Source organism: Sorex araneus, chromosome 4 (assembly GCF_027595985.1).
Source record: "Sorex araneus isolate mSorAra2 chromosome 4, mSorAra2.pri, whole genome shotgun sequence".
NCBI lineage: Eukaryota > Metazoa > Chordata > Mammalia > Eulipotyphla > Soricidae > Sorex > Sorex araneus.
This window is the reverse complement of record NC_073305.1, coordinates 148,274,491-148,334,746: the sequence shown is the minus strand read 5'-3', so window position 1 is coordinate 148,334,746 and position 60,256 is coordinate 148,274,491. Positions and strand designations below refer to the sequence as shown.

The window sequence follows — 60,256 nt, the reverse complement described above, 5'->3', positions numbered from 1 at the left end:
TGGTACACAGAGTGAGTGAGGACAGAAAAAGTGGGATATTTGTGGAAAGCAGAATGTTTAGTTTTAAAAGAGACTCAAATAAGAAGTGGTTGCTGAAAGGAGGTAGAGTGATATGCATGATACCCTTTAAGTAACAGGATTGCAAACCTCAAAGTCTAAAATGAAAGAAAATGAGAGGAGATGAAAAGTGCCATAGAAGGCAGGCTTGGGGATAGGGGTGGGGTGTGGGAGGGAAACTGAGGACACTGGTGGCAGGAAATGTACACTGGTGAAGGGATGAGTATTGAAACATTGTATGACTGGAACTCAATCAGAAAACAACTGTGTATCTCATGGTGATTCAATTAAAAAAAGAAATTAGCAAATAGTTCTCGAGTGATTTTTGTCACTTTATATTCATACCACTGACATGTGAACCATTTCCTTTACCTGCTCTCCAGCATTTGTCTCTTATTTTAGTCACACAGGAATGTTGTAATTAATTGCATTTCCCAAAGGACTAAAGATATTAAGTATCTTTATATGCTAATTTGCTATCCATGTCTTTGAAACATTTGTTTTTTTATTATGATATTGAGTTCTTCATATAATGTAGATATTTCTATCTGATATATGGTTTGCAAATATTTCCTGTTTGCCTTTTCATCCTTTTAATCGTGTTTTTTTTGGTTTATACTTTGGGCCGCAACTGGTGGTGCTCATGGCTTATGCTTCTGGCTCCATGCTCTAGGATCACACCTGGTGGTGCTCACAACACCATATGTGTTTTGGGGAATCTACCTGGGTCAGCTGCATGCAAGTCTTACCCTGTACTTTCTCCGGTCCCTTACCAGGGTCTTTTGTAGAGGAAAAGCATTTCATTTGAATCAGCTTCAGCTTCCCAGTTTTAAAATTTTGTTTTATGGCCAGACATAGCTCAACTGGCTTTTTTTTTTTTTTAATCCCTCCAAACCCCCTCACATCCAGGTTTTTTGTACCATGCTTGGCAGAGCTCAGGGTTTTCTTACTCCTTGGTTCTGTACGCAGGGATTACTCATGACAGTGTTTAAGGGACCATATGTGCTATACTACCTTTCCACCCCCAAAAGAATTTTTGTTTGGTTTTGTTTTGCTTTTTGGGTCACACTCAGCGATGCTCAGGGGTTATTCCTGGCTCTGCACTCAGGAATTAGTCCTGGCGGTGCTTGGGGGACCATATGGGATTCTGGGGATTGAACCCAGGTCAGCTGTGTGCAAGGAAAACGCTGTATCCACTGTACTATTGCTCCAGTCCCAAAAGAATTTTTATGATGAGAGAAAGAACATGGCCAACAAGAAAGAAATCCTGGTAATTCCTCATTAAATAGTCCTATAAAAGAGTCAGATATTAACTGTGTTGCTTCCAGCCTTCTGTCTGAAATTGTAACTCTCTAAAGTGAATAAAAAAAAAGAAAAAAAAGTGCCCTAGACTTGTAGTAGGTCTCTAGAATCCTCCTAAGCAACTGTTCTAAAAAGGGCAGATTTTAATATTTCTCTATTTTTCTGTTATCTTCGCTGCAGCTTCATGTGGCACTTGGTTCTGTAATATTCTTACCTCATTTGGGACAATGAGAGGGAGACTTTTCTGAGTTCTTTATTAGATAAACACAGAAAGTGAAATTTTTAACAAAGAATTTTAAAACATCAAGTTTAGAGACATATCCCTACCTTATTGCAACACACAATTTATCTTTTAATATTAGGCACAAAGATCCTGGTGTGACTCACAGTGAGAATAAGGGCTAACACACAGTTTACAGTTAAGTACCTACTTTCAATGAAAAAAAATTGTTACATGAGGGTGTCATCTCCAAAGAAAGCACTTAACAGACACTAGTACGCAACAATCATTATATTTATTTTACTAAATAGTATGGTTCAAACATACAAACAAACAAACCAGAAAACTAACACTTAAAACTAGTCCAACAAGGTGGATATGATGATGCCACTTACCCACTCCTTTCCATGTTTACAGACCTGGAACCTAGCAGACAGCAAGCACTCATGTATAATTTGCCTTTCCTTCTGAATGAATTAACTTCTCTGACCCAAGACAAATGAAGTTTTACAAGTTACAGGCACTTTATGTTCCCAGTTTTAAAAGTAAGCCAAGTGAAAAATATCTAATTGAAAGTAAATGGAACAGAAAAAGCTTTAGGAGTTCTACCATTAGTTCTAGTAAATTAACACCCAATGCAAACAGCATCAAACAAGTAAAACAAAAGTTTAACTGGGGTTAATAGGCATATGTGTAAAAAGTTCAAATTTAGTACAACTGGGGAAAAATGGTCATTTGAATTCAACTTAAAGATATGCCAATAATGTGCATTAAATCCTGTATACCTATGCAGCTGAATAACATCTGAGAGCTTTGCAAGAGTATGTGGTTAGTGAGAAAAGCAAAAGGTGCTTTCAATTCCACAGTATCTGGTTAAATAAAACAAAGCAATTTACCAAAAAAAAAAAAAGTACCAAATGATACTTCAAAATAAATAGTTCATCATTTTGATGAATATATACATTTAAAGTCCATTTCCTGAGGATCTAGCTATCTAAAAGTGGCATATCACTATCCAGCTGTGCAGGGGCAAGTTCACATAAATAAAACAGTGTGGCTTCACTAGCTTCTGCTTCAGTCAATGGCTCCAGACGAACAAGCTTACTTTGGGTGGGTTCTGGATCCAAGCTGCCATCCAGAAGCTCATCAACTTCTATGGGTTTATCTCCAGAGGACATAACTTCTGATGATGCTGTATTTCCCTGTTCAACAGTGGTAGCAGGGTTCCCATCCAAGAATGCAAGAAGTGGAAAGGCAGTGTACTGGATAAGCTGCTTGTCTGTAATAAAGATTAGAAATATGTTCTTTTATCACTAGCCCCAAAGTTCAAGCTGAAGGCAGAAAAAGAAATAAGTGTATTATATGGCCAAACAAAAAATATACTTTGTCAGGAAATTTTAAAATGGGCAAGACTGAAAACTTAACCATTTATTCAACAATTAAGAAATGAGAATCCTTTCAGTTCTAATGGGACATAAAAAATAAAAATATAAGCTTTTGATAATGATTATATCATCAATGTAATTTTCTCTACCTACTAAGCTTTTATATACTATGCACAAAACTGAAAACAGTACAATCTGTGTTTAATTAAATTCTCTGTTTTGAACAGATTCTTAAAACTGATTATTATGTGATTTCTTCATCAATGTTTTAAAACAATGGCCAACTAAATAATTTTATTCAAGATCAGTATATGGTTAATACTTGGTTTACTGGTAGTTTCTATGTGGAACTCAATTTTTTTTTTTTTTTTTTTTTTTTTTTTGCTTTTTGGGTCACACCCGGCAATACACAGAGGTTACTCCTGGCTCTGCACTCAGGAATCACCCCTGGCAGTGCTCAGGGGACCATATGGTATGCTGGGAATCGAACCCGGGTCGGCCGCGTGCAAGGCAAACGCCCTACCCGCTGTTCTATTGCTCCAGCCCCGGAACTCAATTTTTAAAAGAAGGCTACAAAAACGAATACTACATTTATACCTACCTGTTTTGGATTTAGATTTTCTTCCCTCTTCTGAAACTGGCTGTACTACATTGGTCTTAGCAGTTTCTAATCCTTTATTTTCACACTAAAAAAAAAATTATACAAAAATACAATTTCATCCTGTGTTCTTAAAAAAAAAAACAGGAAAAATAAAAACCAGTATAGTATGCGAATAAAATTAAAACCTGTGCAGTATATATCAAGTGAATAGGTTCTATAATACTACTTCTGCTTAAAATAGTCTGGCCTGGCATATTACCTGAGAAACATGGGAAGAAGGGACTTAAGGAAAGATAGACTGAAAAAAGACATCTGAACAGACATAACAAGACTAATTAAAAACCAAAGAAACAAACAACTATTGCTGTCATCAAGTGGATGAGACAAAGAACCTGAACTAGGATGATAGTAAATATGAAAAGGAGGGTGAATTCCAAAAGTAGAATAGACAGAATTCGTTAATGGTAAGAGATGGGAAGGAACCACAGACAGCTGCTTTCAACTCTAATTTTAAGAGAAATTCATTAAAACAAACTCATTTTAAACAGTTTTGATTAAAAAGGTTTTACATACTCTCTTCACTCATGAACAATATATGAACATATATAAAGTAGCTCTCAGGATGACATAGGGTCAGCCTTAAATTTATTTATCCCTATATCTGGAAGCCTCAAAGTTGAGGTGGTATTTCTTCATTTCCTTTTTGTGGTTCTTCCAATCTGTTATTTAAATTGTTTCTTTCAACGACTGTCTTCTCTCCTTACATATTGACTGTAAGGGGATTAAATCTTTAATGTTGTTCTTCAGTTCTCTTTTCAGCGATGTTCAATCTGAGATGCAGAAGTTCACAGTATTTCCAGAAATGCTGTATGTCTGATATTTGATACTACTTAATTTTATATGGTGTAAACATAAAAAATACTAATTCCCCTCATTCATATGAAACTAACTTTCCATGATTCAAAGATGGACCCAAATATAGATTAAAATCTAAACCTTTTGCAAAATGTATATAAAATATTTTTCACAATTATGAATGCATAGTAAACACTGAAACAATACTACCTTTACTTTTATACTTCTTAATACAGATGCTTTCAAAGATGCCACTGTTATTCTGAAACATGAAAACCAGGATAAAAGGGTTTCATGTCTTATGTAAATTCTTATTCTTCAGTAATGGCCTTAAATTTAAGTGCTATACATAGAGAGGAGCATTATAAAGCACTCCAATTAGGAAAGGGCTATACATAGAGAGGAGCATTATAAGGCACTCCAATTAGGAAAGGGCTGTATGTCAGATGAGCAAGAAAATGACAACTGAGGTATCACTTACAAGCAATTTTTATTTAGTATAGAAAAACAATAGGCAATTTACTGTTTATTTCTGAAAACAATTTAATCTAATATCTAGACTTAAGCAAACAACACATTCTCTAAATGAATGTATGGTAGGAGTTCATTTAACTTAAGGTCTAACGTTTAATATTCTCATATTTATTGAGGTTCAGTGATGAAGTGATCTACAGAATCTTGTGATATAAATTCAGTCAAAGTAATGGTCCATAGGCCAAATTTAGCTGCCCTGTTTTCATCAAATTTTATTACGAGCATAGTCATGCTCATTCCTTCATGTACTGTTAATGGCTGCTTTCGCACTGCAACTGCAATTAATTACTGTTAACAGAGAACCTACTACAGCTTGCAGATAAAAAATTACTAACCAGCTTTCACTAACTGCCAACATCTGGTATAACTCATCCAAATGCTGAATTTATTACTTACTTTCCAATTCATAATTTAATAGTCTCTAAAAAAATAAGTTTGGGGCCCACAATGGCTGTGCTCAGGGCTTATTCATTCACTCTACACTTAAGAGATCACTAATTCTGGCATGGTGATACCATAAACCCAGATCAGCAGTGTGAAAAGCCAGTACCTTATCAGCTGTCCAGCCCCTCTTTCAATTCTTAAATTACCCCAGCTATAATTGAAATAGTAGAAAATAAAAATACGGTCAGGCTACATTAATGAAAATCAGAAAAATTCAAACCTCTTACTCTGATCATTCATTTATCTGCTATGTATTCATATTTAGAAGACTGATCTAATTTTAACAAATTTGAGGGTTTGATAATCTTTGTATTCAACAAAAAACAAGGATTACTCAGCAATTTGATACAAACATAAGATAAAGGGAGTACAATACATTACTGTTCAAGTCAAACTATAAAGTAAAAAAGATTTCTACACATTTGCTAGAACTCAAATTGTACTTGTTACTTAGTAAATAACAGTTAATTTCTTTTTAACACCAGCTAATCCAACTGAATTTTCTATGTTTAACTATAAAAACAATTACTGAAAAAGAGAAGTCAAAAATCTGTATTTCATTTTCTTTTCAGTAATTATTTTTACCTGTAGTTACAAATTTCAAAGCATTTGCTGTATACTAAATAAAATGAAAGAAAATTAAGCGTTACGACTATGGATACCAGTACATTTTTGATAAAAAAAATTCAGCTTATATAAATGGATGAGTACAAAATAAACACATTAAACATGTATAAATCAATTTTTATCTTTCATCTCAGTGATATACCTGAACACGCAACATTCAGTCAGGTGTGCTCTCAGCATTTGAAGGGCTGATTTCATATTGGCAGTTAATCAGTCAAGTGCCAGTAGGATTGGGTTATTTGTTCATCCCACACCCAAATCTACTTTTTTACCTAGAACTTTATACTATCTTGATCACACAAATTAGGTGAGAATATAAAATGCTTTTCATAACTGGGAGTGATACTGCTCTCTACTTACTAGAATTTTTTTCATTCTTATAGCTATGGGTCCTGAATTTAATATGAATTAAAACTTACTTTTGTATTATTGATGTAATCTGTGGGATTCATCTGCACAGAACTAGTGAAAAGCTGAAAGACCAAACGAGAAAGATGATAAGTTCAAAAAATATTAAAAAAAATAATTAACTGTGTGTTCAAAAATTTTATACAGCCATGTTTGGTTTGAAGATATGTAGTTCCTACACTAAGAAGTTTCCATACAATAAAACAAGTTTGGAAGAGAAAAGCAGGAAAACCAAGTAAAATAAACAATAGCAGAGCAACTTAGCCCATAAATTTAGATATAAGAATTTCTCTAAACTGTGACTGTTTGTCTCATATTAGACAAATGGTGGTTTACCCATCTCCCGTTTGCCTTCATTTTTTTTTAATCCCTAAATGTCTTTGGCCATTAGTAGCTGAGTTTCTCGCACTATCACTAACTTTCTCCAAGTAATTTCACAATAAATTTATAAATCAGCTCTATGATAGTGACTCCTAGTGTAGAGCTCAGGCAGAGCCTGAGAGGAGATGGTGTTGGTACTTTACTTTTCAACTATAAGAGACATCAAAAATGTTAAGACCACTGCTTAGTGAATTTCTCAATTCTAGTTAGTTACAGATAAACCTTTTTTTCCAAGTCATAAGATTCATTCACTTCACAAAAATTTATTGAACATCTGAGAAATAACTAACATCATTAAGAGTACAGGATGAAGACACTATTCCTGCTCTCCAGGAGCTTACAATCTAACAGACAAGACCAACATTAAATAGCAACATATGATCAAATACAATCCAGTATTTTATAATATGGTGGGACTCAAAAGTATTAAGGAATTTCAAGAAAAAGATAAGGAAGGAAACAGAGAGACAAATGTATTCATATGCAGTATGAAACAAAAAGTCTGAGTGCAGTATGTCTCTGTCCCTAGAGAAATGTTAGGACTTGGAGAAAACAGAGGGAAAAGAAAATCATCATTGGGTTAGTGTAAGAAAAGAAGGAATGAGTGTCTGGTAGATTTTAGAATGAGATGACTCTACAAGTCCAAATAACACAGAAGTTCAGAAATAAATTGTAAATTATATACACGTAAGATTCAAAAAGTAGAGCAAGACCAGTTGGTAGATAGGTCTGCATTCTGAGAGCAATGAGGCTTGGTGATTCCAGGATAATAAGCATATCAAATGGTTACAGCATGAAATGCGAAGAGTTTCAGAGTATTTGCCTATTACTTATTCCTCTCTATCTTCTATATTCATGTTAACCCTAGATTCATGGTAACCTACCATTTCATCAACTTTTCCCTTTTGCAAACCATCTACTGATAGAAGCACCAGAAGAGACCAAGTTTTTTAAGGACAGATACATGACTGCCAATCTCTGCAAGTTCAACTGGACACCACTACAAATTTTTTCCTAATAAGAATGGCATCAGAGGAAGGCCAGCAGTTCCTCATCGCTCCATTTTTGCCCCACTTCCCCATTCACTGACTCAGAGACATCTTCATGGATAGTATACAATGGTGAGGTAGAAAAAAACAGGTAACATGAAAGGACACAATTAGTTGACACAATTAGCTTATTTCTAATTAGCTTATTTCTAGTTGACACAATTAGCTTATTTCTAAAGTCAGGTCTCTCTTGCTGATTCAGTACTGACTGCCACAGGGAGAATCATGAACTTCCTTCCTTGGCAAACTTATTCCTAGTTTTACCATCCCTGCCATCTTTTTTTTTTTTTTTTTTTTTTGCTTTTTTGGTCATACTCAGCAATTTTCAGGGGTTACTCCTGGCTCTGCACTCAGAAGTTACTCCTGGCGGTGCTGGGGAACCAAATGGGATGCTGGGGATCGAACCTGGGGTCAGCCGTATGCAAGGCAAACAACCTACCCACTGTAATATCGCTTCGGCCCCGATTCCTGCCATCTGAAGAGAATAATGCAACCTATAGCTAGACTTTTAAAAGTTTATGACAAAAATCGTAATTCAAACATGGAACAAAAAAGGTTCTTAAGAAAGGCAACAGGAGAAATGAAAATGGGGATCACTTATGAATGCTGTTTTTGAAAATACTCAGAATTTGGTGAATGATGAGAGTTAAGAAAACCAAGATAAATGTGATTACTAACCTAGATATGCAGAGAAATCTGATAAACCATTAAGAAATTAAGAAAGTTGAAAGGGTAATTAAAAAAATTTTTAAAAGCCTTAACTTATAATTCTAAAAAAAGAAAAGTGTTCAAGAACCTTCTACTTTAAAAAGTATTAAGAGCAAAAGAAGTACATTTGATAATACAAGTCAAAATACAAGTAAAATTCCCTCCATAAAAAAAAATAGAAAAAGAAACTGTTGAGACAAGTATCTTGAAGAATATATACAAGAAATAGAAAAATACTGAGAGAAAACAGAAAGGGGTACAAGAAAAAAACAACAAAGGTTTAGGGCTTAAAAAATCTCCCAATTAAAAATGATTGTGAGAAATCAAGTGTCAATAATAGTAATTAATAATGTTAATTACAATTCTAATAACAGCTGACCTTCACATTAGGATTTAGCCACATTTAACAGATGGTGAAACTAAGAAAAAGGGGATAACTTTACCAAGGTTAATATCATAGCTGGTAAGTAACACGAGCCAATAATGAAATCCAAGGCTGTCTGATTCAAAACAAATCTTCACTTGCCCAGTAGCCTAATTGGGAGGGAAAAAAGGCAGCATACAAATGTGTGGATAAACAAAGGCAGTATATGCTACACAGGCTTAGAGTGAGTAGTAAGATCTCAGAAGAGAATATAGTATAAAACACAGACATAACTACATATTCAGAGTTTTGTAGAGAAAGGACTGGAGAAACCAAATGATAGGTGAGCAGATCAATATGTCCAAATTCTTACTTTTTTAGATGTGAAAGGACTAAGACGGTGGTGCTCAAGATCTACTCTTGGCTCTGTGCTCAGGGGCCAGTCATGGTGGTGTTTGGAAGATGGTGTATGGTGCCAGGGACTGAACAAGAAGTATACCAAATGCAAGGCAGGCATCAGCATCTGAACCTCTGTACTAAATCTCTGGAACCCCCAATTTTTTAAGTTAAGGGAGTAGGGTTGGAGAGCACAATAGGCTAGAGCATAAGCTTAGCATAGTATGCTGGAGGTCCAGGTTTGATACATAGCACCACATGCCCCTGAGAACTCGTAGGAGAGCAGCCCCCAAGCATCATCAGATGTGGCCCCAAATAAAGGGCGGATGGGAAAGATTAAGATAGAAAAATAGTGAGGCTGAGGGCAGGCATATAATTTAGCTTTACAGACACAAAAGTTCTTCAAATAGTACAGGATATAAGCTCCCACAGATTCTAAGAATTCCACAGATAGGGTAAATGAACATGCTGGCTGAAAAGGTCTTGTGCACTAGCAAGTATTACAAATGTGTCCAAACTTAACTAAAATAACCTCTAGTTTCTAGAGGGTCAGCACTGTGGGATTTTATTTCCTTTTATTGACCTAGGAGACTGAATGGTCACTGGATTCATAGGAGGGACAGACTGATATAATTAAGCATGGCAGTCAACTTTGTTAACAAGTTGGTGATTAACCCTTTGCTGAATTCTCTCTCCCATAATATAGGGGCTGGAGCAATAATACAGTGGGTAGGGCTTTTGCCTTGCACACAGCCGACCCGGGTTCAATTCCCAGCATCCCATGTGGTACCTTGAGCACCGCCAGGAGTAATTTCTGAGTGCAGAGCCAGGAGTAACCACTGTGCTAACTAGTGGTTACTGATAGGAGTAACCAGGTGTAACCCAAAAAGCCAAAAAAAAAAAAAAAAGGTAATATAGTTCAAAATGGAAAGAAAATCTTCAAAGAAGGTGAAATCCATCCTGTTAAAACACTGATCATTTGGAAAGAATATGTGACACTCAAAAAAAAAACTGATAAAAAAAATCAGAGGGGTAAGGTGGTAAATTAATATAATAAGGAAACAAATTGTTTTACCCTCATTGAGAAGATCTTAGGAAAACCAAATTGTAAAATCCTTTGATGTGAAAAAAAAGCAATACAAGAAAAAAAGTAACAAAGGTTTTCAGGTAGAGGAAAAACATTCACAACAGAAAATCTAAAGAGTTAGATCATCTGAATAATTTATGTAGGTGGGACACATATGGCCATATATGAAGCTTAGATTAGGGAGGGAGGACTGGTACAAATAAGGAGGAGAGTGAGAAAGCTGGTTAGTGCCAACAATGTAGTAGAGAGTCAGGGTGTAAACTTGATTGTTGGAGTTAAGTTTCAAAGAGGAAAATCTTAGAACTGAGGATATAAATTTTTGGAATTTGACAGATAATAAAAATAAATGAACAGAAAATCTTTATTCTCAAGATATTAAAAAATCACCATTCTGATTCTTGGCTAAGTATCTCTATTACTAATTTTTAGCAATTTCTGTTCAGAGACAATTTGTTCTAGACTAAAACACCACAGAAACAAGACCAAACAAAGCCTGAATTAAATACTTTACAATTGATAATGTTACGGGGGATTGGCTAAACTGCTATTCAGAGACTGGTAGTGATCAATCTCCTTCACTGTATAAAGTCCATCTGTTTAATTCTTTCTAATAAGCAGTACTATTCTTTGAGAAAAAAAAAGCAAGTATAGTACAGAATGTAAGAAAGTGACGTACGATTTTATAAATATACATAAAACACATAAACTGCCAGTAGAACAACAATTACTAAAAATACCTACATCAACCAGAAGATCTGGGTCTATGCTAAACTGCCTTCCTGAGAGCATAGCCTGGAAATCCTCTAAACTGCAATCAATACTGTCAAGGTAATCCAATAGTTCAACCCTAAGGAAAAAAAAGATTTAAAAACATCAACATTAGGTCTTCCTGATTTATGTGTAAAATCACACTGAAACATCAACATTAGTTCTCCTTGTTTTATGTTTAAAATCACACTGCAATCTAGGTAGGCAAAATATTCTTAACAAGTGCTAAATCCTGACCAATAATAGTATTAAAAGATCCTATGTAATGTTTTAATTTCTGAAATTCTGGTTAACTAAGAACTTACCATCTTTTACTTTGCCATCAGATCATTTAACAGTGAAAAGATATTTAAATATTTACAATAACAAGGTAAATATCAATCTTGTCTGTACCATAAATTAGAAGTTGCTGATATTTTTATTATAATTTCTGGATTTCTTAAGCTATGGACTGGAGCAATAGCACAGTGGGTAGCTAGTTTGCCTTGCATGCGGCCAACCCAGGTTCGATTCCTCTGTCCCTCTCAGAGAGCCCAGCAAGCTACTGAGAGTATCCCGCCCACAAGGCAGAGCCTGGCAAGCTACCTGTAACATATTCTATATGCCAATAACAGTAACATCAAGTCTCACAATGGAGACATTACTGGTGCCCACTCGAGCAAATCGATGAACAAAAGGACGACAGTGCTACAGTGCTTAAGCTATAATTAAATTCCTTAATAAAGATTATTCCATGATTTTGATAAAAACACTTATAATCACCTCCTTTACTGACATTAAAATGCCCATTTAATTAAAGATATTTGAGGAATTACCAAAAATATATTAATATTGTTCTTATGATTGAAACCTCCTCAAAATACCAGTGTGAAGCTTCATTCAACTATACCACGAACGTTAATCTGAAAGATCTGAGAAACACAACAAGTGAACAAAACAAACAAGTAAATTTTTAGATAAGCACTCACTTTCCCAAAAGATTGATGTTATCATTTAAAATAGAATCCATCATAGTAACAGGGTCATCTGTGGTCAAACCAGATGTGCCGTTGAGCTGTACAGCACTAGACATGAGAGGGGTGGTTCCATCACTGCTTGAGTTTAGAGATTCTCTGGCAGCTTCATTCTGCTCTCCACTCTGAATGACAGGTGCATACTCATCTTCATTGTCATCCTCAACAATGACAATATCAGGATATGGGCTAAATTATGTTGGCAATATGAGAAAGAAACCAATTACATTTTTGGACCAATAAACTTAATTTGTTCACTCATTCTCCAGAGAAAGTTTCCTTAAACCATATACCAAGAAGTATTAAATTCCTTAAATTTCTTGAGATGTAGTATAGTCCACAAATGTGGATATTTCATATGATACAAACCAAAAGAAAAAAATAAATTAAAAACTCATCCATCTCCTTTCTAAATAACTTTTCATTTTAAGCTTACTCCAAATATGTTAGGTATTAGTTTTCAAATAACAAAGTTGTGGGCCCTCAGAAAGAGAGCTCAATGCACTGAGCTTCACATGCTTTACTTGAAGGTCTTGGTTCACTCCCCAGCACTGCATGGTCCCCCTGGGCACTAAAAGCTGGGAGCTGAAAGTAGCTCTGAAGCACCAAGGGATATTACACCCCTCTTCCCCCCCAAAAAAAAAAACAAAGAAAAAAATATTTTTAAATTTAGCACTTTTTTTTTTTTTTAAGGTGTTGTGCCATAGTCAGTGGTTCTCATATGCTGTTCCTGGCTCTGTGTTCAGGTCTGTGATCATGCTCAGGGAAAAATACATATGTAATGCCAGCCACAAGCAAGGCAAGTGCTATAATGCCTTTATTATTCTCTGTCCCCAAATTTAGCTTTGACAAAGTAACCAACATTTTCATAAATTTTATTTTATAAACTTACTTGGGGGGCCCCATAGCCATGCCACCGGACTCCATGCCAGGCTGTTTTCACTCAGGGCGCCCCAGAGGGGGTGGGTGAGATCCCTCCCCACCCCAAGTGACTCAGCCCAAGCAGCTGCCTCAACTACCCACCATCGCTACGCTCCAGGCAGCTTTCCACAGGCTAGGGCCGAGCCTCACGCACGAGCGAAGTCCCACGGAACCCAGGTCATACGGAGCAATGTGATCTTGGACTCTGGGCTCAACAGGGCCCAGGAGCAGAGATCCTCTGCCTGCCTCCCCCAATTTCCAGTGACCCAAGTCACACCCATAAGCCACCTCCTGCCAGTGCCAGATAATCTCATCAGCCACTATCCAGAACTCATGGCTGCCTGTCCCGTAAAGGAGCATAAAACGGAGCTCCCATAGCCATGCCACCAGACTCTATGCCAGGTTGTTTTCACTTGGGGCACCCCAGAGGGGGCGGGTGAGAGCCCTCTGCACCCCAAGGGACCCAGCCCCAGCAGCCGACCTCCACTACTCAACTGCCGCCATACTCCAGGCCACTTTCCACATGCTCGGACCAAGCCTCATGCATGAGTGAACATATTCCTGGACTGCTCGACACATCATCATAGAGGGAAATATATATATATATATATGCCTCCCGGAGAGCCTGCAAAGCTACCGAAAGTATCCCGCCCACATGGCAGACCCTGGCAAGCTCCCTGTGGCGTATTTGATATGCCAAATATAGTAACAGTAACAAGTCTCATTGCCCTGACCCTGAAAGAGCCTCCAATCGTTGGGAAAAATGAGTAAGGAGAGGCTGCTAAAATCTCAGGGCTGCGACGAATGGAGACATCACTGGCGCTCGCTCAACTAAATGGATGAACAACGGGATGACAGTGATGACAGTGATAGTGATAGTGAATCTTACTTGGAAGGATCAGATATAACATCCTCATGAGATTCCGGAATAACTGAGATATTATCTTCATCTGCATTATCATCAGTTACATCATAAATAATGATGTCATCTGAAATCCGTTCCCTTGGTTTTAAACCTTCAGTTCGACTGTGTGGAACCTAAGATAAAATATAAATTAAAAATAGTGAAACTGTATTACAAAAAGAAGTATTTTTAAGAAGGGTAAGTGGACACTGTTTACTAATGCTGCAGACACAAATTATAAAATTGTTTTCTACATTTATAGGACATGTACAGTAACTGGTATTAGTAGTACCAATTCATAGATGTATGAAATATAGTATCTACTTTTTCTCTTACTGAAAGGGAACTTAAAATGATGTGTTTTACATCTCCCTGATGATTAGCGATGCAGAGCATCTTTCATGTGTCTTTTGACCATTTGTATTTTGCAAATCATAATGCCCAAAAGGGCAGGGGCTGGATAGGAGAGGGATAGGTGGGAGGGGGGAGGGAAAAGCTGGAAGGGGAAGGACAGAGAAAAGGGAGAGAGGGAGAGGGAGGGAAGGAGAGAGAGTGCCTACCATAGAGATGGGCTGGGGGGAGACTGGTAGGAGGGAAACCGGGAACAATGGTGGTAGGAAATGTACATTGGTAGAGGGATGGGTGTTGGAACACTATGACTGAAACCTGACCAGGAACAGCTTTGTAAATCTGTATGTCATGGTTATTCAACAAATAAAAATAAAAAAAAATCAAGAAAACTTAGACAAATGTTAAAAAAAATGAAAAATGCTTGCCAAATGTCCATTTAAGCTTACTTAGAATTTCAGTTGGTTAATTAATATAAACCCCAAGTGCTTTTGTGGAAGAATCTTCACACTTGGTAATAGTTATACCAAGAGGGTAATCATGTCCTAGAACTTAACTTCAAAGTTAATGAGACGGCTACTTGTTCTGATAGGAATTTATTTGGAGGAGGGTAATCTGAGTCATAACCAGGCTGTGCTTGGAGGGCTTACTACTAACTTTGTGCTCAAGCTTACTTCTGTTTTTCTTTTCTCCCTTTTTTTTGTTCCAACCACCTACCCTCCACCAGAGGTCCACTACTCCCCTCCTTGAACAGGGGTATGTTTCTATTTACCTGTGTCTTATATTAGCCGTGATTTGTCATTTTCTTTACACAAGTCATTCACCTGTTCAGGTAAGCTGATTCACATCTATCTTGATTACTTTTGAGGTTCACTTGCAAATGGAACGTTTTTCCCTTTCTCTTCTATTTCATTGTTTGCATTTAGGAATGCCATGATTTCTTTGTGTCAATTAGGTAGTCTGTCACTTTACTACTAAGTTTACTGTTCCAAGAAGGTTTTTTATTTATTAATGATTTTGTATGGCTTTTGACATTTTCAAAGTATAATTTCAAATCATCAGCAAATTGTGCTATACTGACTTCTTCAATTTGATTATCTTTGTATCTCTTTCTTGCCTAAAATGCTATCGCTAGGACTCCCAATACTATTAATATTCCAGTATGCCTGAAACAATGGTTGGAAGAAAAATCACCGAATATCATGAATAGCTTTGAATTGCCTAAAAACAAAGTCTGTATTTTAATGAGTCTGAAGCAGCATTTGGAAATACAAAAAAAATTAAGTAGCAATGATAATTTTTAAACATACTGGACTAATTTGCTACTGGATAGTTTTACAAATTATCCAAAGACTCTGCTCTGTAATAAAAAGTTGACAGAGTCAGAAATATAGGACAGCGTGGTGAAGGAAGATGCTTGACTTGCATGTGGGCGACCCTGGGTCAATCGCCAGCACCACATATGATCCCCCAAATACCACCAGAAGTGATCCCTGAGCATAGTCTGGAGTAGGTCCTAAGCACAGCTGGGTGCCTCCCACCCCCCCGCACAAAAAGTGGAGATAAGAATGTTTCTTTAAATTGGTATATTAACAAGCACAGCCTACTTCATATTTATAATTAAAGCTAGAGTGAACAAAATAACCAATTAAAAATAAACAACTATCATAATATTTGACTAATACAAGCTGAAATCAATTAAACATGTCAATAAATCTGAAAAGGCCAGATAAAAAGTCACAGTGAAATATATAGATTTATATGCAGTTTCACTGTCACTGTTGTCCCATTGCTCATAGATTTGCTCGAGCGGACACTAGTAATGTCTCTATTGTGAGACTCGTTGTTACTGTTTTTGGCATATTGAATATGCCATGGGTAGCTTGCCAGGCTCTGCCGTGTGGGCGAGATACTCTCGGTAGCTTGCTGGGCTCTCCGAGAGGGGCAGAGGAATCGAACCCAGGTTGGCTGCATGCAAGGCAAACGCCCTACTGCTGAGCTATCACTCCAGCCCTATATGCAGTTTAGAATATGTAAAACAATAAATGTAGCTGATGAATTCATATATATAAAACGGCCAAGGAAATGATAAATACTGATTCAGCAGGTGACCATCTCTAGGTGAAAGGGAGACAGAAGGAAAACAAATTTGAGGAAATGTGAGAAAAACTAACATATTTGAGGTTTCTCTTTTTTTCAGTGTTCTAAACTTACTTAATTTACATTTTTACTCCTTGGGGGTGTCCATATCTGGGGATGCATAGGTACAGTTCCAGCTTAGTGCTTGAGGGACCATGGTGGTGCGGAGATTAAATGAGGGGCTCCTGCATGCACAGTGTGTGCCTCAGGTCTCTGAGTGCTCTCCTGTCATCCTTTTTTTTCTACTGAGAAAACCAACTGCTGCTTTAGACCATACATAAGTTTTTTGGGTATGCAGCATGAAGGAATCATGTATGTACAGGGCTATTTCTTTAATTATCTAAAGTAAATTAAAAAAACATGAATTGATAAAGCTGAAGATGAATGCAATATCTAGTCACTATACTTCTTGAGTAAGAAATATTGCCGTAAAATATTACTTTATGGTGGTGATTATCAGCTGGTTCTTTTACTATGTGCTGAAACAGATTCTTCTTTTGTGCTCCATTAGTGTTTAGAAGCAAAGGCCTGAAAATTAGAACATATAAAAGTTTAGGTGAAGCAAACAAGTAAATACATTACATTGCTTAACACAAACGCACTTTAATAATTAAAAAAAATCTCAGTATATAAAATAACTGTAAGAGTTATTTCATTTTAGGGACAGACACTTGGATATGAGTGAATTTAAGAAAAAAGAGGATTGAATATTAGAAAGATCAAGTAAAACTGCTTTTCCGCCATAGGACAGTGAGGAAATTAGGAAAAGGAAAGTAAAGGAAAGGAATTTCGCTCACTTGAGATTTATGGGTGTAAATTAAAAGTGGATTTTTTAAGTAAATGGTATGTCTATAAAGTGACTATTTATGCTACTCTTATCTTTCAAAATCATCAGTGGGATGACAGCAGTAAAATTGGTATCACTCTTGAAATATACAAAATATAATTTCAAAAGAGAGGAATGTTTATCTGGGACAAAAGATATACTCTCAGAAAGAAAGACAAGTATCTCATAAAACATACCTTTTACGTTTTAGACTCACAAGTTGATTATTTTGAACCAAAGTAACAATAAACTGAACAATCTAAAAAGAAAATATAAATTACAAATTTCCATCATAAACTTCTATTACTTCAATCCATATTACCAACGCTTAGAAATACTATTAAATTTTCTGTTATATTATTTATCATATGACATATTAGCATTTAAGATATTTTCTTAGAGTTGTTATCTAAAGAAACATCAGCTATCAGGCTGAGAAATAACCTGTGGTAATGTTGGTGCTTACCCCAAGACAAAGAGAAGACCCATTCAACAACCCACTCACTATTCATTTATCACTCAGGTCAGTAGTTTTGTTGATAAATACAAACTATGACTGGATATAGATTCAAACTTTTTAATTAAAATCCTTTCAAGATTATGATATAAAAAAGAAATATAATGTTTAATGAGCAACATGTCTCTTATTTCTCTTACCAGGAAATATAATGAACAGGCAAAAAAAAAGAACATTTCAATTTAGAAAAAGTTGACTGGTTGTTCTAGAAAACTGATTGAAGTACTATTAAAGCTTCTTGCTGACAAGTTTTTAAAGCTTCAAAACCTGATTACATTTAGAGAAAAGCCATTATACAGGCCAAGACAAGAAAATAATCCTTCATAATGTCATGACAGAGACATTATTTTTAAAAGTATAGGCTATGGATCACCATTACAGGCCTAAGAAACTGTCAGACATAAAAATACTCAGACCCCTCACTCCAGCTTGTGATACTGCTTGCATCTACAAAGGATACTGATGTGAATGAGAGAACTGGCTCAGGTTACGCTGTGAAATTATACCATCAATTTCCTAATAGAGTTAAAAAAGTGAGAATCACCTGGCAACAGCATTACCACTGAAAGGTTTTCTAAGTTCCTTGTAAGCTGCATGAAATGTAATTATATAATTAAAATAGTAAAACTATCAATTAAAAACACTGTATGGCTTTAATACTTTATATTCTACTAAATAATTTACCTTATGATAATTAATAAACATTTCTATAGAGAAAAACATTTTTCTCAGTTAACATTCAAGTTGCATATTAATTCTACGTAAATATATTTTCTCTATCTTGACTATAGTCCAACGGCTACAGCCACCATTCATCTCTATGTCTGGTTAACTATACTAAGATTCTGTCTGTCATAACTATTTTTAGCTAAAGGTTACTCAGCATGAACAAGTTTAAGCTGTCTCCTGGCCACCCTCTCAACAAAAAAAACCTGTTCCTTAAACTTAACAGCCAAGTTTACTCATGAGCAAAAAATAGCTACCAAACACTCCATATCAACAAATGAAAGCTGATGTGAAAAGGGAAACTACAGAGAGACAATATAACAGATTTTTAATTCTCTAAAATTTCCAGCCTAGGCACAAAAATCAAAGATTTTACAACTATAGTAACAGCTTTTCTGCAGAGAAAATAGTATATGCTGATAACTGATTTGAAAATATCAGTCATTTAAAATATACCCACACAATAAACTGTAGCACTGTCATCCGGCTGTTCATCAATTTGCTCAAGCGGGCACCAGTAACATCTTCATTGTGAGACTTGTTGCTACTGTTTTTAGCATATCGAATATGCCATGGGTAGCTTGCCAGGCTCTCCGAGAGGGAGATCAAACCCAGGTCGGCTGCGTAAAAGGCAAATGCCCTACCCGCTGTGCTATTGCTCCAGCCCACACAGTAAGGCAGTATTTTTTACCCTCCTTTTTCTTTTTTTCAACTGTTCAGGAGATCAATCAATCCCAGGCTCCCTGACTTCAACAGTTCAGGAGATCAATCCCAAGCTCCTGACTAAGTGTCAAATCTTAAGTTAAAAAAGTTTAAGAAATTGGCAGTTCGTGTGTTTATTTCCTTCACTCACATGTAGAATAAAGAAACAAACTGAGGGTATAGACAATCCGCTATGAAGACAAACCCTAATAGACTGCCAAAAGAATAGTAAACTAAGGCAGCAGGGTTGGGGCCGGGGTACCATGAGACAACAGAAGTATATTAACACTCTGGGGAGGGGTATGCTGTAACTGCACTCTGAGCATAAACCAGTAATATTAATAGTACCATAAACCAAAACTGATTGCGCGTGCGCACACACAGACACACACACACACACACAATTGGTAGTTAGTAATTATTCGCCAAAGTATAAACTATCTATAGAGGGCCAGGAGAGAGCGCTCAATGGGCTGAGCATATGCTTTGCATGAAATATATCGAGGTTTGATGCCCAGCACACATGGTCACCCAAGCACAGCCAGGTACATGGCCCCCTCAAAAGAATCTGAACACGTTCCAAACAATGAACAAATTAGGTCATTACTTGAAACATCAGACACTAACTGGGAACAGAAAAGAACATATTTAGCTGAGCAGTGCTTTATATTAAGTATTTTTGTACAACAAACCACAAGTATATATATATGTGCATCTATGCATATATATATATATACAGATATATATAAACATTGTTTAATTCTTTGATACCGTTTTGCTTTAGTTTTTGTAAAAAATGTAAAATGTATGCAATATTTAAGACATTTAGATTAGCTACCTGTTCAATAAAGACATTTTTGGGATCACAAATGGCACATGATGAATATTATGCTGATAAAAGAAAAAAGCTTACCTTTCGAATAACTTGTTGCTGTTGTGCGTGTTTTGCTCGTAATTCTGATACCTCTTTCCAAAGAGACTCATTCTCACTGTATTGAATTTATTTTTAAAAAATGACAAAAATTATGACAGAAAGGAAAATCTCAATTCTATAATTTTTGTGCCACACCCATGGGTTATGCTTGAGATCTGCTCCAAGCAGTGCTAGGGATACCATGCAGTGCCCAAGACTGAATCTGAGCTTACTTCATGCACACTCTGCACTCATTTCTTTGAACTCTTCTCTCCAGACAAAGATCTCAGTTTCATTAATTAGGAATATCTGGGGCATAGCACTTAGGGGCACACAGCACGTGCCAGGACCAGAGATAACCCCCCTGGCAATACATACCCATCTTTCAAGGACCACTGGGATGGCACTGGAGGCCCCAATCACTTCTGGGAGTACCCGGGACCCTCAGCACCAAAAGGTTCAAGCAGCTCAACAGCCTTGGGATCTAGCATTGAACTATGAAGCCTCATCAGCCAAGTATTGCCTTACCCCCACTAAGCACTGCTTGAGAACTCCTAACCGACAAAAAAGAATACTGGAGAACTGAAAACTGTTCTTGTTTTTATAATTCCATGGCACTAAAAAACTTTAATTCAGTTACACTGGAATGACAGTCCTTAGTACAATGTCATTCCTTTATTAAGTATCTTATATATGCATGTGTACATATATATGGACATATCTACATGTGTGTACATACATATATATATACACGTACACAAAGAATATCTATATATATACACAAAAATTTAAGACTCATATCCATATAGTCATACATCCATAGGCAATTTATTGATTCGTTATTTTTATTTTGTTTTTTGGAGGCCACTCCTGGTAGGGCTCAGCAGACCACAAGGGGTGCTGTGGATTAAACCTAGGTCTGCCATATGCAAGGCAAGCACACTACCCACTGTATTATCACTCTGCCCATTTCGTTACTTCTTGTTTAAAAAATAACCTAACCTTTCAACTGTGGCTACCAAGAATTCCTGAATTTCTTATACTGTGGAAACAAGTCTTAAAAGGTGAGTGCCAATTACTAGGAACAGCTATGCTGTAAGTATTGTGCTGAGAATTTTATACGTGTCTTTATTTAAACTTTCCTAGAATACAGCAAGGAAAAAAACCCCTTTTATTTCCATTTTACAGATGATGACACAAAGACTCAAGAGAACAAATAAGACCTGGTCCAAGATCACAAACAGATAACTTGGTTACTGTTGAGATTAAATTATAGTTTGTCAGATTCTAAATATATGATAAACCAAAAACCATCGATTAGTAATATTTCTTATCCTTTTAAAACCATTTTTATTGAAATCAGCATTATTTATAAATGTTAGCAGAACCATTAATGATAAGAAGGCATTTCCCATTTTTGCAAATTTCCGTAAAAGCTGCATTTCATTAATCCTATTTTTATGAAACTGACTTAATTTTCACATGTAGAATGTATTGAAGGTGAGACTTGAGGTCAAACTACACCACAATAAACACACAAAAAAACACAAAATAAACTAATGTTAAGAGGTTACAGAAAATCTACAAAGTTTGAAAAGCCTAAGACTACAGCTTATTCAAACAGGTATCAAAGTCCAAGATTGCTCTTTTAATGGAACTGAGTTAAAAATAGCTAAACTAGGGCCAAGGAGGTGGCTCAAAGGTCTGGAACACAAGGTTTGCAAAGCTGTGCTTTAATACTCTGAATGAGCACCACCAGGGAACAAACCCAGTCTTCACTGGGAATGGCATCCAAAATAGCAGGGTGTATTCCAAAAATCAAAACAGAAAAATGAAGGAAAAAACAGAATAGCTAAACTTGGGACAGGGGAAATAGATTAAATAGTGCACCATAAGCCTAGTTTGAACCTTGGCACTGTTGGAATTGTCTTAATGACCTCTGAGCACCTCTAACACCCAAGCATTACTGCAGTACTGGGTCCAAGCACCAAACTATCAATCCGCTAGACCAAGTATTGTATAAAATAAAGGCCTATATTTGAAGTTAGAATACATGAAATAACTAATTTCATGTATTAGTCTCAAAATGCTGGCATCTATTAGACTAAAATTCATATATTTACGAAGTAGTACACATTTACTCTACACATAAGCTGTTCATGGCAAGTTATAGTAACCGTGTCAAGAACTGTTGCGTAGCAAAATAAAGCATCTTTCTATGGAAAATAAAATCTGAATAACACTTTCCAAAGTTTGTCAAGTATGAAGTAGGGAAACTCTCATGTGTCATTTCCCCCACATTTTTGTGTTCCAATTTTTCCTGAGAAGCCTCACAAGTCTTAAAACTCCAAAAAGGAAGGATAACACATGTAGAATTTTTTCTGGTCTCTGCCCCAATTTGTGTCTTACTATGAGACCTAGACAAGTAAGATATTTCCTACATCAAATTAAAGATTTACTGTTGCACCGGTATGATTTGTAGCATCACAAAGATCTGAATGCATGCCCACACTCATACATACAATACTGACACCATGAAATACAAACAACCTTGACTAACACAGGTCTAACATGGGTCCATTTTTAGGCAAATTATTTTTCGATGAATACACTGGAAAATGAGGAAAATCAGCAACATTTGAGAAAATCTGAATATAAACCAAATAGTTAAAATATTAAGTAGGAAAAATAATAAATGCATAAAATATATGTACATAATATTTTCATTTACTACCACAAAATAAGAATTATAAAAAAAGCTAGCTACACCTCACCAAAATGTAGGCATACATGGCAAGAGAAATATAAACAAAAAACCATAACTGCATGAAAATAATGTGCTCTATACTGTGCAACTCTATTTCACGTATATCTAACTTATATTACTATTGCAATGAGCTCAAGTGTTGTGAGTAGCTCATCTATCCAGTAATCATAAAAAGCTACAGTGGATTTTCAACTAGAGTGTCCAATGGAGGTTGATATCCCTTACCTTTACATTGCTCAAAGGTCAATTGTGTAATATGTGGGTAAATTCTAGGCCACAAATCAAAAATAAAGAGAACCTATACAGAGAAATACAACCCTTAATCTTGGCTTTGACAACATAATTTATGGAGCAATCCCCCAGGGCCCTCACAATCCCACAAGGCAATACATACATAAAGGGCCTCATAATTAGAATTATAATTGGAGATAAGACTTTACCTTTTTAATTCAGAAAGCCTAGACTCAATAGTTTCTTGTTTTATTTGAACCTTCTGAGCACTACTTATAATTTTTGTTAAATCCTCCTGACGAATTTTAGTTTCTTCTGGTTTTGAGGATGAAACCTTTCAAAACAAAAATTTAGGAAATTAAATACTGAACACCATGACTAATGAGATAATTTTTTAAGTTTGTTTATTCATTCATTCATTCATTTATATTTTTGCCTTTTGGGGTCACACCCAGGCAGGAACAATAGCATGGTGGGTAGGGCATTTGCCTTGCACGCAGCCAACCCGGGTTCAATTCCTCCATCCCTCTTGGAGAGCCCGGCAAGCTACCCATGGCATATTCGATATGCCACAAAACAGTAACAAGTCTCACAATGAAGACATTACTGGTGCCTGCTCAAGCAAATCTATGAGCAACGGATGACAGTGACAATGACAGTGATAAGACCTATATATATTAACATGGAGATGTTGCCAAGGGCAGAAGCATTCTAGGGCTGGTTCTTCATTTCCTATTGTAAAACTCCCTGTAAATTCCTCAGCCTCCTATCACATTCCACGTTTAATTAAATTTGTGTAGTAACAGCTACACACTTGGCCATTTTCTTTCATTGTTCACTACCTTTTCATTCCTTCATTCTTTTACAAATTTAGTAAAACTATGTTATTCCAAAAAAACATATTATTCAAATACGTAATACTAAATGCATTTATTCTGAGTATTGAATATGCAACAGTAAACTACAGTACTACTATAAAGATCTGACATTCTAACACTTTATATTTTGTAAGCTAAATTAGTAGTAAGAAATCCCAATATGTATGACTTCTCACTCTCAATCAGATACAGAAAATGCTTTTCTTCCTCCTAGGAGGTATTTGAGTACAATTCAGTATGGGGCAGGGGGTGGGGTACATTGAGGAGGCAAAAGGAAGGTGGACAAAAATATAATAAAAAAAATTTACTAGCCTAGATCATCCAAACAATGAACATTATGTATTTAATTTTAACAGTACAAAGTTGAAATCTTGGCCTAGTACACTATATGATAAAGCTCAAATTAAATCACGTTACCAGTAGCTCACCTTCCTTTTAATGTTCTCCAACAAGTCATCCTGGCCTTGTTTGAAATAAGGATGCTGGAATTCAACAGGTCCATCTCGTTCCTGCTTCACAATTCCAGAATCAATATGTACTACTTTACGGAACCCATCTGAAAATATTTAAAATTGCAACTGTTAAGTAGACAAATCAAAAATCAACAATGCTTCTATATTTTCCTTGATCACCTGAATGGAGATCATCTGAATGGGAATAAGATAGTTTAATCAGTAGCTAAATAAATTACTTCTGTTCATACTCACACATATTCAGTTGCCTCACAAAGCTTGCCATGTTATTGTGTTTGAAATACTTGGGAAGGATTTCTTTTGCAAATCTTTGTTCATCCAAAACCAGAAAACTTTGTCCATTCTGAAAAAAAGGAAAAGATAGTTAAGATTTGATGACACCTGGTGACAGACATAAAACTCCAAAATGGCTTGCCCTTCCATATTATTTTTCAGACCAATATTATTCCTGTAAACAGGAACAAGAAAAACACTGTACCTAACCATTAGCTGCAATTAAGCTCCTTGATATCAACCTCAAAAGTTTAGGACTTTCTTTCACACTGAAACAAACATTATGTTCTTTGTGATGAAATATTATATGTGCCATTATACAAGAAATGAGAAATACAAGCATGTAGACAGCATCATTATTTAACAATATTTTAAAGTCAAAGTAACTGGGAGGATAATTTGACAAAATTTACAAGGAAGCAATATTTTATCAGCTTTTACAATTACATAATCAGAGCTTTGTATAGTCAACCAAAAAAACTGATAGTTCAATAAATACCTGGTTATTAATAGAAGTCAATGGTATTCTCTCAAACTCCCCAAAATGTTGGAACATTATAAAAAGACAGTAATTAAAACAACACAGTACTGAAAAAAAAGACAAAAAAGAATAAAGAGCCCCGAAATAAGCTTTTACATAGATAGTCCGAGGATTTTTGACAAAGATACTAAGACCATTCAAAAAATAATCTTCAGGACTGGAGAAAAAATACTGCAGATAGGGTGCCTATCTTGCATAGCCAGTCCAGGTTCAATGGTCAGCACCCCACATGGTCCCCCAATCCTGGCCAGGAATGATCCCTGAGTACAGAGTCAGGAGTAAGCACTGAGTACCATGGAATGTGCACACCTCCCCCCCAAACAAACAAACAAACAAACAAACAAAAACAACCCCAAAGCCAACAACAAAAGATAGCCTTCAACAAATAATTCTGGGAAAATTGAATACTTACATGCAAAAGAATCAAGATGAAAAAATAAAGAGAAAAAAGAATTAAGATAAATCCTTATGCAAAAATTAACTTAATTTGGGTAGAACTAAAATTATTTTTTAAAGTCCTCAGTGGAAATGCAGAGTATCTAATAACCCTTGAAGAATCATGCTATGCAAAACAGGACAATTACAAAGGAACAAATATTGAGGCCCAGAGTGGGTCCTGAGAGTGCCTAGAGACAGTGCTGACCTGCAGCATCACCCTCCCACTTCCCAAACTAACTTCTCAGGTGAGCATTGGAAACAGACCAGGCAGCAGGCTAAATCTTCCAGAGTGGAATTCCCCACTCCACAACAAACCCTGAACACAGTTGAACTCTAGCAATAAATTCACAGCCCTGCAAAAAGGATCAATGGGAAAGTAGGAGAGAACCCCAAAGCAACCCTTGGGAAAAGAAGATGGGAGTCATCACTTGCCCCAACATCAAACTATACTACAAATCGGTGTGGTTACTAGAATGCAGTGTGGTACTCCTATAAAGACAGACCCTCGGATTAATAGCATAGAATTAAAAATGAGAGACATCCTCAGGTATACGGTCAGTTAATCTTCGATAAAGGAGTAAAAAGGTGTAGAGCAAGGAAGGCCTTCTCAACAAGTGGTGCTTCTAGGAAAACTGACCGATCACATGCAAAAATTTCTTCCTAACACCATGCACAAGTCAAATAAAAATGAATTAAAAGACCTCAATATCAGACCTGAATCCAGAGGTACATAAAAAGGAAAACATAGGCAGAATTCTCCATGACCAAGAAGCTAAAAGCATCTTTAAGGATGAAATGTTACTGACAAGTAAGTGAAAGCAAAAATAACCAAATGGAACTACATTAAATTAAGAAGCATCTGCACCTCAGAGGAAACAAAGTCTATAAAACAAAGACTATAAAAACAGCTCACAGACTGGGAGAAATTATTTGCCCACCACTCATCCAATAAAGGGTTAATATTCAAGATTAGAACTTTCTAAAAAAAAAAAAAAAGGAGTTCCAATCCCATTAAAAAGTGGGGAGAAGAGATGAACAGAAATGTTTTTAAGAAATACAAATGGCCAAAAGGCATAGAAAAAAAATGTCATACATCACTAATCTTTAGGGAAATGCAAACTGAAACAATGAGGTATCACCAACACCACAAAGATGGGCAGTCATTAAAAAGAACAGAAAGAACAATCAGAGGCAGAAAAACAGTACAGTGTGTAGGGTACTTGCCTTGCATATGGTCAAAATAGGTTCAATCCCTGGCACCCATATGGTCCACAAAGCCCACCAGACGTGACAGGTGGGTTTTATTCATTACTAATGGGTTTCTCAATTGTATGACAATATGGACATTTTTGGATGACAATATGAACATTTCTCAAAAAATCAGGAATTGATCTTCTATATAGCCCAGTTATTTCATGTCTGGGAATATAATCCATGGGCCCAAAAACACAGTAAGGTAGAGACATCTGCACTCCTCTGTTCACTGCAGCAATGTTCACAGTATTTCATTACAGAAACAACCCAAGTGCCCGAGAAAAGATGACTGGATAAAGAAGCTACGGTACATATACATAATGGAATATTTGGTCCTAGGAAAAGATGGAGTCATGCAATTTGCTCCTATATGTATGAACCTGGAGTGAACATGCTGAGTGAAATGTCAGAGAGAGAAAGAGACAGAAACAGAGTATCATCACTCATATGAGGAATATAAAGAAACACAATGGGGAAATAACTAATGCCAAAAGGCAATAGAAATGAAGAGCAGGAGAACGTGGTCCTTAGTAGAAAACTTGCCCCGATAGGTCAGGGAAGGGACCACTACAACAATGATTGAAGGAAGTGGCCAGTCTGGACAAGGACTGGGTGCTGAAAGGAGGTAAACTGGTATGTGCGATGCCCTATTAGTAACATTATAATCTACAATGCCATAGAAGCAGGCTAAAGGATGGGAGAGAAACTGGGGACAGAGGTGGAGGGAAGTGGACACTGGTGATAGAATTAGTGTTGGAACATTGTACACCAAAAACTGAATCATGAAGAACACTAACTTTGTAAATCAACACTGATTCAATAAAAAAATAAACAAAAATAAATAAAATAATACCAGATGATTCTACTTATATGCAGCATTTAAACAGTGGATCAATTATCACTGGCTATAGGGCTGGAGCAATAGCACAGCGGTAGGGCATTCGCCTTTCACGCAGCAGACCAGTGATCGATTCCTCTACTCCTCTCGGAGAGCCTGGCAAGCTACTGAGAGTATCGCACCCGCACGGCAGAGCCTGGCAAGCTACCCGTGGATATGCCAAAAACAGTTACAATAAGTCTCACATTGAGAGACGTTACTGGTGCCCGTTCGAACAAATTGATGAACAACGGGATGACAGTGACAGTGACACTTCTAAAAAAAAAATAGAAGCAGGAAATTAGAAGTCTGTAAAAGCAAAAGCTGCAGTTTCAAAAAAAAAAAACATTTCAAAGACAGATAATAGTGATGGTTGCATATCAATGCTGGATATGCTGAATGAGTATTCTGAACTTGGTATTTTATCTCACAACATAAGATTCATAGCAGATCTTTCCAACAAGACCCTATGAGCCTGAAGACAATAGAGATATGCAGTACCAAAAAAAAAAAAAAAAAACAACCTCAACAAAACACACACCTGACAAAGAACACTCCATCCAGCTAGTCATTATCATTCATTCACATTTGAAGGAATGACACGGAGCTTCACTGACAGGCAACAGCTTAGGGGATTCATAGCCCCAAAATCAGTTTTCCAGGAAGTCTTAAGGAGCTTCTTTAAAGGACAGGACAAACTTTCCAGCACAAGGTATTGAGTATGGCACTCACTTACAGTACTTATGGTTGCCTTTACTAGATTCAGAAAGTTATGTTAACTCCTAGCTTACTATGAGATGTTGTTATACATTTTCAATAATGAATTAGCATCTCATTTATAGTGGATGTTCTGTGTAATTTTTTACACCCACAGTTTACTGCATTATTATACAGGTATTACATATACTTAAGCAGCACCTGTAATATTTCAACCAATATAAACCAATAATCTCTTTCCTATAAAAAGCATCTGGACTTCCCCCTTTAAATTTTCTTAATTCTCTCACTCTTAATAAATTTTAAATGTAAATTCTAAAATGTACTAGCACAGAACAGTCTTCTTATGATAAGGGAACACATGATAATTACCATAAGATCGAATTACAAAATAAAATTTAATGCAATATATTCTAGATGCCAGGGTTGATTATTTATGTAAATGAGAATAGGCATTTCTGCATAGCTAGGGAAACAACAAAACCAAAAACCCAGCGAGAAAAAATAATTAAACTAAACGACAAAGATTAATCCCAAAATATAAAGAGTATGTTGATAAATCAAAGGCAAGAACAGTAATCACCAAATTGAAAAATGGGCAAAGGACCTAAATAAACCTGTTTCTAAAGATGCCCAATTGGCTAACATTCAACATCATCCATCATCAGGAAAATATAAATAAAAACCTCATTAGGATACTACTTCACACTCTAAGTATGGACATTAAAAGAAAAATAAACGTAAATGTTGATGAGGGTGAGGAGAAAAGAGAGAAAGACGTTTTTATACTGTTGGTAGGAATGTAAATTGATATTTATTTTGAGAAATAGTAGAAAGGTTCCTCAAAAATTTAAAAATAGTGTCTCATATGATTTACTAACGTCACTAAATCAAGAGTGCTCCTCTTTTCATAGTGACATCGTTTATCTCAAAAAAGGTCATCTGTGCTCCCGTTTTCATAGTGACACTTTGTGACACTCAAGAGTACCAGATGTGGAGTAACAGGTATCAATAAAAGGGACAAGGAAATTTTGAGAGGTATATCTAACAAAATTTATTCTTTAAAAAGAAAGAGATCCTACCATTTACAACATGATTAATTTTCCATAAGAGTAACAATTGTGTTTGATGCCGCAGTAACATTTCTCAGTGTGACAAATTCATCTGACCTATATAATACTCCAGGCAAATAAGACTTAAGTTAATTGGACTGAGTTGGGCTCCAGAGAAATTTTTAAAAAGGGGAAGATTCAAACTGTAAATCACAACCCTATACTCAATGTACCTGAATGAAACTTGGAGCTAAGAGTTATAGACAGAACTCCAGCAACTAGTGATGAAGAAAGAGAATATGAACAATCAAAGCTGAATTATCTTCAGACTCAAAATATAGCTCTATTTTGTTTTGTGCGGGATGTTTGGATTTCACTTAATCTCAATTGTAGCTGCACGTTTAAAAGGTATTCAGTAAATTTGAAAAATTCTTAGCATTAAACAAAGTTTATACGTTTGATGACAATAAATAAATGATATTCAAGCTTTGTAACACTGTGAAATTTAATTTAAAAACCAAATGTGAAATTTAAAATAAAATTTAAATAATGTGAAATTTAAGAGATTTCATCTTATTACAAACTGAATTATAAAGCAAAACCTTGTTTATTTCGAGTTAAGATTTTGTTACTAGGTAAAACTATTGAATTTTTAAATAGATCTTTATTTAAAGTTATTCCTTATAACTTCCCCCTCAACTTAACCACCCTATTTGTCTTTTCCATCAAAATCTTGCAAATATTTTAAATTCTTCTTTCCTATTCATGACCAGCTACTTATCTCTACTTATCTGTGGTTTAAAAGTGCTCTTTTAGAAAATTTACCCAAAATACATTGTAACTTTTATCTAAAATTTCAAAAACAATGTTGTCAGTTTTGATCTTATTACATGACTCTGAAGCATTAAATTTATCACTAAAGACTATCTTCTAAAATATTCTTTATTTTAACTTTGAAACTCCACACCAGTAAGTTTCGTATCTCTTATAACTTTCAATTTTCTTCCACCTACCAAGAGATATTGTGTTATTTCTAATCCTGACCATGACTTCTTTACACTCTGTCTTTAGGCAATCTCATTCATACCAAGGGTACCTAAAGAGATTTATTGTGTATGACTATCACTTCTACAACCCTCCCTAATGAGGTTCTGCTGAATAAATTGTCCTCCTAAAAGAAATTCTTTATAATTTTATTAAGAAATATGATAAGGGCTCAAAGACAAAATCAAGGAAAAGAACAGAAAACTTGGAAACAAAAATCACAAAATCTAACAATAATTCTAACCAAAAAAAGACAGCAATACATATTATCGGGCAAAGAAGTACTACCCAATTAAAGAAAACAGGAAAACCAAATAATATGGAAAATGGAGTAACTGAAATATTCAAAGCCCCAATACACAATATAAGGGTTGCTACACATAATAAAAGATGTATTATCCAACAGAAAATCATCAAACACAGGGATAGGAAACACAAATGAATGCTGAGAGAAGGTTCTTTTTTTTTTTGCTTTTTGGGACACACCTGGCGATGCACAGGGGTTACTCCTGGCTCTGCACTCAGGAGTTACTCCTGGCGGTGCTCAGGGGACCATATGGGATGCTGGGATTCGAACCCCGGTCGGCCTCGTGCAAGGCAAATGCCCTACCTGCTGTGCTATCGCTCCAGCCCCTAGAGAAGGTTCTTAAGCTCATAGAAACCAGAAAATTTAAATCAAGACCCCCCCACTGAGATAATACTTTACATCCACTAGGTTGATAAAAATATAAACAACTGTACTGTTTTGAAGAAGTCATGGATTAACACAACTCCTGGCTAACAGTTGATCTCTTTTAAAAACAATTTTGACTATCTTGTGTATAAGTATTTCATATCTTAATATTCAGCAATTCCATTACCAAATGCTTAATTATATATGCCAGAATGAAATCTTTACCACTTAAACTCCAAACTCTGAGTCCCAGAGTGAGATAATCAAATATCCAAATATCTACATTTCCACTAGATATGGAAAGTCATTTTCAAGCTACTCAGAAACATGCCTGTTTTTTGTTCTTGAATTACAATCCTCACCTCCTTTGAAATTAGGAGTGACATGAATTCTGTCCAATGAAATATAAAGCAAAATAATTTTCAAATAACATTATTTATCCATTTGTAATCTCAAATTTATACAGTCAAATTAAATCTTCACCTGTCTTTCTTTGAATCTTTCGTACCATCATTAATTCCACTGCATGTATCAACTCTATGTTAATTATTCATTGTTCCACCTACAAGTCCTCAATTTATCAATAAATTCTGCAGCTATTTCTTTAAAGTAAATGTCAAATCCAATTACTTATCACCTCCACTATTACCCTCATCTCACCCACACTTATTTTGCAGTGTGTCCTAGTACTCAGCACTCTTTACAGTCACTCACAAGTATTCTGGTTCAACTGAACAGATGAGTGGACAAGTGGACCAAATATGTCTAAACTTTAAATTATTGGATTGTATCAAATTATGAGTGCCTCGTGCTTACATTTTTATTCTTTCACACAACCCTTTTTGTGACTCATATTGTTATTTGTATCCAATCTAAAATTGGTTAAAAAATAAAACTCTACCTGCAGAAATTCCAACTTGCTGCTGTTTAAACTGATAAGATTTCAAGAATATAAAGAACTTTCCCTAACATTTCAATAGGGGCTAGAAAGCTAGTACTAGGAAGATATGGGATGCTCTAGATAACCCTTACCCATAAATGCTGGCAAACTTTCAGGGAGTAGGAACAGATGTTATAGCTCAAATTTACCTTTTGTACTTGGTTAAAACCATTCAAAGTAATCTCACAAATAGTCTAAAATGTCAGCCCCATTACATTAAAACTTTTCCAAATTAAAATTTGTAGTACTTTTAATCAAATCTGTAACTTGTAAATCTTTAACATTCCTTTAAGTTTACGAGCTTATTCTCTTATGTATACCAAAAATGCCAGTGAATCTTTTGAACTTTTCTGTAGGTTCCTCTAAATTTTACCACTATCTGCCATACTTGTGACCTCTCATTCTCACTTGGAAATACTCTAATAATGCAATCTGAATATCTAAGAACCTAGCATTCAATCAGGTCCACAAGAGCTAGAAAAACCCTCTCCAGAATTTTCTATTACCTGATCTATCTCTGCTGATTTAATAATAGGGAAACAGTGAAATGCTAAAGAGCCCAAAATGTGAAACAGATAGGTAGATAATGTGAACTTCCTAGAAATCACTTCTTAGTCCTCCTAAGCATAGGGAAAATAGAAACCTAAGACACAGCACTGGCAAACATAAAATGACCTTCCTTTTCTTCCCTTCTTTATGGGGTTCACTTGAATATGCACTTAAACTAAGCATCAAATTTCAGTAATAGTAAATCTATTCTTTCTCATCGAGTAAGAACTTCATTCAACTTCTACTAAATCTTGACTATGAAGAGGAATCAAGTTTCCTCAGTTGCTTCTAAGCTAAGCTTGTGTGCCTTTTTCTTTAGAACTGTTACATTTAAAACATTTTTAGGTTGACCATCAGAACTGTCTGTTGTTCTGGCACTAGAACACCTATCAGAGTCAAATAGATATAACAATTTGAAGTCATAGAAAATATAAAAACAAATGAAAAGAAACTTCCGGGGGAAGAATGTGAATAAAAATAAGCTTGTGAATTATAGGAAAAAGAAACTATGTATAATGTTTTAAAGACTACATGGATCTAAAGACATTTTTAATTTAGTCAGCAACACTTTGCATAATTTAGAATGCTCAAAATATTGTTTTAATAATTAGTTATTTGAATGGGATTCATATTTTAATACTGTATTCTATATCATAAATATTCAAGGAACACTAAAATTATGTTAAATTTTTAATATTCTAACAGTTTAAAAGCTGGAATCAGTAATTTTCTCTATCTTACATTTAAGCTAGATGAGTAAATTATTTTCCACAAGTGGGAAAAAATTGCATAAAGAATTACTGCTGCTTCTAAAAGGTTTTAATGTTTTTAGCTTAGACAAAAATGCTAAATTAACAAAAACAACAAAACAAGTGTGAAGGAAAGCAGAAATAACCATAAATAGCAACTTTTAAGAGATAAGTAACTTCATTTTGTTTCGTTTCAATGTAACACCGTTGTTTAAAGTTTCACCTATCATTGTTAATAAAGCTTCTGGAAAAATCTGTGGGAGAATAAAGAGAAAACTTTTTTGAGAAATGAATCCCTAGACAGCATTAATACAGAAGTGTTCACTGATTTATAAAGCTGTTAATATTTTGGAGTGTTACTGATGGGAAATTGATCAATTTAATCAAAAATCAATTTAATCAGAAATCAAAAATCTGTTGGGAGTTCACCGATCTTTGTTATTATGGATAAGAATTTAACTTGGATGAACTTAAACCTCAAGTACTTATCATTTATATATAATAATCTAAACAAAAGCTAAGTTTTTATCAAGCATCATTCCTACCACTGGCTTTATGTAGCCCATGATTTCACTGATTCATCAGACATAAACTACCATGTCCCTAGCACACTGTACCTGCTCATAGAATTTTATTTTGATTGTTGCGTCATATTATTAGAATGTGAGCAAGTAAAGCACAAATTTACTAGTCTTAATAGGATTAAGTAAGAATGACTTTATAGCTTTATTTGGCTTAGAATTCACAAAGTGACTTTTTTAAATTAGCATGAAACTTCACATTTGATACTATTCAGAAGGACGTTATTAAAATATTTTGGCTAACGAGGATTTATTAGACTTGCTACTGACAGATTCGCCTACAATAAAAAGCAATTACAGATTTGGGGCAACAAATGCAAGAAGGCCCGTCCAAATCAAAAAAGGATGTGTCAAGTTAGGCTGGGAGCAGAGTGGGTGGGAGCAGGCACTCCATCCAATCGCTAACAAGAAAACAAGGCAGAGCAACCATTGCCTCTGCTGATCCAACCTTGTCAACTTTTAATCCTTCTGACTGATGAAAAGCATGAGACAGCTGTTTATTTTTAAGTGTGTGCTGGTGGCCGGCTTCTTCCTTATTTTCACCTTTACACAACTGTACCAAATTATCAAATGTTTATACATACACACCATCCAATTCATGATACTCATCTTTAAGACATTAAGCCCTACAAGATAAAAACAAAAGAACAAATGACAGTAAATAACAATGCGGTAAAGCCCTGTTAGATAAAAACCGAAGAACAAACGGCAGTCAATACAGTGTGGCAAGTCATCAACACCTCATGCAATCCATACCCTGCTCCGTGTCAGAAGTAAAGGACAACACAGGTCCTATCAGAGAAATTGAAGGGAAGGGAGAAGAATGCTCAAAACAGAAGAGGAAAGGGAGAAGAAGGTCCAAAATTCCGCAGTTAACAGGTGCCAGCCAACCTGCAAGCCTCCCCGCCCCCCTTCCTTATTCTGGTCCAGGCCTGTAAACAAGAACCGACTCGGAGGAGGAGCCGCTCGAGCACCGTCGGAGGAATCCACACCTCCTCGAGACAGGACTGCAACGGTCTGGGCTAGGGATAGAGTCGAACCCGAACGTGCCGCCGTTTATGTAATAATCCGTAGCCTTAGAATCTCTGCAGCGCGGCGGCAACCAGACAGGGTCTCCTGTCACCTAGGCAACTCGTTCATCTGCTAGCTAATGAAAACTTGGCCCCGGCCCGACAGGGGAGCACAAATGCAGGCGTCTCTGTTCAGTGAACACCACGGGGGGGGTGACACCCACCCCTCTCAACACCCTCTCCCCACCCAACTCCAATACCGGATGTGGGAAATTTAGGAATTCCATTTAGTTCCTAAGTTCATTGGACACCTGTTATGCAAACATCCATAGGAAAAAAAAAAAAACCTCCGTGCACACAAACTGTTCGGTGTCATGGGGGGCGGGGGGGTGTGAGAAGGGGGAGACAACGGTCCCTCTCCTCTTCCCGACGAGATCAGGTGGTTTTGTGGCAGTGCCCGGGGCCTTAGACACGCAGGACCAAGGCTCCATCGCCGGCCCCACGGGCGCGGAATAAAAAAGAAAAGAGAAAGAAAAAAAGCCTCTGGCGAAGCAGGAACCTGCCTGGCAACCTCCTGCCCACTGGCCCGGCCTGCTCCGCTCGGCCGAGCCCGCGACGCCCGGCGCGGGGGTGACTGTCTGGAGCGCCGAGAAATCAGGTCGCGGAGGGCAAGACTTGCCTCCCAGCGCCCGTCGCGCAGGGAGCGTCGGCCCGGGCAGCGCGGTTCGCGGTGCCCTCCGCGATCGGGGCACCCTCCAGGCCAGCCGGGCGGCAGGACCGAGGATGAGTGTGCAAAGTCCCGTGGCTCCCGCGCCCGCCGGCCCCGCGTCCACCGCGGCTTGGCCCGAGCGGACCGTTACGGGGCCTCACGGGCCTCGGCGCGGCCGCCCCTCCCCCACCGCGGCCTGAGCGAGCGGCTCCCGCCGGCGGCCCCGGGCACCCCCCACTCCCCGCCGCTCCCCCGCAAACAATACCGGAGACACCCCCCCCACCACCACCCTGGGCCCGGCGGGGCGCTCGGGCACCCGGGCCGCCCGGCTCCCTCGGGCCGCCGGCTGGTCCAGAAGGGCAGCGAGCCGCAGGCCGCGAGACGAGCCCGCGGGAGGCAGCCAGAAGGCGGTTCTTCGCGGGGTGCGGAGGCCGCCGCGGCCGGCCCCGTACCTGGCTCCAGGTGATGAACTCGTTCGTATGCGTTTCTTCCACCAGCGTCCACAGCTTGCTGAGAAAGGCCGGCACGTTGGAACTCTGCTTCATTGTTGACGAGACGCCGGGATTCCGAATTCGATACCCGAACGCGGCGGTCGCGGCGGCGACGGCAGCTGCTCCCCGAGAACGCGGCCACAACGCAGGCGCAGCAGCTGCCGGGCCCCGCCCCCTCGGCCCCGCCAGGCGCGCAGCGAGGCGCAGAGGCCGGGCGGCCGCACGTGACGGACAGGGCTCCGCTCCGGGCTCCAGAGCACAGGTCCCGCGCCGGGCTCGTTCCTGGCCAATCGCAGGCGCCCGTCGCGCGACGGGGAAGAGCGATTGGGTGGTATGGAGGAGGTGGGCGCAGAAGGGGGCGCTGCCTTTCTCATTCGCCTTTTATACCCGAGCCTCATTGTAGCGGGACTTGAGGATCGGGGTTGGGGGGCAGGGGGGAGGGAGGGTGACAGTGTTTGGTGGTTTCACGTGGAAACGGCTTCGGGTTCCTGGGTGGTGGCTGAGAGCTTGCAAAAAAAAAAAGCCCTCGGAGGCCTCTGAGTCATGACTTTGGCAGCAAAGGGCCGGTTTGCGCCAGACTGGAGGAAGAGCTTTAATGATGGGGGGTGAGGGGGGAGGCGCTTAAAAAAAACAAACAGCTTTTGTACATGAAATGCAAGGCCCCAAATCAAAACTTACAAATAATGAAACTTGACCTTAAATTTCTCTTTCTCTCCCTCTCTCTCTCTCTCTGTATGTTTATACAGAGGAGTAGTTTGATAATGCTACTAAACACATGAGCATCAGTATTTTTAATTCGACTTTGAATGCCCATTGTATGCCCATCATAAAAATATGCTCTTGCAGGTTCTTCACAGCTATCTCTCTTCATGTTACCTAAGCTAGTTTGGTGTGTTGGAAGGGGAAAATAAAAATCAGTGGACCAAGAGTCAGCATATCTAAGGCTTGCTTGACCCAAATTCCACCCAATTTTCTAGTGAAGATTCTATGGCTCAAAAATAAATGAATTTACCTACATAACAACTTGTAAATGAAAGTATACTTTTCAAAGCTCTGTTGAGCTCGAAAACCTAAACTCTTTCCATTGCATGATGATGGCCTTTCAGTGTTTAAAATGCCTATTTACTAGCTTAAGAAGCAAGATGGAAACAATGATTAGCAAATCATTAATATTAAAAAAAAACTATGGATGAAAAACGAAACAAGCGCAGGTATTTATACAGTACCCAATTAATACACTATCTGAAAGTAGGGTGATTCTGTGAAACACTTTGTGTACTGAAATGGCATAGAATGAAGAAACAGTTATAAACTTATTTTATTCCCGCTTTATTTCAACACTGTGGTTTAAAAATGTTGCTCATGATTTGTTACATTATTTTCCCAACCTCCCCTCAAGCCTGCACCCAGAGCAGATCCACAATATATTTTTGTTATATTGCTTGTTACTACTAAGTGGCTAACTTAATGATCAATAAATATTTCAGTAAAGAAAATATGTGAAAATTGTCACATCTCACCATGGGGACATTAAGTCCTTGTCTGAGGGTTTACTAATAAGCTGCTGTTGAAGTTAAGCCTTCTGTGTTAATGTTTTTGTTAGTTGAGATTAGTTGGCTTCTATGTTATATTCCCATCCAATCTGGTATGCTACTACTGGGATGTGAGTACTGGAGAGTTTGCAGATGTAGCTCCAGAAAATCCAGAATAATAATTTAAGTGGGCAGTCAGGCTGGAGATATACAGGTGGCTTCCAGGTGTGAGTGTGGCTGTCAGGGCTTTGGTAGAGTGAGAGCTGAAATGGCCCCCTCCAGAGGTTTCCCTAAAGATCTCAGCCAATGGGGATCAGAGAAATGCACCCCTCCCCCACTACCAGGGGAGAGCATGAATGTAGTTCCCCCACTACCACAAATTATGAAATCCAGTTTCCTAGATTTGGGGAAATCACACATATCTGACTACACTGGATAAGCCTTGCCCTGGGAAAACCACCTTCTGGATCATGGTTCTCTCCTACCAGGTAAGACATTTTTGCAGCTAGTTAATCTCTTTTGAGATTTATTCTTGAGTCTCTGGAACAAGGCTGGAAGTTGGTGTTGTAGAATCTTACATGGCAGTGATGGTGGGACTTGGGTGTGACTCAGTTATTCATGTGCCAAAGAGATTTAAGCATTCCCCGTGTCCCCTCAAAATAAAAAGAAAGATAAACCACAACAAATAATGCATAAAACCAGAATAACATGTATTGTAAATGTAGAAAATCGATAATAAATAAACAGCCTTGTAAATTCTGGGAAAGGAGTTTGATGGTGTCACTCTGGTTGACCCAGCTGTGTGCTGCCTCAAGAATAGATCAGTGAAAAGCCAAAACTGAACACTTACTCCACTTCCACTTCTGTCTTTTGTCATAAAGGAAAAATTTCTTTGAGTTAGCAAAAATAGTTACTAATCAGGTTTCTTATAAAAGCAAATTTTTTAACTAAGCTTTTGAAAAGGAGCGATAGCACAGCGGGTAGGGCGTTTGTCATGCACGCGGCTGACCCGGGTGCCATTTCCATTCCTTTGCCCCTCTCAGAGAGCCCGGCAAGCTGCTGAGAGTATCTCGCCTGCATGGCAGAGCCTGGCAAGCTACTCGAGGCATATTCAATATACCAAAAACAGTAACAACAAGTCTTAACAATGGAGACATTACTGGTGCCCGCTCGAGCAAATCGATGAGCAACGGGATGACAGTGATACAGTGACAGCTTTTGAAAGTAGGTGGCCATCTACTACAAATACTTATAAAGAGTTAAATGAAAAATGAGAATTCATGGAATATGGAGATTTGTAGGTTTTTAAGGAGAAAATACATTTGAGTAGCTAAATGGAAGAGAAGAAGATAGTAAGCTAAGGAACCAGGCCAAACAATTCAGGTTGTAAGATTGGCAGTGACTGAGGAGGAAATGTGGCTTATTTTGACTGCATTGTATTATCTCCATTTAAAATAAATAGGTGTGATTAGTTACATGCAGAAACTCCTCTGGGCATTCAACTGGACAGAGAACTCTGCTTAGCTGGGCCGGAAACTTGGTTTAATTTTCTGCTGTTACCATCTTGAAACCTTTAATATTAAATAAGATTTTTGGTTCTCAAACTTAAGCATACTTTCAAATCATTTGGATGGGAGAGTAGGTGAAGGAAGGAGAGAGAAACTGCCAATATAAGAGATGAGCAATTATTCACCTAACAGAACTTAGCACTTAACATGTTTTATTGCTCGTATTTGCAAAGCTAGTAGAGGTGCTGTTATTAACCACATAACCTGGTGATGGCGAAAAGGAGATGATGTGACTAAAATCATATGATTAAACTTATAACAAGAACTATATATTTAGTATTCCATATATTTAGTAGTAGAGCTTTCAATGGAACAAATATTAGAATCCTGGAACTACTACAAGGAAATGGAGTGCCATAGAGTCTCATACTTAAAGTCATTTATCTTTGAAACAAAATGTTTATACATTTTGGTGGGAAATGCATATGCTTCAGTAGGCTTTTGAATAAGTTAAGGGAAGATTTTGTGATTTAATTTCTTAAAATTTCAATATCAAAGAAGAAACTTTCTTTCCTAAGGCTGTAACTCCAGTGCAAAAGACACTGACCCAGAGGAGTTTCTTCTTTAATATGACAAATGTGTTAATACAACTTTTTTCAGACTTGGGTTAAAACTGATAAACATGAAACTTCATTGTATGCCAAGTTTGTTAGAATCTGATTAGCCACCCAAATGAAGATCTATTTCAAGTTTATGCAAGACTTTCCTGGTTTTAGTACTGAAAAATTCTTTGCCTTCGGCACTCCCTCAGCCTCAGGAAAACCCAGATGGTTGATTCATCTAACTCTAGGGATTCTAACTCTAGGGTTTTCCAGTTATTAATGTGTGGAAAGGAAGCAGGTGTTCATAAAGTAAACCAGGCATTCATATAGCAAATAGTATATATGAGGGACCTAAAATGTTCGTACTAGCTTAGCTGTTCTGGAAGCAGTTACTCTTTTTTTTAAAGTAAAATAGTTTTGTTTAGAGAAAAATTCTTAAGGACAAATAGGGAATACACAAAAATTCATTCAAAAATACATGTGCACACCATTATTCTTTGTAACACATAGCACATGGCTATGATAAACAATCACCCAGGTATCTATGATAAAAGAATAGATAAAAAGCTAGTGCTATTCATGCACAATGGATGAATGCACAATGGATCATGCACACTATACAACTACCAGGAATGGTAAAACCATGCCATCTATTGCAACTTGGAACTGGAGGATAAGATGTGAAGTCAAGTAACTCAGAAGAATGACAAATTCCATACTGATCTCACTTATCTGTGGTATATAAAATAACTATTTTAGGGAATGTGAAGTATCCAAGTGGGACCACCTAGATTATTCTTGACCCTAGATTGTAACAATGAGAACAGAGAAGGAAATAAATCAATGTGGGTGGGGAGTAAGAAGAGGCAGAGGGAAAGTAACAAGGGCAGGGGTTGAGAATCTAGGTACACTGGTGGTGTAGAGGTGAGGCATATGTATATATCTCAGTCACAGAGCCAAGCACTCTGAGTCAGGGACCCCAAATACAATAACCAAACTTTAAAATGTGCCTGATAAGGAGGTAGATTACCTCTCAGAAAGCCCAGCTAGCTACCGACAGTATCCCGCCCATACGGGCAGAGCCTGGCAAGCTCCCCGTGGCGTATTGGATAGGCCAAAGACAATGATAGGTCTCATTCCCCTCACCCTGAAAGAGCCTCCAATCGTTGGGAAAGACGAGTAAGGGGAAGCTGCTAAAATTTCAGGGCTGGGAGGAATAGAGACGTTACTGGTGTCCGCTCGAGTAAATCAATGCACAACAGGATAACAGTGATACAGTGAAGGAGGTAGACTGTGTGGTGGGAGGGAATGCAGGGGTACTGGTGGAGGGAATCAGACACTGTTAGTGGGATTAGTGTTGGAACACTGTATGCCCGAAATAACTCTTATGTGCAAGTTTGTAAATCACAGTACCTGAAAAAACTATAAAGTCAAATATGAGGAAACAAAGATATGTTCAAGATAGAATAAAGTTTTCTCCAGAGAGAGGGAAAAATCTTGAATTGCTTTTATGAGAAGGTTTTATATATATGTATATATATGTATATATACTCTTTTTTCAAATTGTATTAGCTCTCTGAAATCACTTGTTTTCCCTTCCTTCCTTCCTTCTTTCCTTCCTTCCTTCCTTCCTTCCTTCCTTCCTTCCTTCCTTCCTTCCTTCCTTCCTTCCTTCCTTCCTTCCTTCCTTTCTTCCTTCCTTCCTCTCTTCCTTCCTTCCTTCCTTCCTTCCTTCCTTCCTTCCTTCCTTCCTTCCTTCCTTCCTTCCTTCCTTCCTTCCTTCCTTCCTTCCTTCCTTCCTCTCTTCCTTCCTTCCTTCCTTCCTTTCTTCCTTCCTTCCTCTCTTCCTTCCTTCCTTCCTTCCTTCCTTCCTTCCTTCCTTCCTTCCTTCCTTCCTTCCTTCCTTCCTCTCTTCCTTCCTCCCTCCCTCTCTTCCTTCCTTCCTTCCTTCCTTCCTTCCTTCCTTCCTTCCTTCCTTCCTTCCTTCCTTCCTTCCTTCCTCCCTCCCTCTCTTCCTCCCTCCCTCCCTCCCTCCCTCCCTCCCTCCCTCCCTCCCTCCCTCCCTCCTTCCTTCCTTCCTTCCTTCCTTCCTTCCTTCCTTCCTTCCTTCCTTCCTTCCTCCCTCCCTCCCTCTCTTCCTTCCTCCCTCCCTCCCTCTCTTCCTTCCTTCCTTCCTTCCTTCCTTCCTTCCTTCCTTCCTTCCTTCCTTCCTTCCTTCCTTCCTTCCTCCCTCCCTCCCTCTCTTCCTCCCTCCCTCCCTCCCTCCCTCCCTCCCTCCCTCCCTCCTTCCTTCCTTCCTTCCTTCCTTCCTTCCTTCCTTCCTTCCTTCCTTCCTCCCTCCCTCCCTCTCTTCCTTCCTTCCTTCCTTCCTTCCTTCCTTCCTTCCTTCCTTCCTTCCTTCCTTCCTTCCTCCCTCTCTTCCTTCCTTCCTTCCTTCCTTCCTTCCTTCCTTCCTTCCTTCCTTCCTTCCTTCCTTCCTTCCTTCCTTCCTTCCTTCCTCCCTCTCTTCCTTCCTTCCTTCCTTCCTTCCTTCCTTCCTTCCTTCCTTCCTTCCTTCCTTCCTTCCTTCCTTCCTTCCTTCCTTCCTTCCTTTCTCTCTGTTTCTCTCTTTCTTTCTCTCTGTTTCTCTCTTTCTTTCCTTTTTTTCTTTCATCTAAACTGGTCATGAAGATAACCTTGAGCTAGTAAGCCTATGGCTTTTTAAAGGTGTCCTACTTCAAATGTAAAAATGGAAACCCTAACTCCATCTGCTTCATCTTCATTGTCGTTGACCTGTGTGCACACAGGACCACAGGCTGATTGAGGTCAAGTAAAACTTACTACAACTAAAAAAAAAAGGAGAAGAAGACCCTATGTATCTTTTCAAAAACTTAAGATCAGACATTAACTAACCAAGCTTGCCAAGATGTTAAAAATATCATATCTTTTAAAATTACTGCTCAAATATATGTTTATAATAATAGTAATTTGAAAGATACATGTAACTGTCATGGTTTTATTGAATACCAAGTTGACCAAATATCCAACAACAAATTTAATTATTATTATCTGGTCCTATTGAAATAAAAGTGGTATGTTAGATGACAAATAAAGTTATATGTAAATACTACACTTATGAAATATTTTTCTTGCCTTCATTTCAACTAAACAAGTAGTTAGGTGTCATTAACATTTTCATAACATCTTGTTCTATTTATAATAGTGATCATAGTATTGAAAATGTAACTATTCAAAACACAATTATATTTAAAATTCAATATATTATAAATATGTTTAAACATAAATATATATTTATCTGTAAATATATATTTATTTATAAAATATTTAACATATTTTGTAAAGTTATTTTATAAAGCTATTTAAATGAATAGAGTCTCTTGCTCGCAAGCCTGGCTGTCTTCCCCGGGGCCTCCTCGGAGGGGAGGGGATGGGCTCCAGCTTCCCTCCCCACCCGAGCAGAGCTTCCAGCGGCCAAAGACCTCCGGAGCCTAGCCACAGCCGTGATCAAGGCCCTCCACACGTTCGGACGAGCCTCACGCATGAAGGAACTGGCGGAGGAACCCAGGTGTGTGGGACCTGGGGCTGAGACCTCCAAGGCTGCTCCGATTGGGACTGGGCCTACTTTGTCCAGATTTCCCATCTCCCAGTAGCTAGGCGGTTACACCCAGGGACTGCCCACAGAGCTGTGTAATCCTGTCAAGGGCCAGCATCAAGAGACTTAAAAGCAAGCTCCCAGAAATGACATTTTATAGCCTATTTCTCCCTCTGGGAGAACCTAGCAAACTACTGGGAGTTTCCTGCCCAAATGGGAGAGCCTGGCAAACTCCCCACGGTGTATTCATATGACCAAACCAGTAACAAGTTGGGTCTTGTTCTCCTGACTCTGAAAGAGCCTCCAGTACGGCATCGTTGGAAGGACGAGTAGAGAGAGGCTTCTAAAATCTCAGGGCTTGATGGAGATGTTACTGAGACCACTCGAGAAATTCGACGATCAACAGGATGATGATGATGATGATGATGATGATTTAAATGAATGCTAAAAGAGAAATAAATTATATGCTTGTATTTATCAAATTATGAAATATGCAAAATATAAATAATAATTAATAACTTTAAACTTTTATACCTTTGGGTTACTGTGAATAAAACTACTATGACCATAGTTGTGTGCACATAATTTTAAGTATTTTTCCTTTTCATTTTACAACACACAATGGAGATTGTTCCAAGGCAACAGGCATAGCTATAATTTATTTTAGTTTTGCTTTTGTTTTTTCTTTTGGGGCTATACGTATGGTTCACTTCTGACTCTGCATGCAGGGATCACTCCTGATGGGAGTCAGGGGGCCATATCTGGGGCTGGGAAGTTAACCCAGCTCTGCTGTATGTATAGCAAAAGCCCTATTAGCCGTAGTATCTTTTTGGTTCTACTTTTTAAAATGACTTCATGGTATTGCATAGTGTGATCACAAAATATTTAAGCATTCTGCTACTGATATTTTTTGTTTCATGTTATTTGTTTCCTTTTTGAATGGTGCTGCAATAAAAAGCCTTAAATATAAATTCTTGAATATTAGTGTTTTGATTTCCCTGAATTTGTGAGCTCACATTTTCATATTTAATTTGACTATTTTACCTGGACTTTTCATTATTTTCTAACTTTAAAAAAGAGAATTTTGCTGAGTAAAACCCCACAGAGAAGCTAACAGAATAGTATTTAATATGTTTCCAGCACTATGATGCACCTAGCAACCAAAAATGTCAACATCATGCTTCTGTGGTAATAGCACATATTTAAGCTTGATAGAAAAGAAACGAATATATGGTACTTAGAGGGTTGCTTTGCTATTAGGCAAAGATTTAAGGAAGTTTTATTCTCTGCTGATTTATAGTATATTAATTCAAAACCACTGTACAATGCATTACATACGACTTTGTAGGCATTGGTGGCTGAAAGCATATATTCCATCTTGCTTCTGGCACCATTTAGTTCTTAACTTTCACTGGATTAAAAAATTATTAAAAGAAACTATTGTTTACAGGAATATTTGTTTAGCTGAGATCCTGAGAGATTTTATGAAATTCTCTTAGATTTCAGACAAGTATGTTATATAGTTAGTGTTTTCAATCACCATTTTGAAACCTGTTTTTCTACCATCTTTTTCAAAATAATTGCCCTCCAATGATTCTATAGGAATTTTTAATAAAATCTGATACCCCAAATTCTCACATATGGTGTGCCTAGCTATAATGCATCTTTGGCATTCCTAATCCAAAGAGGCTACCTTCTCTTCGGCGTTTTTAACATCTCTGGATCTAATTACTTGATTTTCTTTACTGCTTTGGACCCTGTGACTATGATTTAGGTACGGTTTTCTGATTGGCTTTCCAATTCCTATGCTAGATACAGAGTCTTACCTTTTATGACTACCCAATGCGTTAAATACACAGGGTTGGGCTGGCAGTCGGTCAGGGTCACTTAGAAAGACCTTGTTAAAATAAGTATTAGAAAGTACAATAAAGCTTTACGCTCTCTATGATGATTGTTTCGGTTTTTTTTTAAATATTGAAATCTGCAATAACCAAATAAAAACACATTTTGGTTTTCCTGATTTGCTTAGTGCTAAGTTGAGTAATTAGGTTCTCTGTCCCAAGTCTTGCTTCAACCAGATAGATCATTCTGATCTTGATATTAGTTATAGCCTGAATTGTGAGCCCTCTCAGTCCCTTCCCCTATTTACAGTTGGAAATTCTAAATTCTAAGACCTCAAGAATATGACTATATGGAGATATAGAGTCCTTAAAGAGGTAATGAATTATCATAGGGAAGGTCCATAAACTAGTATGACAATGGATTTAGTAAGACATAGGACATAGGCATCATATAGACTAAAGGGCTAATGTGAGAACAGAGAGGTGAGAATACTAGCAGAGAGTTTTCAGAAAACTCCAAACATGCCAACAAATTAGCTTAAATTTCTAGTGTACAGAACTTTAGGAAAATCAATTTTTATTAAGACACCTAGTTTATGATATTTTACTTAGCAAACTAGTATCCTAAGTGAATACTGACTGTGATAGCCCTGCTCGGCCTTTCTTAGACCAACAGTATTAACCTAGATAAAGAAGTTGACTGTACCCATAAAAATCCTGTGATTGATCAAATCTGCTGAACATCCTGTCTGTCATATAGCTAAGTTCTTTCTTCTATCTTAGTTGTGCCAACCTATTCTTCCTCCCTCAAATATTGGCATTGCTGAAGCCCTGTGGGTGGACAAATATTTTCACTTCAGGATATCTGTGATCTTATATATAAAACTATGCAATTTCCAAAACCAAAGGTCCAACAACTCTACTGTCACAGTCACCCTGTTGCTCATTGATTTGCTCGAACAGGCAACAGTAACGTCTCCATTGTAAGATGTCGTTACTGTATTTGGCATATTGAATACACCACGGGTAGCTTGCCAGGATCTGCTTTGCGGGCGAGATACTCTCGGTAGCTTGCCTGGCTCTCCGAGAGGGGCGGAGGAATCGAACTGGGGTCGGCTGCATGCAAGGCAAATGCCTTACCTGTTGTGTTATCGTTCCAGCCCAAGAACTCTACATATTAAATAAAATAGTAATAAAAGCATTTACTAACTTGGTTAATTTACAGTTAATGAATAGTATGACAAACATTTTGGTGGCTATTAATATGTTTATTTTAATAACCAAAAGTTAGTGACCATATGATATTATTTTACATTTGGTTAAATAACAATTACTTCATTTTATTAAATTTAAAATTTGCTTCTATCTCCCAACCAAAACCAAGAAGTGTTTATAACTATAGTATTCTACTTTCTCTTTGGACGTACTGGATTTTGTGTTGTTTCTCAAATACACTAGAAATACTTTGCCTTTGCAATGATAACTTCCTCTATCTGAAATGCAATTTCCCTACTTGTTCATAGGGCCAACTTTCTCCTCTATTGTAGACCCTTGCTGAAATGTCATGCTTTCTTTGTGACCCATCTTGAGCAATCTATTTAAAATTTCAGATATCCTCCTCCATGCCTCTCCTAATATATATATATATATATATATATATATATATATATATACTATACCTTTTATTTTGCAGGGGCAGAATTTTTTTGTTTTGTCACTCTTGTATCTTGAAATTCTAGAAGAGTGTTTGACATATTACAAGTATACAGCAATTATTTATTGAAAAATGGAAAATATAATGAATAGAGATTTCTGTATAACATGCTACGAAGTTAATAGTTAGATCTGGATAAAAAACTTGACATTAACTTGGGCTCTACTTAGTGATGCAATAGCTATATTTCAAATTAGTAAAGAAATGGTGTACTCATGGGGTCAAGAAAGCTTAGATTGATTCTTAACAGGAAATAAAAATCAAAGCACTTTATTATTGTTATGAACTTTGTTCCCTCATTAAACATTTGTTGAAGGTTTTCCATACCACCTCTAAAAAAATATTTGTTTCAGCAATGAAAAATTTTAATGCATTGGGGTTTATGATTACTTTGCTTTATATAACCTCTTAAATCAGTTCTTGACATTTGATAGTTTTTTGCTATATTTCCTTTGATAGCTATGAATTTTGATTCTTGTCACTTTGTAACATACCTGCTTGTTCTTTAAATTGTATCTCCTATTCATTCTATATAAATGAAAGACAGAAAGAGGAGTTTGATAGGTATGGATGTAAACTCAGAATCTGTTACTGTGAACTACAGGTTACTGTGACTCTGTTACAGGATATGTTACTGTGACTCTGAACTCTCTCATTTATGGAATCTTAATTTTGTAAGATGTGAAAATTGAATTAAATATCAATTTGTCAAATTACCTGCAAGCAGTCATGGTGGCAAATGTACAATAAATGGTCCTTGATATTGTCAAAATTCCCTGAAATAATGCAATAGTATTTGTAAATTTAAGCAGCTCTTCTTAGATATATTTTTTCTTTTCTTTTCTCTCCTACTTTCTTTCTTTCTTTCTTTCTCTCCTACTTTCTTTCTTTCTTTCTTTCTTTCTTTCTTTCTTTCTTTCTTTCTTTCTTTCTTTCTTTCTTTCTTCCTTTCTTTCTCTCTCTCTCTTTCTTTCTTTCCTTCTATCTTTATTTCTCTTTCTTTCTTTCTTTCCTTTTTTTGACTCACACCCGGAGATACACAGGGGGTTACTCCTGGCTCATGCACTCAGGAATTACTTCTGGCCGTGCTTGGGGGGACAATATGGGATGCTGGGAATCAAAACAGGTTGGCCTATCCGCTGTGCTATCGCTCCAGCCCTTCAGGTATCTTTTGAGCTCTCTCTAAGTTTTGCTCTTGACTAATAAGAGTTCAGGTTTACGTTTAATACCAATCACTAATTTCTAAGACACTGAATGAGTTGGCTAGTGTAACTATTTCTTTGAGTAACTGTTAGGTGTCCTTGGCTAGTTCTGTAGATAAATCAAGCAAGTCTATATATTTTTTTGAGATTCCTGTTAGAAGGAAATATGATCTAATGACACAAAGTGAAAAAAAACAAAATAATTAAGAAATAGTTAAATATTAACTGGGATAATAATGACTAGTACAGTGAAATAAAAGATCAGTGTGGGTTAGAGAGATTAGAAAAAGTTTCTTGGAAGGAATAGATAGTACTTGAATAGGTCTCAATTACCCTGTAATAAAACAGCAATAACAGGAATCAGGCCAACCAACTTAAAAGAACTTAATATGTCTGGGACCAGTTACAGGTACTTAATATATATTAACTTGTTCAATTTTCACTAATGTATAAGTTACTTTCTTTAAAAAAAATCTAATTTCATTTTACAAAGAAGAGGAAAGAGGTTTAGTATTCAGCTTTCCCAACAAGTCTACAGAAAAATGGAACAGATCTAAAGAGAGTTTTAAGGTGCTGCCACAGAACCATTTTTATTGTCTCACAAATAATGTGCCAAATTCCCATATTCCCACGAGCACCCTTTGTTTAATGTAGTTAATTATTTCCTCATGTTTTCATACATCTTGTTCTCTCCAGTCACACGTAGTGATATCTTATCCATCTCTCAAGATTCCTGAGTTTTCAGAGTTTTCATGTTATTCTCATCTACAGAGAAAAAAGATATATTTTACAGTATTGATATTATCCTGCAATGATACTTATTTATTATTATGAGTAACAAAGGAATAGTATCTTTTTCATTTTTACCTCCCAAGTTTATCCCTTATTTATACTCTCCTTACCTGTACACAAGCATGCACTAAACATTTATAAACCAACTCCAATGATGAATACATCCATGAGTACTGTACTTTCTACTTCACAAAGTGGGAAATAAGGAGTTTTCCCCACTAAATGGGAAACAAAAAACAATTATTTTTTTGATGTTAAGGTTATACAGGAAAAAAACCTTAAGAATTGAAGAAAAAAGTTGAATCAGTAAAAAGGTAAAAAATATTCAGAAGAAATTAAAGAGGAATAAAATAGAAGTTGAATTAGAATAAAATAGTCACAAATGATACGATAAAAACGATAGAAGAAGGAGCCAAAGAGGAAGGAAATTTTGGAAATGAAAGAACAATATAAAGGAAAAGCAAAACTAAATAAAAAAATGAATTAACAGAGAAAAGAGCTCAAATAAGAATTTTAAAATGTCCTATTTGCCAGGAGTAGGTATTAACAGATGGAATAGAGAAGGGATCACTAAGAAAATGATGGCTGGAGGAATCAATCAGGATGGGAGATGTGTGCCGAAAGTAGATAACGGCCAAACATGATGGCCTCTCAGTGTCTGTGTTGCAAGCCATAATGCCCAAAAGTAGAGAGAAAGTATGGGGAATATTGTCTGCCATGGAGGCAGGGGGAGGTAGGAAAGGAGGGACATAGTGGTGGGGAATGTGCACTGGTGGAGAGATGGGTGTCTGATCATTGTGTGATTATAACCCAAACATGAGAACTTGTAACATCTCACGGTGATTTAATAAAATTAAAACAACAACAACAAAAACAAAACGAACCATCTTTACACATGCTTATTGTAGAAGTCATGAATGAGATTTGTTTTGACCTATCCCCACTCCAAAGTGGAGTATCCTCACATAAGACATCCTAGTCTTTTCACTCATTGATAGTACTCATAGCAGGATTTGTGAAGTTGCTCAAGTATTTGAAAATAGTGCTTTTCAAAATTGTGCTTTTTAAAAAAATAGTTATTTTTGAAAGAGTTAACGTTAAAGTAATAAACTGGTGATTAAAATAGTTACAAAATAGTTAAGGTAATAAACTGACAAGAACTTTCCTTGTTATTTTTACCCAAGAAACAATATTTGGCAAGAATGGGTTACATTAACGATCGTTTGAAATGTTCATATGACTCTTGAGACGAAAATATTCTCCAAATTGTTTCGACGAATATATTTGTCACACCCACTCCGGGCGTGGTTTTGGATTTTTGCCTGCCAGATTAGGTCAAGCATGGCTAGGAAGGGAATAGTGAAAAACTACCTTCGCGGCCTTTATCGGCAGGCCTGTGCCTCCAGCTCCCTCTGCTGCTCATGATGCTTACTGCTGCATTACATACTGCAGAGTTAAAAAAGAGTGACATAAAACAAGCAAAGGAAACAAATGGCCAAAGTAACAGAATCTGAGAACTGGTCTACAGAACTGAGGCGGGGAAAGGAGAACTAGAGGGGTGTACGAGATAAGTATATTAATATCTCACAGATGTACTTATCTATTCCTAGATTTAAAATATACCCACCTTTTTGCTGTGAAAAGATTTAGCTTGGTTTTACCAGGCTTTCCAACAGTCTCCTCCTTCCCAATGTTTTTTTTTTTTAATTTTAATTTTTTGTTGTTATTTTGATTTTTGTGCCACACCTGGCGGGCAGTTATCAGGGTTTGCTTCTTGGCTCTGCATTCAGGGATCACTCCCAGTGGGACTCAGGGGACCATATGTGTTGTTTGAGGATTGAATCCAGGTGGGCTGCGTGCAAAGCTAACAACTTACCCACTTGTACTATTGCTCTAGGCCCCTAATGTATCTTAACAATTTTTTTATGCCCACTTAAAATTTTTGTTTGTTTGTTTGTTTTTGGTTTTTGGGTCACACCCGGCAATGCACAGGGGTTACTCCTGGCTCTCCACACAGGAGTTACCCTTGGCGGTGCTCAGGGGACCATATGGGATGCTGGGAATCGAACCCGGGTCGGCCACGTGCAAGGCAAACGCCCTACCCGCTGTGCTATTGCTCCAGTCCCTCACTTAAAATTTTATCTGCAGTAAGTAGTACTAGGAGGTAGGGGAAGTGGGGAGGTGGCTCCCAGCCATTCTTGTGGCTTTGATTCAATGCAAGGGCCTGAAGATGCAATGCTAGTGTCCAGACTGGGGCCACTACTTTGCCCTTGCGGTGTTTGGGCCTCCGGGACTACACTCTGTAATGCTTGGGGGACCATGTAATGAAGGCAATCAAACTGGAGTCAGCTATGTGCAAGCAAGAACCTTAATCCCACTATGATACCTCCGGTCCAAGTACTATCATATTTTTTTTGACATTGACTTGCTGTTTCTTCAAACTATGTAGATGTTTTACTCCACTCCTTAAAAGCATAGCAGTATCCCTGCTTGTCCCTTTAGTTCTCATTCTTTTATCTTCTACCTTTGAGTTTTTGTCACATTAGTTTTTTGTTACGGAGAACAACACCATTTACATTCAGTTCATACTTTGCCCAATAGTAAATTCTAATAGCTAATGTAAATGCTATCAAAATGTTAGTTCTGCACTGTAGCACTATCATCTTGTTGTTCATCAATTGCTTCAGCGGGCACCAGTAACGTCTCTATTGTAAAACTTGTTACTGTTTTTGGCATATCGAATATGCCATGGGTAGCTTGCCAGGCTCTGCCGTGCAGGCGGGATACTCTTGGTAGCTTGCCAGGCTCTCTGAGAGGGAAGGATTATTTCTTGGAGAATCAGATGGTTCATTACCTTTCTATTTTCCTTATTTCATAGTTTTTCTTGTACATTTTATAATTATTAACCCCTTGTATAGTGTATTTTATGACAACTTAAATTCTGTTGAAACAATCTCATACAGGCTATAATATTTGGTACCCATCTCCTGTCCACTTATTCTGCTTGGAGCTCCCCACGGTTCTTACAATTCTTACTATTCTTTCACTGGTTTTATACTTAGGTATAGTGCTAATTCTGTTGATGTCTTAGTTCTTTGGCAGTTATTTGATTTTATTTTGATGTTGAAGATAATAAAGTTATTCCACTTACTATTCTTTTAAATTTTATTTTAAAGCACAATTATATTGTCATGTCATTGTTTACAATATCTTTCAAATCTGTAATCAGAGTGTAAGCCTCCCCACACTCAATACCAAAATTCTAACACCACCACATTATCAAAATGATCCCCAGGGCTGGAGAGATACTATAGGTAGGATACTTGTCTTTCATGTGGCCATGCTGTGTTCATTCCCCAGCATCCCACATGGTCTCCCAAGTCTGCTGGGAGTGATCTCTGAGCAGAGTGCTAGGAGTAAGTCCTGAGTGTATGCTCTTCCCCCCAAATGACCTGTACATCTTTTATATATTCTCCCCCTTCCCTTTTATCTCTGAAAAACCAGCATAATTTTCAGTCTAAGTAAATTTTGGTGGATTTTTCCTCTAATTCATATTGCAGATGTCCTTCTGACCCCTCAATTATTATTGATTCATGCTTGTCTACATTTTTGTTGAACTCAGAGTTCAACGTGTCATTGACAAACCTTTTGTAAACAGCAATAAAGGAAAAAAGCATCGTGGGACTTGGAACCAGGATGGTCTACACTTAAGAGAGATAATAAAAAGTGGAATGAGTTTTTGTCAAAGGCAGTTAAGACACTTATATGCTTTGTTTTAAGTTGTGTGGGTGGAGAGATGAACACAATAATTTAGGACTTCAAACTGTCAGAGATCCAACTCCCACACAAGCCATCCTACTCTTTTCCAAGCAGAGTATTCACCTTCTATACAGAAGAAAGATGGCTTTTATCTTTCCTCCCTCCCTCCCTACCTCCTTCTCTCCACCCTTCCCTCTCTCCCCCTCTCCCTCCCTCCTTCCTTCTTTCCTCCCTCCCTCCCTCTTTCCCTCCCTCCTTCCCTCATTCCTGTCTGTCCTCCCTCCCTCCCTCCCTCCCTCCTTCCTTCTTTCCTCCCTCCCTCCCTCTTTCCCTCCCTCCTTCCCTCATTCCTGTATGTCCTCCCTCCCTCCCTTCCCTCCCTCCCTCCCTTCCTCCCTTCCTTCCTTCCTTCCTTCCTTCCTTCCTTCCTTCCTTCCTTCCTTCCTTCCTTCCTTCCTTCCTTCCTTCCTTCCTTCCTTCCTTCCTCCCTCCCTCCCTCCCCTCCCTCCCTTCCTCCCTTCCTCCCTCCCTTCCTTCCTTCCTTCCTTCCTTCCTTCCTTCCTTCCTTCCTTCCTTCCTTCCTTCCTTCCTTCCTTCCTTCCTTCCTTCCTTCCTTCCTTCCTTTCTTCCTTCCTCCCTCCATACCTCCCTCCCTCCTTTTTTTTTCTTGCTTCCTTCCTTCTTCTATCCCTTCCATTTTCTTTTTTTCTACCTAGGGCTGGGACAAGAGTAAATACTATGTGGTTGGGCTGAGAAACATGAGTGACAGAGATTGATGAGGTGGGGTGAGATAACGTGTTTTGCCTGAATCCTTTTAGTGAATTCATTTTTAAGACACCTACACTTCTCTTTACTGTAGTTGGCACTTCAAAGTTTTCAGTCTTTTGAATTTCACTGGACAGATTGACTCTGTATTATTACAGCCCTTTATCTGTGTTAACTTTATAGCATCTCCTTTTTCCTTACCTACTCATCATAATCTTTCAGTTTTCCCAAGATTTGTTGAAATTATTTGTTCAATACACCACCTTTTGTTCTCATTCTTGGTTTATATCTTTTTTTGTGTATACCTGTATCATTTTAATTGAGTCTTTGGAAACAGAGGAGACAAGTATAGGTACTCTATTTCTTCTTAATATTTTTCTTTGACTGAAGACAAATAACCATTGCTACTCATAGTTTTGTTCATTGAGAACAAACTTAAATGATTCTTATTTCTGTGTATCACCAAATAAGATGATGAACAAAGCCAGAGATAATTTTTATGCTCACAAGAATGCAAAGGGGGAAAAGTAAAACAAGGGGACCTCACCAAATCTTTTTTATTTTCGTAATTCTTTTATTAGTGAATGACTCTGAGGTACTATTACATACTTACAAGTGTTAGTGTTTGCGTTTCAGTCATACAATGATCAGTTACCCATCCCTTCACCAGTGCCCATTCTCCACTACCAATGATTTCAGTATCCCTCCCACCCCCACCCCTCCTCCTCCCACCCCGCCTCTGTGGCAGGGAATTCCCTTTTGTTCTCTCTCTCCTTTTGGGTGTTGTGGTTTGCAATAGAGGTATTAAGTGGCCATCACATTCGATCTAGAGTCTATTTCAGCAGCTTCCAACCCGAGCGAGTTCTCCCAGCACCCTTTACTTTGTGTTCCTTTCTCTGTCTGGGCTGCCTTTTCCTCCAGCATGTGAGGCTGACTTCCAAGCCATAGGGCAAACCTCCTGGTCCTTATCTCGACTATTCTTGGGTGTTAGTCTCCTATTCTGTTACTTTATATTCCACAGATAAATGCAATCTTTCTTTGTCTGTCCCTCTCTTTCTGACTCATTTTACTTAACATGATACTTTCCATGTTGATCCACTTATACGCAAATTTTATGACTTCATCTTTTCTAATGCTGCATAGTACTACATAGTATTCCATTGTGTAGATGTACAAGAGTTTTTTTAACCAGTCATCTGTTGTTGGGCATTCTGTTTTTTCCCAGATTTTGGCTATTGTAAACAGTGCAGCAATGAACATACAAGTGCAGATGTCATTTCTACTATACTTTTTTACCTCTCCAGGGTATATTCACAGAAGTTGTATTGCTGGGTCAAATAGGAACTCAATTTCTAATTTTTTGAGAAGCGTCCATACTGTTTTCCAAAGGCTGAGCCAGTCAGCATTCCCACCAGCAGTGAAGGAGAGTCCCTTTCTCTCCATATCCACACCAACACCGGTTGCTTTTGTTCTTTTGGATGGATCTTACCAAATCTTAAGGGGATTCTTTCTGATTGAAGAAGAAAAATTTTTATTAATATCTAAAAAAAAACCTGAGAATTTTAATATTTTTTAATATAATGATGTGACAGTAGTGTGGAAGAGAATACTTCAGGAAAAGGCAACTGCATTATAATCTCAGATGTAGAAATAAGAATGATACTTTGAGGAACTAAAATCTATTGGCTACAGCATATAAAATAAGGAAATAGCTACATTATACAAAAACATTTAAGCAAGTTCTGGCCAGATGAAATTAATGAAATGGGGCACTCTTCATGCTTATAAAAGAGTTTGAGGGAGGGTCAGAGAGATATCTCAGTGAGCCAAATTCATGCTTAGCATGAAGGAGACCCAGGTTCAATCCCCAACATCACATGCTACCCTGAGCATTACAGGGAGAGACTTCAGAGTGTGTTGCTGAGACTAGACCTCAAGAACCTCTGGGTGTGGCTCCAAAACCATACACAAGCACACAAAAAGGATAATAGTAAGCAAAAGAGAATTGCAAGAGGAGCAAGTTTGAGGAAAAGAATGTGTTGGCTCCATCTCTGCTAAGTCAAAATGTCTTTTATACAGGCTAATAGAGATACTAAGTCATCTTTTGAATATGTAGATGTGAGATTTGTATTAGCGATTCTAATTTAGGGGCCAAAGTGAAAGTACAGCGGGCAGAAAATTAGAGGAAATAGTGTAACTTAACTGAGTTGACTATATAGAAGTTAGTGATCTGCTAAATGAAAAAGGCTGGTAATGAAGTTAATTTTTCCCCTTTTTTGCGATAAAATATTTATTTCGAAGTTTTTTCTAGAATACTGTTGTTTTCCTGTAAGCAATATAGATTTTTTTGAGTATGAGAATAAAAATGGAGATAAAAACGTGGGAGAGAGGGATGGGGTGATACTCTTGTGGTTGAACATATATTTATAACCTAATATTATATAAATAGACTGACTTATTATATGCACTATTATTTAATGTTAAAAGAAAATCCAGATATAAGCTCTCCAATTTACTAATGGAAACTAGAGCTTAAATTATAATCAAGAAAGAAATGCATACAATTGCAACTTGATTGGAAATCATATTACAGAAGAAATAAATAAAGAGTATCTCAGACAGATAAAATAGCTCCTGTTTAATAACTCATGATAAGATTGTTAACATTTCTATAATCAATATAAATGTATATGTTTAATATCAATTTTATAATATTTCCTCTAGGTGGTGCACAAAGCACAGTTATGTTGGAAAATTGATAAAATTTTTTCTAGATATTATTATAAAATTAAGTTTTAGTTTTCAAGGAAGAAAATTTTCCCAATCAAATTTATTTCTAGTTCAAGTGATTGATAAATATCTCAATATCAAGATCACTATATCAACTATACAACTGTCATTGTAGAATAAAAAATAGTTCTTGTTCAGGACTTAAGATTAGCTCTTTCAAAGTGTGGTTTGCTGCCATATCTTCACATTCAGTAAATAATTTCTATATCTTTCCTGGCAGCAACAAAATGTATAGGAAATCTGAATACAATGGCAAATACAATTTGTATCTTTCTTCTGTTTTTGCTGCAAAGGATGGAAGCCACCATAAGAGTACAGGACAGACTTTTCTTGTAATGGTAGAGAATGTGGTTTAGTGATTTTGTGAAGAATGCATTTTTAGCAAAAATGCCTTGTTACTATCATCATAAATCTTTATGAGAAACTTTATATTCCCTGGAATCCTATATAGTCCACTTATAGTCCTATGAGTACTTCCAGGAATAACCCCTGAGCACAGAGCCAGGAGTAAGCTATGAGTAGTTAGGTGTGGCCCACAACTTTCCACCTCCCATCCCCCAGATAAAGAAATATTATAGAATTATTTTAGCATGTTTTAACAATTTTAATCCTCTTTCTACAACATCTACTCTAAGATGTGTACTCTAAGTACACATCTTAGAGTACTAACACTACTTAGTCTTTTAGTAAGAGTTAATAATCTTTACACTCACTATTGTATTTCATATGATCATTAAGTATGCATGGGGCTGGAGCGATAGCACAGCGGTTGGGCATTCGCCTTTCACTTGGCCAACCCGTGTTCGATTCCTCCTCCCCTCTCAGAGAGCCCGGCAAGCTACCGAGAGTATCTCGCCCGCATGGCAGAGCCTGGCAAGCTACCCGTGGCGTATTCAAATAGCCAAAGACAGTAACAATAAGTCTCACAATGAGGGGCGTTACTGGTGCCCGCTCGAACAAATTGATGAGCAACGGGATGACAGTGACAGTGACTAAGTATGCATAGGCGTTTTTAAAGATTTAAATATTTATGAAAAGTGGCAAAAGACATATCATGGAAGACGTGCTATGCATTCCTCTTCTGCTTTCTGCAACTTTAAGTTTATGATATAGTATTAATCACAGGATATTGATCACAAATCACAGCATTTATTTAATTTGCCAGTTACACAAGCTTATATGCATGTATTTTGCTTGTGTATGCACGTCAATATAATTTTTTATCGTATGTATAATTTCCAGTAGTTACCCACATCTAAAATTCAGAATTACTATATTATTATAAGTGTTATCACGAAAGGGGATTTACCCTGCACTGGTGGGTTTTTGAGAACTGTATGGAAGATTTGCATACAAAACTTGGGAGATTGAAAGTTAGTTTATTGTACAGATAAAGTGGATAGATCCCAGTCCTTCCACATATGGTCTCTCCGTTACTGGTGAATGATGTTACTGATCCTGTCCCTGACATTGTTCCCTGTATCGTCCCATGCAGGCAGTTTACACGGTTCCCACTTCTGTTGTAAATGCTGCCCCAGTTACCTCAGGTATAAGTGTTATAACTGCTACCTCAGTTATACCCTCAATTCCTATCCTCTGGCAATCACTTCTTGTTAACTTTGTGGAAATTGTGTTTTTTAGAATCACATAATTTTATTTAGACTCATAAATTTTATAGAAACGTCTTTGCAGTTAACAATATATAGTAAATAACTTTTCTTAAGAACACATATACAAAAAGCTCAGTTACACAAATGTGTAAGGATACAGAATGCTATTATATAGATGCATCATGACTTATGTAACTGATTACTCATTTTATATTTGTATCATGCTCTCAGTATTTATAATAGCAAAATTTGTATTAAATGTATTTAATACAATTATTTAAAACATTATTTAAATAAATATATTTAAATCTACATTTAAAATATATTTATTTTTTAATATATAATATGCACTGTCATCCCATTGTTCATCGATTTGAAATATATATTTAACAGCCTATTTTTAGAGTTGTGCAAGTTATTATACAAGTCTTAGACTTACACAGGATATTTATAGTTAAAAATTTGAAAGTTTTAAACTTTTGATAGTTCTCTAAACTCAAGCACATCTTCCAACATTCTTCTTAATACTGAATATAATCAACCTTCCACTTTTGTATTTGCTTATTTGTGGGAATACAGGCATTTAATTATTGTTTTAATAAATTGTTTTATTCATTACTGCTTTAAGGAATCTATAACTGTGGGTGGGAATGAGATCTTTTTTAACAGGCCTTATTTTGGGTGTTTTTTTGTTTTTTGTTTTTACCACACTCTGCTTTGCCAGGATTATTCCTGGCAGGCTCAGAGGTCTATATGGGATGGCCTGGGATTGATCCTGGGCTTTTTCTCTCTCAATAATTTGGTGACAATCCTCCCTCAAATGTCATCTAGGCTCATCCAATAAGCCTTTTTATGTTCCTGTTTTGAGTATACTGCTCCAGGGGTCAGATGCAAATATTTATTGAGACTATAGGGTGTGTTTGGGTTTTTAGAGCTGGAGATTTGGGGTTGGAGAGAGAGTACATAAGATTCATCTGACTCTATTCTCTGAATTCATATTTATTTGAGATAGACAAGTCTAGCGGAGATGAATACATACGTTATTTTTGTTATTACCACAGATATCAGGACACTCATCTTGGGCATGTGGCAAAGATACTGACCTTCTAGAAATTGAATCCCATAATCAGGCAGATTTTCCCACCCACAAGCCTATCTGGACTCTGACAGTCTTCCTCCCCTAGGGCAGAGTTGCAACATTTCAGTTGTATCAAAGATAGGATAATAAGTACTCTCAGCAGAACTGTTCCCAAAGAGGAAAGGGGTGGGGAAGGAGCTCAGTCTACTAGTTTTTTTGTCAGTTGAGTATGTAGAGTTTTCCCCCATCCTCTGTTTGCCACGTTATATGGTTGCTGTTTTTATTGCTTTACATCCTTTGAGCTGAACCATTAGATCTCTATTCATCCAGGGATGTGGCTTTGCTAAGGGGTGGTGGGGTGTGAAGGGAAGGCAATGCATTTGAGACAAATTCGATCTTCATTAGGCCATTCCTCTTCTCTACCTACATGACTAAACTTTCCTCCACTGCTAGTGTATATTTTGTCCTCTAAAAGCTCTGAAATAAGCAAGAACAATGTGGTAATGTTGCAACCAAGGCTGACCGTAATGTCTACAATCAGCAGTCAGGATCTTGTGGAGATCTAAGGAAAACATTGAGACAATTTGGTAATAAACTGTCATCAAGACAAAATTTAAATATAATTGTCTTCTAATTATAAATTTTCCAAGGAGATGTCAAGTTATAGTGCTTAAATTAAAATCAAAGGACTTTGTTCTCAATTTTTAATTCTTTTTTGCTATTATGCCTGACTAAAGTTAGTTTTGTGTTTGTTTTTTTACTGTCTGTAGACAGGCTTTTCAATAAAATATGTGTAGTTTCTTTAGTTGAATCAGTTAAATATTTCATATTATTGCTTTTAAAAATGTGTTTGGATAGTTATGAGAACAACCAGAAAAAAAATTCTCCAAGCACTAACTCCCTACTCACTCAATTTTGAAAATGTGCCATTTCCAATCTCTAAGAGCAGTGATCCCAAGCAAAAATGTGTTCTCAGGACTTTACACTTACGTTACCCAATTCCCAGCAGTATTTAAGAGAATAGATGGG

At 37.3% G+C, this 60,256-nt stretch overlaps 1 protein-coding gene and 1 pseudogene across 3 annotated transcripts; both read right to left on the bottom strand.

Annotated features, from left to right (window-relative positions):
• Positions 1–1,855: 1,855 nt before the first annotated feature.
• HSF2 (heat shock transcription factor 2) lies at positions 1,856–36,678 on the bottom strand. 3 transcript variants are annotated; one of them, XM_055136904.1, is made up of 14 exons: positions 36,404–36,677; positions 34,681–34,858; positions 24,779–24,887; positions 24,500–24,627; positions 23,403–23,527; positions 20,196–20,271; positions 17,535–17,596; positions 16,952–17,039; positions 14,010–14,158; positions 12,155–12,388; positions 11,160–11,265; positions 6,445–6,498; positions 3,566–3,650; positions 1,856–2,858 (listed from the first exon to the last, which is right to left on the bottom strand). In XM_055136904.1, exons 3-14 carry the CDS (start codon positions 24,807–24,809, stop codon positions 2,566–2,568), a joined length of 1,431 nt encoding a protein of 476 aa, XP_054992879.1. In that variant the 5' UTR covers positions 24,810–24,887; positions 34,681–34,858; positions 36,404–36,677; the 3' UTR covers positions 1,856–2,565. The 3 variants fall into 3 exon arrangements, with proteins under 3 accessions (XP_054992879.1, XP_004614041.2, XP_004614042.2); XM_004613984.2 differs by lacking the exon at positions 34,681–34,858 and having other exon boundaries at positions 36,404–36,678; XM_004613985.2 differs by lacking the exons at positions 6,445–6,498; positions 34,681–34,858.
• Positions 36,679–38,315: 1,637 nt separating this feature from the next.
• Positions 38,316–38,470, bottom strand: LOC129404752 (U1 spliceosomal RNA; annotated as a pseudogene).
• Positions 38,471–60,256: the final 21,786 nt, after the last annotated feature.

What these genes read in the sequence shown, in the direction of transcription:
- HSF2 (XM_004613984.2), bottom strand. Translation starts at nt 36,496, where the DNA reads ATGAAGCAGAGTTCCAACGTGCCGGCCTTTCTCAGCAAGCTGTGGACG. An exon ending in GTGAGTCTAAAACGTAAAAG is followed by an intron (nt 17,040 to 17,534) that starts GTATGTTTTATG and finishes TCTAATTTTCAG; the next exon opens with GCCTTTGCTTCTAAACACTA. An exon ending in AACATCAATCTTTTGGGAAA is followed by an intron (nt 11,266 to 12,154) that starts GTGAGTGCTTAT and finishes TTTTTTCCTTAG; the next exon opens with GGTTGAACTATTGGATTACC.